The 72,089-nt window shown below is 43.9% G+C and overlaps 1 protein-coding gene across 4 annotated transcripts; it reads right to left on the bottom strand.

Annotated features, from left to right (window-relative positions):
* Positions 1-12,035: 12,035 nt before the first annotated feature.
* Positions 12,036-68,051, bottom strand: LOC147420455 (pleiotropic drug resistance protein TUR2-like). Of its 4 annotated transcripts, none has more exons than XR_015186912.1 (25): positions 66,928-67,440; positions 66,444-66,564; positions 66,262-66,350; positions 66,098-66,182; positions 65,834-65,993; positions 65,666-65,742; positions 61,055-61,108; positions 60,852-60,942; positions 60,432-60,733; positions 59,829-60,110; positions 59,423-59,739; positions 18,731-18,891; positions 18,548-18,651; positions 18,280-18,445; positions 18,023-18,163; positions 17,754-17,950; positions 17,327-17,659; positions 16,694-16,984; positions 16,310-16,393; positions 16,099-16,232; positions 15,302-15,529; positions 15,043-15,214; positions 14,097-14,351; positions 12,509-12,848; positions 12,036-12,372 (listed from the first exon to the last, which is right to left on the bottom strand). XR_015186912.1 is itself a non-coding variant. In XM_086503952.1 (25 exons), exons 1-25 carry the CDS (start codon positions 67,508-67,510, stop codon positions 12,576-12,578), a joined length of 4,581 nt encoding a protein of 1,526 aa, XP_086360078.1. In that variant the 5' UTR covers positions 67,511-68,051; the 3' UTR covers positions 12,036-12,575. The 4 variants fall into 4 exon arrangements, 3 of the variants coding, with proteins under 3 accessions (XP_086360078.1, XP_086360076.1, XP_086360077.1); XM_086503952.1 differs by adding an exon at positions 67,444-68,051 and having other exon boundaries at positions 12,036-12,848; positions 17,754-17,947; positions 66,928-67,327; XM_086503950.1 differs by having other exon boundaries at positions 12,036-12,848.
* Between the last annotated feature and the right edge of the window lie 4,038 nt (positions 68,052-72,089).

The following is a 72,089-nucleotide window of genomic DNA, read 5'->3' as shown; positions in this document are numbered from 1 at the left end:
GCATGCATGCCGTTGCTTGTGGGAATGTATGCCGATGCACATCTCTTATTAGCGTGAAATGTAACTTTGAAAAAAGAACGATTTCTAATTAGTTTTTATTGAACACTCAAGGATACCAAGCAACATACTTTCCATAGTTTCAAAGTACCCAGCAAATCAACTCAAGAAAGTTCAAAACTAAACTAGATTCCAAGTAGCAATATGATATGCATATCGTACCACATAAAAGACCTCCAATCACATAAACAAGTCACACAACCACCATAATGCCATTTCCAAGTCAGGTGGCCACCATATACATAAAACACACAAATAAAAACATCAAAATAAAATGTCTAGAGAGAGCACATGTACATATTCATGCTCTAAGGAGACTACCATTGTCCATAATATTGATGACACTCACCTTAAACTTAATGTGTTTTGGAAGATCATTTTGGAAGACTAAGAGACCCTGTAGAGGAATTAAAGAAACTTGGGCAATGTGGTCCTCTTCAAAATAAGTGAGTTACAACGTGTAGGACCACGCTCCCTCCTTCGCCTTGTAACTATCAATGCCCCTACCTTTAGTTTCTCTTGAGACTGCATGTATGTCTACACCATAGTAGTTTCTTATATGCAATCCTTTCTAGTGCTAACCTTCCACCATGGTGAACTCTAACCATAAGGAAGTGAATCCAAGAGGCAACATTCTGAACTGAAAGGTCCTCAAGCACAAGTGATTGCATTCCGAGAGACAACCTTCCAATAAATTTATACATATGTTGAAGAAAATATTGGAACCATATCTTATCGTCTCTCTAGCTTTCTCTATGTTTCAAAGGCTTCACTTACATAGTGAACTATGTAGTTGCTCAGAACCTGATCATGTATTTAATAAAGTTTAGAAACATTTTGAATCATCATTTCTTTGTGAGAAATTTTATGCAAAGGGTAAGTACTTACTATTGCCTAAAGTGGTTATGAGGGCTAGGAGAGTTTTACATATAGAGAAGCTCCTAACCCTTCCCTACTTGGAAATTCCCTATATTAGATGGTGATGATCTCTTGAGTAGAAAGCCTGCCAAAACCTTGTTATGTGTTCACAATCCACTCTACACTTAGTGGATATATTGACCAAAGAATTTTCAAGGACAATGTTTTATTTGGTAGCCCCCGGCTTATGATTTGCGATATAATGTTTTCCCCATATTAGTTCCTTACATAATGCCAAATTCCTTGTTGCAGATGCAAGCGTAGGTGACTGCGTAGGTGACTGCGCTTGAAAATAGTCAAGGATCTTTGTTGACTATCTCTTTGAACATATCATCGTCATTACCGCCAACATATCCATTGTACCTATCCATGCAATCATCTTACTTTGTGTGACTCTCGTAATCATATCCCTATAGTTACGATCCCTTCTATCTCCATCTTGTCTATCATGGTCTCTTTGTCTTTCATACCTCCTCTCATGTTGATCATGTTTACCATGATATCCATCATCATGACGATCATGTCTACTATGATCTCCATCATCACCTCTTTTATGAATTTTACTGTCACGTTCACTTTTTCTATCATGTCCACCATGATCGTTGCCTCATCTAAAGCTTCTTTTGGAAATATCTAATGCACCCTCTGCCATCAACAATAGAAAGCCCAAATCAGACCTATCCACCGCATGAACAGCTTTTGATGCACTCAACATCCATCCAAGTACAAATGGAGAGGGTCGTCGTCTTCACGTGGCTCCTACCCCAATAATATTTATAAACCAAGTAAAAATTGACAAGATATTTTTCCCCCATTGTTTGTGCGCATGCATATGATGAGGGTGCTCATGTCCTCATTTTCTTGTGAACATGGTTCTGCTATGAGTTTGTGTCCACACCACCTGCAAAACTCAAGAACTTCTCAAGATTTTGTCATGGTACCACATTGGAAATATGCTTAAAAATACATATCTCTTTAAAGTAACCCACTATTGTGGAGTTTCATGTGTATTCTAGTGACTTGGGGAAAATCCTTCTTTTTAGAACAAGCTTTTGGTATGGTCAAAATAGAAACCCTTATCTACTTTTCTTACTTGTATAGTGAGCATGACCATGTAGAGCCTAGTGCCACCCCTCTTGTGCACACAGTATAGGTCATAGTGAATTCAGATCTATATAGGAGCTCTTACATTATACCTCAATTGAGAACAAAATCCTCTCAATCAACTTTTTTTAATTTTAAAACGGCATGATTGTTAGCTAAGACATATTTTTCCCGAAGACTGCTTCCATGAGATACTCTCTCTCTCTCTCTCTCTCTCTCTCTCTCTCTCTCTCTCTCTCTCTCTCTCTCTCTCTCTCTCTCTCTCTCTCTCTCTCTCTCTCTCTCTCTCTCTCTCTCTCTCTCTCTCTATCAGGGAAAAAAGAGGAGGGCCAAGAGCCCCCCAATCATCCGCGCGTGCACTACTGGAGGGATAGAGAGCGGCACTACTGGAACGTCACCAACCATTGGAATAAGGCCAGCAAGTAGGCAGCACATGGCCGAGCAAGGCAAGTAGTCGTCATAGGAGAACAAAGGCCCGAACGAGGCTTCGTGTCCAAGTATGCCCCCATGTCTATGTATTCATCTGCTCTTGTCCATCACCTGTAGATAGGGATGCCTTGCTATTTTCTTTGCATTTGTGTGTAGCAAAGCTGGCCACAGTGGGAGCAACCTTGGTAGAATCAATAGAGTGTGTTGCCCACTAAGGCTGGGCAGCACATGCATTCACGTGAGGCACTTGCAATCTACATACTATACGTAATATATGACATATTATATATACTATGTATGCATACTACAATACTATATATTACTTACTATATATGTTATGTATATAAAATTATACTATCTACTATATACTTAATATACATGATATATCTTATATAGCATATAGCATAATATAACATAGTATATATTGTATATACTACATATTATAATAGTATATAACGTATACTATTATATTATAAACACTACAATAGAGTGTATATTATATATAATATATGTAACGTATGTCTAGTATATGCAGGACATAGTATGATATGCAATATAGTGTATATATGTATATATATTATACTACTATAACTGTATACTAGATACTATACATCATAATATACATATATAATATAATATAAACTATATAGTTGTATTGAAATTTATATATAATATATGTAGTATATAGGATTATATATAGCATATAGTATATATTATATTGTATATTGCATGTAATCATATAATACTGATATAAACTATTCCAACGATATATTATATATAATATAATATAAACTATATAGTTGTATTGAAAATTATATATAATATATATTCTATAATATATGTAGTATATAGGATTATATATAGCATATTGTATATTGCATGTAATCATATAATACTGATATAAACTATTCCAACGATATATAGAATTCTTGTATAGTATACAATATGTGGTATAACTTTAATATATTAGTATAACACGTCTATATAGCACTATAATATATTTGATTTTAACGTAATATTATGCATATTCTTAATTAAAGTAAAATATAAAAATACAATAATGAATGTATTAAATGCATATCTTTTGAGAGAGTGTGAAAGATTTGAAGTGTTATTGATTCCTTTATATCTTAATGATTATGATTGTGTGTATTTTAAAGAATGAATATTTGAAACTCATTCACTATAGTTTTCAATGAATGCATCAAGTCAAAACCGTATTCTTTTGCATATTCTATGTGACTTATTCACAATTCTTGTCATCTCTTTTGTCACTCCCTTTTCCCCTTCCATCTCTGTTTCAAACATGACAACTACAGCTATGCTTTCATGGACGATAAATGGTTCTCCCGTGGAATATTTTGTTTCATTAAGAAATGGAGAGCTTCCCCTTAGTGAATATTTCCTTCAAAGCTTGCTACCTCCTTCTATCAAGTTTGAAGGTTTACAAGCAAAAGTACGACGGTCACCTTTGGACTCGACCAACATGGCCATAGACTGCACAGTGCATTTGAGCTATTGTCTTGGAAGTCTTCAATGTTGTAGGGTAACATGCCCCTTTCACCTTAGTGAAAGAAGATGCAATGATGCTTTCTCTCATGATCATTTGGATAGAAAAATAATCATGGGCTATCCTAGTAGCAAAGGTAAATCTAAAATAACTTGTCACTATTGTGATAAAACAATCACTTGTACAAATGTTTGCAAGTATATGATCTATTATCTGATGCCAAAGGAAGCCACAATAAAACATTTGGTGATCCATCTTGCGGTGCATGGCCATAATGTTCAGCTAGGTATTCGGAAGGCAGCCATTGAAAATGTGTGTAGTCTTGTTAGTACATTTCTAAAGATTGAGAAGGGTGGTCCTAGAAAGGTATAAATGTTAGTTTCTTGACAAATTTTATTCCAATCTTTGACTAAATAAGATGATTTGGAATCCACTGATGTCGAGCTTAACCATTTCCTTAAGGAAATGATGCCACTTGTTCATAATAGGGGATTCAAAAGAATTGTAACAAATGAGAAAGTAAAACAAGGTCAGGTCGTGGGGTGATGGATATGAAAATATACTATTGCTACAAAAACGGTGTGTTTTTTCTTTCTTTCATGGAATTCGTTTTCCTGGTAAGGTGGGCCCAACAATAAATGTTATGTGTTCAAATTGTCCATGAAAAGACCTGCTTCAGAAGTTGAACGTGTCAATGAAATGAGGCAAGGAGGGACACGAGATTTGAGAAGTGCATGGGTGCACTTTAATCACACTCACCAGATTGAAGGATGGGCAACTATGTTATTCTCATTTTATGATCCCGGATAAGTGAGCTCATAAAAACATGTTAGATAGCATATTTTGATTCTTGTCACCTGTTTGTACTTACTTTGATTTTAAATACAGTATGAGATCATTACAAGTAATTGCAGTATGTGAATCTAAAGAGGAAGATGAGGAGATATGTGATCTTGACCCAGAGACTCTGGTGGATTTATGTTTGACATAGATGGAGCTAATTTGTTGGCGATACGGGATGTATAAAATGGAGGAGGAGAGAGCATTTCAGTGAAGCAAGGAGAGGATTCAGCAAGGTGTATTGAAGAGGTCAAAATTGCACGTGAAGAGTGGGCTATGTGCAAGATGCCAACCAATAGCATGAGGAGGTAACAAATTACAAAGCCGTCAGGTGGGATTGGTTGCGCCATATTTTTGGTCTGAGAGAACTTTTAAAGAAAAGACAATTGCATAGTGGATATGGTTCTGCAATCATGACATGCCATCAGTATAGAGACAAGTCAAATTATCGCCTGTCGTTTCAATGTTTCTGCAAGTGGATATTGGAACCAAATTTTCAAAGTAAGAGAGTGACAGCCTAGTGCAAAGTGGTTTTCAAATTATAGATTTTGCAACACCACTACAAAACTTCATCAATATGTTTCCTAGTCTTATAGAGGGGGGATCCAGTAACAAGAAGAACGAGTGGAGACATGGTATTTCCAGAGATTTACAAAAGAGATTGGAGTCAGTTGCATGTATGTTTGCAATGTTCTTGGAAGAGAAATTGGAAAGTGAACAACACATAGTTTTTCAAGTCTTGACAAAGAGTAGTTATGATGTCCACATAAAGGCCAAACCTAGGTGCACTTGCCCCGGTTTTCTGAAGAGAGAATCCACACATAAGGCCTTTTTAGCATGTAAGCATGATGTCCACATAAAGGCCAAACCTAGGTGCACTTGCCCCGGTTTTCTGAAGAGAGAATCCACACATAAGGCCTTTTTAGCATGTAAACACGTGTACTATGTGCACATACTTGGGCTTCAATCAAAAGAGCACGTGGTCATTCATCAGCCAGAACTAACTCCCAAAAACGTTGCATTTGTATCAAGAGAAACCCGTAAGATAAACCATGTGTGTAGTGAACCTAAATCTTAAAGAAAGTCATGTAGAGATATGCATAAAGGGAGTCATCTCTTATGTATAAGCTGGAAAATTATTACTCTTTTGAATCTCTTTTAGTTATAGATGTATGGTTTGTGGCTCACATCTCCCAACTGTATGAGCTCAAAATTAGGAATTTTGGAAACTTAAACACATTCTTGGGTGTGTATCGTATGAGTAATGTCTCTTTTTTTGTTAAGATTTTTTATGTCATTAAAGAAGGCTCAAATTTTGAAGTCAAGTTGTTGCAAGCTTATACATGATCTTTGGTGTGCACCCTATAGTAATGTCTCTTGTTTTTTGCATTTTTTGTGTCGTTAGAAAAGGCTCTAAATTTGAAGTCATTTTTTGGAAAACTTATACATGTTTTTTGGTGTGTAGCATATAGTACTGTCTCTTTTCCGGGTTAACATTTTTTTGTGTCATTAGAAAGTCTCTAAAAATAAAGTAAAAAAGCTCGCAAAAATGGTTTCGATTACAAAAGCTTGAAATCAGAAGCTCGCAAAAAAAACATACTCGAGTATTTGATAGGAGTAGATATAATAGTGGAGACCGATTTTCTATCTCTTCTTGGAATGATCACAAGTTGCTCAACTCCTGACATTGTTATGTTGAGATGGATTGCCTACATAAAGTCCTTAAATCCATAATTTAATAATATTAAGTCCTTAAATCCATAATTTAAGAATATTACAGGGAAAGATAATCCATTTGCAAATATGCTTTCAAGAGCAAGGTATGAAAATGAAGAAGACATGGTTGTCGAGGAAGCGATGATGTAGGCACAAGGCTCTATGGTATCTCTCATGCCAAGGGTGATCATGTTTTCCTATCAAATACACTTGAGTAATTTACAAAGGACTTATATACAGGTGACTGGTTGCTCATTGGACGCTATCTGAGCACTTTGACAAGGCAAGAAGGGTGGACTGATCAAGAGTTCAAAGGATACAGAGAAAGGACTATGGATACTTTTTGAAGGATGGGTACTTATGAAAGCGGCCAAACCAAAGAAATGGAATGCCATTGAGAGTCGTGAATGATAAGAACGCTCAAAATGAGCTTATAAAAAAGTTTTATGAGAGTATTTGTGCTATACATGGCTCGGTGTATGGTCCACCTTTACTAAAATCAAAGAGAGGTATTAGTGGAAAGGCATGTATAAAGATGTATCTCACTTTGTGGAGTCTTGTGATACCTGTCAAATTTATTCAAATGTACGTCATCGTAATGGGTTGCACCCTACTTACCCATTGGCCATACATTATTAGTGGGTAGTAGATTTGGTTACAATGCCATTGGTTTTATAAAAAATGAGATATATAGTTCTTTCACGAGAAGTCTTAACTAATTAGGTTGAAGGTTGTGCTCTAAGAACAAAGAGCACAGAAGGGGTATGTAAGTTACTCTTCAATGATGTAAGCCGTTATGGATGTACTGGGAAAATAACATCAGATATAGGGGTGAGTTGGATGCTGACAAAGCAAGGGACTTTTTCTCTATATTGGACATTAAACTCGCTCTCGCTATTGCATACAATCCTGAGGGGAATGGTAAATCAGAACGTGGGCATCCTCCTATCATTAAAGCTTTGGCTAAGTCCCACAAATGTAAAATGGGAAACTGGCCTAGGTTATTGCCTTATCCTTTATGGGCTAATCGTACAACTCATAGTTGAGTTACTGGTTATATGCCTTTTTAGTTGATTTATGGTAGAAACCTATAATTCCAATGGAGGATACAATTCCCACATGGAATGCACCATGAACAGAATTGTCAATCCATGGGACAAATTTAACTTGACTAGTGCATAGAGGCTACAAGAGGGTGTCAATATCTTGGGAAACATCAAACAACTCGCATCTAGCTCAAGCTACACTCAAATGACCAAAGTCACCAAAAGCTAGTCACTAATCGGCAAACAAATCATGACGGTTACAGCATCAAATGACATCCAAACATTACAAAACTTCTATAACATGTTAAGAAGACCTAAGCACATATGCTTATGGTCTCAATTTCACTTTAGGTCAAGTGAAAAATCACGATTATTAACAACAGTGAGTTTTTGGCCTAATCGTTTTCTACCCCGAATGCATCTAAATGCTTAGCAATGATGCCCCAACACCCGCCTATGCTTATTTTGTGATTTCTTAGCTTAGATTCCTACGTTGTTGTGCTGTGACACGTACATAGTGGGAACGCATGCTACAAGAGTTATCTTGTAACTTTTTAGATACATAGTTATATTTTTTATAATGTACATATGCATATTTAAGTATAATAATACGCCTTCTATCTCATCCTATTATTTTTCTCAAGGGTAACCTATTCTTACTTTACCATCAGAAAATACTATGGGAAAAGTGTCAATAGCTCCGCCTCTTTAACTTGGGGCAAAAAGCATTGATTCTTTATTTCTACTATCTCATTATCATCTCACATCCTACTAGATCCTATATCTAGGGTAAACTCCAATATATATATATTCTATGTAGTTTTTATATTTTTCTTATATTTCTTTTTAAATAGCTACTAGGAGGGAATCAAATCCTAGTGGCACACTAGGTGGCATGATTTCAAAGATACACTTATTTTAATACATTATTGCAAGCATGATTATAAAAATTTGTCAAGGAGCAATGTCATGCTTTCATATGGCATGAGGTGTCCTTTGGAATCAAATGAAAGTTTAGGCTAAGGGGACCACATGAAGACTTTTGCTGCCAGAAATGGACCCTATTTTGATGAATTTTTTACACAAGGTTCCAATCTGAATTGAAAAATGCATATAAAAAGGAAGTCGTAGGTAATGAGCTGACGTTTCTGCCCATATTTTAATTTTTTATTTAGAGCCACGGTTGAGGAGATATGGTCAAAATACTGGACCCCAGTCTGCCCACATCATGCAGGGACAGCTCATTTCCAATTTTTCCAGTTTCTGTTCACATTGGCTCTTCTCTTCTTGTGTAAACCCTTGGGGGTTCTCTTCACCTATAAAAGGGGACCTCTTCTTCCTTGAAAACAACTCAAGCATTTAAGCCATTGATGAGAGGAATTCATGAAGGAGTGAGTAGTAATGCTTAATTCATGAAGGAGTGAGTAGTAATGCTTAATTGTACTTAGCCATTAACATAAGCCTAAGCCTACACTTTCTCCTACAGGAAGACTAGCCATCCTTGTAAGCTATCCTTGGAAGATCAAATTTAATCAAAGAAGGTCTTGGATTTGGTGTATCAATCAAAGTTGAATTCTTCCCTCTTCTTCTCTCTCCATCAAAACTGGTGCCGAAGGGTTTGACAAGTAAGATGTGTTCTACATTCATATTTTGTTGATTTCTTGTTGTTTTCTTTTCATCTCTAATCCAACATATGTATATTTAATCTCATCTCCTTAACCAAACCTATCTCTCTCACTCTTAAAAATTCCTTCTCTCTACAAATTCTAAGTTCTCCTTGCTACAGGTACATCTCTCCCCGTAGTATCCTTATTGCCTACGGGCAAGAATAGAGCTTGGGAGGGAAACTTCTCATCTCTTCACTTCTCTCATATCTATATTTCTCACATACTATCCTAGATGAATAATCCACATGATGAGAATTTCTATCCCTTTCACTTTGTACGATCTATTAGAATTAACGTATAGATTAGCCGTAAAATACATTTTCAACAACGTATAGTGTTTCCCTTTGGCCCAGAAAGGCTCAATGAAATACTTCTTTCACCGGATCCCATCATACTACGTTTTATAGACTATAACTTTTCTTTTGATGTAAGCATAGTTATCTTGCTATGAACCAAGAGGATTTGTATACACAATTAATCCCCATCATTAGACAAAACATATATATTATGATAAACACAAAACTACAATTCCAAAGAACAATTCGTAGCCTGTTTGGTCGGAAAAGATTGAACGCCATTAACTCATCTATTAACCCTTTCATAGTACCCATGATACGATATGACCATAGCCTTGATGTTTTCATCTTTGTGTTGTTTTGATATTTTCTTTTGTGTTCTTTCTTTGTGTGTGTGAGTACAAGAGAGAAAGAATGAAGCTTCTTTGATTGCACTTCCTTTCAAACCCTATACTTCATGGCATCTATGGTTTAACTCCTTCATATAGTTTTTGGAGTTCTCTCACAAACTCTCGCAGCCAAAAGCCCGGTGCTTTCCTGGCAAGACCACAAATTTCTCGACAACGTATGATGAAATCAGGTCACAGGCCAGCAGTGTCAAAAGCTACAGTTTACCATGATATCTTTACATCAATGCGTAGAGCTCTTACCTGCGATTGCAACGCAAAAGATGACACTACAATGTGACAACCGACACATGAGTAGGAAGCATGAAAAGGAGAGAAGTGATTTCCGTTAGCTCATGTGGTGTATTTCTTTTCCAATACTTAATAATGTTGTAGCGGGAAGACTAGGTGTAGAGAGAGCTAGTCGAGGGCAAAAAACTGCCTCCAAAGGCATCAAGAAGCCAAAACAAGATAAAACTTGCAAAATTATGAACTTTGATTGAACTTTTTTTAGTTTGTACATGAGTTTAAGTTATACACAAGTCCCCCTTGAAAACACTCACTCACGGGTACTTACAACAGCCCGATAGCTATCACTAGACTAGCGACTTGCAGTGCATGTACATATGCTTGCTAAAGCAAGCTAAAAAAACCACAAAAAAAAAGCCCACACACACTTTTGACATCAAGCATGATGTCTGTATATAAAAATTTGCAAAAAACGGGGTGTCAAAAATGCAGCCAACATAGTTTGCCACACTCTGGCCTGCTAGATCATTCATGATAAGCAACACAAAAGAGATCCTATAAACCACATGAGGGAGTCTTCACTTCATCTTCTTCCTTAGCCACATGATCAGCAAATTCTTCAAAAGAAGGCTCATCCTTAATTACAATCATCAAACTTGTAGTCTACTTCTTCAACCTGTAGCCATTCACGTGTGCTTTATGTGGGTACGATCCAATTCAGCAAGCTGATATGTGCTATTTGAAAACCTGTTTAAGACCAAGAAAGGACCTTGCCACTTGATTTGAAATTTCTTTTGAAAATTCCTATCGAGCTTACTATTGTGATGAAGCACCATGTCACCCTTCTTGATGTCCTTGTCCTTCACCTTCTCATTTTCCTTTGCTTAATTGTTCTTCCAGACCTGCTCATAATGCTCAAAATCGAACAACCTATCCAACTTTACACATTGCAAATATAGAAGCCTTTCCTTGAATGTATCATTTGGATCTTCTTCAAGATTTATCATCATCTTCAAAGCTAGTATCTCCACCTCAATAGGAAGTAAAGCCTCTTTGTCAAAAACTAGATGGAAGGGAGAGAAACCAGTAGCTGATTTGATGGCAGTCCTATAAGCCTGCCCCCAGGTCTCTGTGGAGGAAATAGCAGGGGGGGGCTGATCATGAAAGAGCCGCTACGCCTCACGCGAGTCCTGACTCAAGAATAGCTGATATAGATCCTGTGAGAGAGAGAGAGAGAGAGAGAGAGAGAGAGAGAGAGAGAGAGAGAGAGAAATGAAATGAAATGAAATGTTATATTTTAAAGGATTTTTTTCTTTTATGAATATGATTTTTCGCCTGATAAAAATCCAGATTCCATTTGATTATTCATCCGTAAGCTTATGTATGGATTGTCAATTGCAAACTCTCTAAAATTTTCATCTCTTTGAGATAAGTTTCTTCAAAATTTGTACAAAAAGGTCTGAAATCTGTCCATATGAAATACAGATGGGAATAATGTCAACTGGCAATCGGATTACTTACAAGAGGATAGGAAAGGCAGGGTAGCACAAATTCTGTGCAAGAAAATTTGATCCAACCAATGTGTCATGAATGCTCTATGTACTAGAATGAAATAATGATGACAAATTGAATGAAGTAATGATGGTAATTGAAATGCACAGAGAAGCACCATCTGATAAGGAACTCTTTCTGTGCAAAATTTCCATTTGAGCTCCTAGAAGGTAGTTGACAATCATCGGAGCTCCGCTGCGACAAGGTCAAGGCATTCATGCTGAAGGAGACTTGTTGAATGGCCATTAAAATAATGGAAAAGTTCCTCTCCTCTCTCTCTCTCTCTCTCTCTCTCTCTCTCTCTCTCTGTGTCTCAACCTGATCTTCAATTTTCCAGCTTCAGCTTAAATTCTTCATTTCTCAATAAGCACTTTAAGGCCACGATGATGTTGAAGTTCCGCAAGCCTCAATCAACTCTCGCAACCTCTGAGCTAGCTTCTGTGCAAGCCATCCATGTTCAAATCTCTGCACTTATGGCTGCTTTTGAGCAGATTTATTAGAGTGAATGTCCCGGACTCTCTCCTTGCTGCAACAGCGTTGATACCTATAGAAAGTCTGCTCCTGATTGGCTAGGCCTCTGAAGCTGACTCTGATAACTATTTTCTGCAAAGAGGGATTATATAAGACTACTTGGGCTCAATAAGAGTTCCAGCTTGTATTGGATTCACAAATGAGGAGCCTAGGCAAGTAGATGATAAGAAAATGAGTTATAGCAGTGGATAGACAGTCAGTCAACTACCATTTCACTCCATTTGGGGACCCATTCTATCTTGGCTTGTTGACCAGTTTTGCAGCAGTTTCTTCTGTCATCGCCTTTGAAAGTTGAAATATTTGATGCAGATTCCAAATACGGATGCGAAGAGGACCACAAACACCACATGCATGACAGCCACAACTCCCAAAAAACTTCGATTGAAACCGAAGTAATCTCTGATGAATTCACTCACAACCTGTGGCCCTTGACCAGGAACTTCTACCACCTGATCATCCAAGTCACCCAACTGACTAGTAATGAGCCCATACAATGTCCACGCTACTGGCGTTCCCCAGTAGTACCATCTCCACCAGATTGGAATGGCCTGGTAAAAATAACATCGGAAACCGTAATTCATCTGACAATAACTGTTAATGAACATGACAAATGCTGTGATTCATCTGATAAAATTACTATTATAAACCTCCGTCGAAATTGATGTGTGAGCAAGTTAAAAAGTACTTGCACTACAAGAGGACTTGCCATAAAAGCACAGCAATGCTACTGTATAGCATCTGAAATGCATTCTGAAAGGCCATTGCAAAAGAATGATGATGCACTGCATTGCTCATTTTCACCATGCACTAACAGAGGTGCATCATACACGTCCATGCACAGCCAATCCCTAAACCCTAAACCCGAAACCATAAACTCTAAATCCTAAACCCTAAACCCAAAAGCAAGTCAGTGTGCATTTGAGACCATCCACGTCTTCATCAAATGTCAAGCAAATGTCAAAAGAAATGCCCAACAGTGCTCCAGAAAAGAATGCACAATTACACATCTAAAGAGAAAGATATCAGATGTCTTAGCATATAAAATGTCTGCAAGCAACACTAATGGGCAAAGCAGCACGGACAAGGACAGAGAGTCCCTTGCTAGTAGCTACAATAAATAACCTCAAAACAACAAAAAGAGGAGAAGAGAATTTTTTAACGTCGTAGGAACAATCCCAAGAGACCTCAAAGATCTATCCGCCGATGGGTGTTGAACTCAAGACCTGTTCTTCAAGAGGGAATTGTTTAGCCAATCTACCACACTCGGGTGATAAAAAGGTTATTCCAATTTCCTCTTCTTATTTAGAGAGACACACACCCCCATGAGAAAGAAGTTTTAATGTCGTAGGAACAATCCCAGGAGACGACAAAGATATATCCAAAGAATTTCAAGCTCAAGACCTGTTATTCAAGAGGGAATTGGGATAACCAATCTACCACACTTGGATGATAGAAAGATTATTCCAATTTCCTCTTCTTATTCAGAGAGACACACACACCCATGAGAAAAGAAGTTTTTATCGCTGTAAGAACAATCCAAGAGACCTCAAGGATCTATCCTATAAGTGTTGATTAAAGACCGTGTCTAATAGGTCTTCTCCCCTCCAGCCCTCCTTGCTGCACTGTCCACATTGAAACCTCTTCTTTTCTGAGTCATATTTTCTCATTGGAACCAGAAAAATCATACGCTTACCTCTCTCTTGCCCTCCTATGGGACTATCAGTCTATTAATAACACAAAGACTATAGTTTTAATGAATATTTTTCTATTTACCCATATGGGGTTCTGGAACTTACCGGTCGAGGTATCAGAAAGCCCGCAAAAAGGTTCCAAAGACCATAGCAGCCCGAAGCGATGATGGCAGCAAAGTGATGGCTGGGAGTCACAGCAACACACATCATGCCATAATAGGCAAAGTATAGGAAGCTAAGGAACATGAGGAAGATGAACCAAAGAAACTTTGCCGCTGTCCACTGAAAGCCCAACATTGAGTACACAATAGTCGTATAGAGTATCGTCTGAACTAGAACATAAGGAATCTCAATAGCAGCCTGTTCAGACAATGTTAGAAGAAAGGTAAGCAACTCCACCATAGATTTCATAATAATATGAAAAATAATGGAAAAATGGAAAAAAGCATTCATTCATTTGGCTAAGGTACCGAAGTTACTGGAATCTTGAGACATATTTGGAGTCTGGACTACTGTAAAAATTTGGGAAAATTACCAAAATGCCCCTGAATTTGTGGAAATTCCCAAACTTCCCCTTAGTTTCAAAAATTCCCCAAATACCCCTCATATTTAGCAATTCCTGCCCAAATTTCCCTTAAATTGTTACAAAATTCCCAAAATACCCCTTGTGAATCTCACAAACATCTCTAGAAATATTATTCCTTACGACTTTTTACAGGAAGATCGGTTCTCCCTCCATAGAAGATGATAGAACTAGGACTTCCGATGGTATTGTGGGCTCTTCGGATGAAACAGTTCAATATTTGTACACACAAATGCCACACTGTGTGAGCTCATTGGTTGATTTTTTTGTCTAGGACACTGAAAGATAGATCTGTATCATCAAATTGAATAAACAACGTGATAAATTTCCTGCAAGGATATTAAACAATTCTTTGGTAATTTGAGAGGTTTTTTGGTAATTTTCCCAAAAAAAATCTAGCTAAACATGTGAATATTAACATAAGAGTGAGCAGAATTCTACACATGAGCAACAAAAGCCTAAGCTTACCTGAGCAAAAGCATAAGGTAGAGCAGAGTACATTCCAGCTGCTCTCTCTCGATAATAAACTGTTCGCTCTATCCCAACGACAGGGAGAATAGATGAAGAGTTACTTATCCCAATGAATAGAGTTGCTGCATACATGCCGCCCATTATGTTGAAAAGATCTTGGAAAGTTCCTCTGTCCAACAACAAACTCTGGTTATCCTTTAACAAATGTAGACACATATTCTGAAAATGGGCATGCAAAGTATTCCAAAGAGCTTACGTCTTGGATCCGAGTTTCCAGTACAGAGATCCAAACATGATTGAGCTGACTGTTGTGAAGAAAAATCGCACAACATTATAGTAAGGATTGCGCCAATATGATTTATGTTGCTTCCAGAGACATGCTAAGCATTGCATGTAAAAGCTTTGAGAATAAACTGTTGGAAAGTGAAGCTCTTCTGTGCCTGGTTTGGGAATGCTTAACTCCTTAATAAGTGCTTTGTTTTTTCTGGCATAAGCACATTAAATCAGAAAGATACTTCACAAAATCCTGAAATAGAGATGGTGGCAGGTGTCCATGTCATTCCTACTCCAGATAATATTTTAGCAAAGGATCATATTTTATCATATGTTGTTCATTAAGAATAATATAAAACAAGATGATCTAGCTATAAGAAATGAAAACATTACGTGCGTTCAAGGCCTAATTTAAAAACCGCATATCTGTAGATTATTCACGAATATAGCACAACCTTTTCTAGATCAATATGTGCACGTCATCTTTAGTTGCTACCCTTCTTTATGGGGTCTGTATGTTAAAAATGTATAAAAAATGGGGCTAGATAACCCTTTTTGTTGAGCTCACGTGCTATGTTTATATATTTGTGAGAGACTCCCCCCCCCCCAACGGGCTGAAAACTCAAGTTAATACCCTACATATGAGAATTACGTTCCCAAACAAGAGAATTGGTTGAAAATTGGCAAATCAAGGTCTTTCAACAATGCATTGAACCTGTCATTCTTAGCTTTAACTAAGCATCTTTAGGAGTAACAATCAGACCAATGCATAGAACTTACTCATATAAAGAGGAATTTTGGAAGATTTCCGCAAAATCGACACCCAAATTTTTCTCTACTATCTGGGAGCTAATCTCCAACATCCATGTTGCAGGATTGGATCCTTCCTTGATCTTAGGCACACCTGGGATGCTCTGAAAAAGGAGGAGGGTGGGTATGCTGCAACGTTTTACCAAAAGGCTCTTATACAACACCAGCTTAGTACCCTTACCTCAAAATATTCTATCAGGTCACAAGAGTGATGCCCAAGAGAACCACTGTAGATAACTTGACCTCCCAGCTTCATCAGAAGCAGCTAACAAGGAAAACAACAGTCGACGATAAGTAGCAGACAATGGTCTCATTCAAGAGGTTAGAAAAGATGCACAACATAGATGTATAGTCTAGGGAAACATAGATGTACAACAATCAAGAGCTTAAACCTTTTAGTAACATGACCATTGTATCATCTTTCAAGAATCAGTAAGACAAAAGGGCATCTGCCTACCTCATCTAGGGAAACATAGATGTGCAGCATCAAGAACTTAAACCTTTTAGTAACATGACTATTGTATCATCTTTCAAGAATCAGTAAGACAAAAGGGCCTCTGCCTACCTCATCAAATGCTTCAAAGATGTCAATGCTGGGTTGATGAATGGTGCAGACTACTGTCCTTCCTGTGTCCACAGTATTACGGACTGTTCGCATCACAATAGCAGCAGCTCTTGCATCCAAACCAGAGGTGGGCTCATCCATAAATATGATCGAAGGATTTGCAACGAGTTCAACAGCAATAGTCAACCTTTTTCTCTGTTCCGTTGATAGTCCATTCACACCAGGAAGCCCAACAAGGGCATCCTTAATAGCAAACAACTCCACTAGCTCCATCACCTCCTCCACAAACATCTGGCAACAATTAGAAAGCATTCACATGTGTATATGTAGTATACTTCCCATGCATACTCGCTCTCCTCTTGAATTTGCTAGATTCTTAGTCTAAAAAACAACTTGAGGAAAGTCGAAAGGAATGAAACAATGAATATTAGACCATAGAATGACTTGAAAAGAAACTGGAAGTGCCCTTTGACCTTCCAATTCTCTCTCTTTCATCTTCCATCTTCAAAGGTACTTTCACCCTTCAATTCATGCTCATTCATTTATTGTTGGGTTCTTCGATTGTAAACAAATGGGGGGTCCTCTTAGATAGAATGTCAGATTAAAGATGTACATTATGCAATTAGACCTTACCATTCTTGTTTGGGTGTCAACATCCTGAGATAAGCGAAGCCAGGCTGAGTAGATGAGAGACTCATGTACTGTAACATTGGGTGAATGGATGTCATTTTGTTCACAATACCCTGAAATTCGTGCAAAACTCTCCTGCTTTTTGGGGTAACCAGAGATGCTTATGGAACCTTCAATATAGCCTCCAGTTTTTCTCCCAGCTAAAACATCCATAAGTGTTGTCTTTCCTGCCCCACTAACACCCACAAGAGCTGTGAGCACTCCCGGTCTAAAGGCCCCGCATACATCTTGCAACAACTGCAATCTATCCTCTTGAACTCCATGTCGCGTCATCTCCTGTAGCCAGAAAACATCAACCAGTTACCACAGTGACACACAAAATACACCTTCGCTGATCCATTAAGGATATCTGATATAATCCTTAACTTACAGCAGGCATGTCCACATAGTAGTTTATGTTGTCAAAAGCAATTGACAATGGCGTAAATGGTAGTATCATTCCAGTCTTGGGAGCGACACCAGCAGCTTCCGCATCAACTTGTTCTACATGAGCACCATTTGAGCTTGCGCTTTGTACTCTCTCAAGGAGATCCACACCAGACCGTCTTGTTGGAAGCTCGTTACCTACTGAGACAGCAGAAAGGTGAGGTAGAAATGATCATTGAAGTATCTTAATAACGGCACAGTCTTGATGCTCACCTCCAGCATTGCGTTCTATTGACAATGTATGATCCAATGATACCCGCCTCTTCGATGTGTTGGACTTACTTTCACCTGTTCTATTAGCATGTTTCTCTTCAAGTGCTTCCCGAGACAATAATGCTTGGGGCTTGCTAAGTGCTGCAGAAGATACACCCATGTCATTCGCCTTAACTGACTACTTATTAGCTAAGATTGTGAGCAAATAAGGCTTTATACAATCATGAAAGAATGATATGAAACTGGATTTATCTTACGATTGAGATAGATCAAAGCCAGGGTAAATAGCACATAGAAAAGCGCAATAAATCCGCAAACTGAAGCACTGCCAATCCAAAACCAATCTGAGCTCGTAAACAATCCTCTGGACTTCAAAATTGCTGTGCCAATTGTGCTTGCATCAATGTTGGTATCAGTATTTGGCTGCAAAAAGAGCCATTTCACCATTGAAGAGCAGATATGGATTACTCACAGAAATGGGTAACATTGAAACAGATTACAAATTAAGTTTTGAATCTAACTTACTTTTGCCCAACGAGATGCCGTGAACTCATTGACAGCTATGGCATTTTGTCCATACATCAATGGTGAAACCCAATATCCCCACTCCCACCATTTTGGGATGCTATCTGCACAGTTTTGAACTAAATTAACCTCTTCTTCCCTGAAAGAGACGGATGGACGAGGAGTAAAGTACAATAACATTACCTTTTGAAACAACGAAACCTCCACATGAAAAGACCACAACCAATATGAAAGTACCAAAAGTGTTTGACACCACCATGTTCCGACCCACTGCAGCAATGGTCCGAAACAGTCCTAATGACATCTGATGGATGAGAAAAAGTACAAAGAATTGCCTGAAAAACCTGCAATTAGACAAAAGCCATAAGTCATCAAACCCACCATTGACAATGGCATAAAACCATATACCCACATGGTGTTGATGAAAATTAATTTTGGAGAGTAAGTAAGCGAGAATGGAGAAAAATCAAATGTTAAATTAACATCTTCAACAGCCCAAAATGACCTATGAGACCAAAAGTTACAACTGTATCAGATGTGATACAATTATATGAGATGAAGCATAAAAGGTAACATTCTAGATCCTAAAACAATCCGAGTAGGAAGGTAATGAAGCTGGTAGGCAAGTAGGATATAATCTCGAGGTTACACATTGTAGAATGGGCATATGGCAATGAGGACACTCTAATGAGGGGGGGGGGGGGGGGGGGGGGGATGATGAGAGAGAGAGAGAGAGAGAGAGAGAGAGAGAGAAATGAAATGTTATATTAACGTCTTCAAAAGGCCAAAGTGATCTATGAGACCAGAAAGTTACAATGTGGTGGATCTGATACAAAGTTAGAGTAACAAAAGTAACAAAATGACAAAATGAAAATACTATGCTATGGAAGCCTAAACTGCTAGGTGTGAACTAAGCAGCTAGCTGGGATAGCTAAATCACAAGAGAGATCACAAGAGATCCAGCATTGGTCGTTGGCGGATCTCATCAATCTCCTCCATGATCAGTAGTCTGACCGGGCGTCGTGCATGTCTGACCAAAATGATCCGGATCCTCTGACGCAGCCTCCGTCGATGTTGTGTAGTCCTCTGCAATCGTGGGCGTCTGGATCTCCCCATCTCGGTCGCTCGATCGATCAGTGTGCCTCTGCTGTAAGGCGACAAACTCTGCTGTGGTGGTAGCTCCTCCGGATGTCTGCGCAGCTCGAGCAAAAACAAGCATCTCTGATCCTCGTACCGCATGACTCTGGAGAGTGGTCCGAAGCCCTCTCTGAACAGGCAATGGAAGCGGCCATGTATCTCATAGTAGACGGGCAGTGGCATGTGTAGTGCAACTCTGTCTCACGCTCCATGTCACACAAGAGGCATGTCCTGGCCTCTGCCGGTACTCCACTGTATCTCCCAGTCTCAATCCGCAGCTGCTGTGAAGATGTGCGTATCTGGCCAATAGCACATCGTATCCCATGAGACATGTGGGTGTCCATGTATCTGGGCCTCGTCACAAAACCGTCCTCCGTAAGCTGGAGAAGATGCTCTCTGTAGAAAGCCATCTTCATGCCCAGATCCTGTACTGGCTGTATCCATGTCCTCCCGGTGTCTAGCTGAGTCAAGTCATGGCGGATGAGCCTCGTGATCTTGGACTGTGTAAGAGTCAGAGAGGGTGCATCCAGTGAGTACTGGAAGGGGGGCAATATGTCTATGTTGAACCCATGCGCCTGAAACCATGATGTCATCTCCCCATACCAGCATGTTGTATCTCCCTGCATAGGTTCCTGAAACTGAACCTGTGAACACATCCTCTCCAGTCTACCTAATGCTGCATGGGCTTTGGTCAATCTAGTCTCTGCTGCTCTCCTCAATGAAAATGCTGGTCCACTAAAAACAACTCCAAGGTAAGTGTAAGCATCTCTATACTCCACCATCTCCTGGCCGTACGTGAATGCCGCTGATGACCTCCTGATTCACTGTGGGAAGATATTAAATACCATGACCTTGGTTTTACCAAGGTTGACAAACAAACCACTTTCATGGGCAAACCTATGCAAAGCATCCAAGTGACGTTGCATCCCCTCTGGAGAGTCAAGATCAACACAATATCATCAGCATATAACAATCGCGGAATCCATGTCCCTGCCAACTGTGCACCTCTATCACCATCTCTCTCAATGTAGTCAGAAAGCTCATCCACATACATATCAAATAGAGCAGGAGAGAGCAGGCAGCCCTACTTCACCCCAATAGTGGAGTAAACCGGTGTAGATAGACCCTTCGAGGTGCGTACATGCCCCACTATTGACCTGTATAATGCCATGACCCCCCAAATGAGCTCTGTGGGTACTCCCATCTACTGTAATCTGCGCATCAATCTAGCTTTGGGTACTGTGTCAAATGCTTTGCGGAAGTCCACAAAGCTACAATAGATCCGTCTCCCATGTGATCTGCCCTCCTCAATGATGGCTCTGAGTGTCAAGATATGGTCAAGAATAGAGAAACCTCTCTTGAATCCTGCCTATCCGGATGCACGTATCCCTTCCCTCTCTGCCCATCTACTCAGTTGCTGCTCAAGAATGGATGCATACAACCGTGCCAATGTGTGTCCAACCATGATAGTACGATAATTCCCAGGCTCCATAGGGTCTCCTGACTTGAAGATAGGTACAATAGTAGATAGGCTCCAAGTATCAAGCAAGCCCTCACACATGGCACGGTTAAACATAGCTACTAGAAGCTCTGCTAGTAGATCTCTGGCATGCATGAAATGCTCAGCCACTAAGTCATCATGATCATATGCTCTCCCAGTCCTCATCCTGTCAATGGCCTTCTCCACCATCTCGGCGGTGAAAAAAGCACATGTATGTGGGCATGGATCGGGGGGGTCGGGAAGGGGCGGCTGTCCAAGAACTGTGTACAGAGATGATGCGTACTAGCCCCACGCCTCTGTAGAGGTAATGGCGGGGGGGGGGGGGGGGGGGGGGGAGTGCTCATGAAAGAGCCGCCATGCCTCACGTGAATTTTGACTCAGAAATAGCTGGTATAGATCTTGTTCTAGGTGAGCCAAAAATGCCCTCTTCTTCCGCCGCACTAGGCGTCAGAAGTCAATCTGTGACTGTCTGTGAGTGATGTCCCCCAAAAGCACCTATCTCTGAAGTCTGGCTCTAGTCTCACGCATTCCTCATCATACCAGTTGTTCTGGGGCATGCTCCCAGACCGGAGTCTCTGCTCAGGCTGGGTATGTGGGTATGCCTTTGCTGCTGCATCATGTAATGTCGGTGTCAGTATAGTAGTAAGCTCCTGCAAAGGTCGCCCTGGCTCCTCTGTGCACAGGAGTCTGTCGATCCCATCTATGTATACAGAGTCCGTCTCCCGCGTGAAAGTGTAGCGAGTAGGGGCTGCCACCCGTAGCCTGTGTGTAAGGTGCAGCAGAATGAATGTTTGCGCTTTTCTCAAGATGAGTGCTCCGAACTGAGCTCAAGGTTCCTTTTGTTCTTATGGAAGGTAGAGCCTTCCGTTCTTAATGAGAGAATGCTATGATCACAAACAAAGTGAATGGACACTATGCGTGCAAGTGTATGAGACTGAGAGATAGAGAGAGAAGAGAATACGACACCAGAGACGTTGTAAAACCCTCCTCCGAAGGCCCCACTCTCGTCGGCGAGAGTGGTCTACTTATGATTGCACAAACTGGTACAGATTGAATGCATGTGACGGATGCAAGTATAGGCTATGTCGATGATGACGACGGGGATGGCGAAGCCGATCTAAGGGCTGAAATCTGCAATCTTTTATCTGCTATCCAAAAACGCTATGGACTGAAATCTGTTACAATCCAAAAAAGCTGGTTTGGGGGCTGCTTTCTGATGATCGTCGCTGAAAATCTGCAGGTTTAGGGCTGAAAATCGCTGCTATAGATGGCTGAAAACGCTGGTTCGACGAGGCTTTACTGCTGAAAAACACCAGCCAAAAAGGGAGGGCGATCTGATTTGCAAAACGGTAGGGCTACCATCTCGAAACGCTAGGTGTTGGGCTTTCTTGCGGTGAGGATCTGTTGATGCAAAAACGCCAAGGACTGGGACTTGCTGGCGATGATGCAAATGCTGAAAACTCCGGATGCTGAGTCTTGCTTGGAGGGGAGAACCGCCAAGGTCTTGCTTGAGAAGTTGCCTGCTGAGCTTGGCTCCCGTTGCCTCTTCTTCCATTTAGTGCTAGTCTAGGTTTGCTTATATACAAACTTACTCAATTTGCCCTACCTACTTTCCAACAAAAGTCACTTAAAAATAATGAGTGAAAAATGTCAAAAATAGGTAAAATAGACTAAATGCACTGGAAAATTCCCCTGAACGATTCTGATGGATTTTGATGGGAATGCTTATGATCATGCTCTGTGCAACAAGAGGATATGCATCTACACTAAGTGACTGGGCATGCACCGTCTACGAATAGACTCACAAAAGTGCCAGATCACTTCCTATTCTAGTCTGACTTGACTGAACTGAACCCTGATCATGATGTAGCTTGTCCACGGACACATAGGGTTGGATGTGTCACGTGACACTGTGTGCTACACTAAACTGGAAAGAGATGGTCAACGACACAAGATCATGATCCACTGCCACACCAACAGGTCTGGGTACAACCGTGAGATCCTGGATACTAGAGATGAGGCTCGGCTGTGTCATGACATAATCCATTGTGCTGGCTCCATGTCTGTGTGGAAAGCATGTAAAACCCCCTGTAGCGGGAAATCTCTGTAGGCCATTCAAGATGGGCAATCCATGTGCAGTCCCCATGTCTACCAAGTGTCGTCCATACTCAGTATATTCCCCATCCTGTGATAGTCTGGATAGGCCCGTCTCTGCAACATCTAGCTCTCTCAGCATCTCCTCTAAAGTATCATAAAATACTGTCTCATGATGGGCAATCCTAGCATTGAAATTCCCTAGAATGATGATGTCACCATCTCTAGAGAACTCCCATATGTCATCATCCAAAATAGAAAAGGGGGACTGTCCTCTGGGTGGTGCATATACTGACGTACTCGAGGGGAAGTAGCAAATAGCGATGTAAAGATATCTGCTTGTCTCTGCTCTCAATCTCACCCACATGTACCTAGCTTGCTCATCCCTACGGGCTATATGTATCAATGGCTGCAACTCCTCCCTGAATAACACTGTCACTCCTCCTGAGCCCCGCCCTCTGTGCTCTGAACGTGTCTCCTTTCTACAAGTTGTCTCCCATCTGTATCCACTAACGTGAGGCCCAGGGGCCTGATGTGTCTCACAGTAGAAGACGATGTCTCTTCCTGTAAAACTATCCTCAAAAGCACCCACATCAAGGCGCATAGATCCATTACAATTCCAGGTGGCAACTTTGAGTGTGGTCCCATAGGTCTCACACCGTCATGTGGAGCGCCGCTCTACAATCACCACCCGACCATCTCTGTATAGCAGGCCGTCTTTCCCTTCTCCCTTGCCGCTTGAATCTCTAGCATTACCTCTCTCATATGCGCAAGCTGTGTGAGAGTGAGGTCATCTCCAAGGAATATGTCTGTTTTCTTTAGTGTAGGACGCCTCTTCCTTCTTTGCCTCCATGGATGAAAAACGCATGATTAAAGCTCTCCTTTGAAGTCTCCCCATTTCCTTGTGTCTTCTTCCCTACCCTCCATGCTTTTGTATGAGTAGCCTCACTACCCATCATGTGGAGAAGTTCTTTGACTTCCGCTTCCACATCATCTCGGTCTTTTAGACCGGTTACTCGTATGTGCAAAGCTCTAGTTTTTCTTCGCTGCTCTTCTTCTAGAGTCATGTTGATGATTGTAGGAGTGGGGACAGATGTGATTTCTTTCCGTTTCCCTTTCTTAGCGACTTCTATCCATTTCTCGGCCTCATCCGCCTTCTTCTGTGTCTTCGTGATCACATCCATCCACAAAGACGTCTTTACCACATTCTGTTTCTCCTCCTCTTTGATCATCCGTACATGCTCCTTGATGACCTTGATTTCCTCTCTCACAGAGGGCTGGAATTCCCCTTCCTCTAGTCCACCGCTTGCTCTATCAATCAGCTCTCGCTTGAGGGCTGAGACCTCTTCTTTGAGTGCTTGTGAATCCGCCTTAAGTGCTTGTAGCTCTGCCTGCAGGCCTTCTGCACCATCCTTCCGTATCTACTTTCCATTCTTTCATCTCCCTTTCCATTTGTGTTATCCGCTTGTTTGTACGCATGAAGGTTGCCTTTGTATGGGGCTTGCAAGCTGGTAAAGCACTTATGACCTCCATTTGTATTCGAGTTATGTATATAGAGTTGTTCTCTCTGATTACGCATACGTAGCTGTCCTCAGTTTTGCATACATGGAGAGAGCGAGAGAGAGAGAGAGAGAGAGAGAGAGAGAGAGATGAAAAATGAAACGTTATATTCAACGTCTTCAAAAGGCCAAAATGACCTATGAGACCAAACTAATACAATCCTTGTGGATCTAATCCAATGTTTGGGTACAAAAACTAAAAAGCTAAAATCATCAGACTGAAAATCATCACCATCATCATCATGCCCGAGGATGCCCGGCATCGGGCGTTATTCGAGAAAGTATTGCATCAGTCAAGCTGAAGGCCTTCGTCAATGTCCGCCTCTGTAAATAGTCGTATTGGGCGTCTCCCATGTCGTGCTAGAGTAGTCTTAATTCTCTGGTGGAGCCTCCGTCAATGTCGTGGTCGCCCCCATAGACGTGGGCGTCTAGCTCTCCCGAGCTCAATGGCTCTGTCCACTAATATACCTTTGGTAGAAGTGGGCTCTAAACTCTGCTGTGAAGCATGCTCATCCGGCTGCTGAGTCCCTGCTCTAAAGAAGTCAGTGATCTCCCTCTGTGAATGTCTCCGACTACCTGGTTTCCTCAAGAGACTCTCCCTCTATCTGCGTAGCTCTAGCAAAAACAACCCGAGGCACCTCTGATCCTTATATCTCATGACTCTAGCCAACGGTCCAAAGCCCTCTCTGTTAGACAGTGAAAGCGGCCTCGTATCTCATAGTATACCGGACAATGACAAATGTGATGTGTCTCTGGGTCTATATGACACAACTGGCATATCCTGGCTTCTGTTGGTACCCTCCTAAATCTGCCAGTCTCAATCTCAATCTCTAGTTGATGCGATGATGTGCGCATCTGACCAACAGCACATCATATCCCATAGGATAAATGAGTGTCCATATGGGATCACATATCCATACTCTGTTAGTTGGAGGAGATGCTCTCTATAGAAAGCCATCTTCGTGCCCAACTCTTGTACCGGCTGTATCCATGTGCTTTTGGTATCTAGTTGAATCAAATCCTTACGTGTAAGTCTAATGGTCTCTCTCCGTGTGAGAGAAAGGGAGGGTGCATCCAAGGAGTACTGAAATGGAGGCAGTCTATCCATGTTGAAGCCATGTGACTGAAACCATGATAGATTCTACCCATACCAACATGTTGTGTCCCCTTGTAGCGCTAGCTGTCGGGATGACTCAAGGGCTTAGCCAAGCATGTCTGTCTCTGGGAAGGTCCCATAAATTATGCATGAAGGAAACTAATCTAGTAAGGGCCTCAACTACAAGAGGGGGGGCAGCTAGCTCAGCTCGAATAATCTCATGTGGCACTGAGGCCTTAGCCTGAATTATCCCAGAGATCATACAGACTAGAGGCCTCTCCATACATCTCCATCCATCAGTGCTACCAGATATGCCGTGCTGGTCCACTTAGGGCCCCCAAATCTAAACCCCATAGAGCATAGCTGAAGCCACTAGAGTGTCAAAAAGCCACAGCTTCGTTTGAGGTTCCTAAAATTGAACCTGCGACCACATCTTCTCCAAACCTTCCAAGGCTGCATAAGCTCTCATCAGTCTTTGCTGCTCTCCTCAATGAAAACGCCGGTCCACTGAAGGCTACCCCAAGATAGTTGTATGCATTTGTATACTCCACCGTCTCCTGGCCATATGTAAAAGCAGGTGCTGACCTTCTGAGCCACTGTGGTGTGGTGTTAAGCACCATAACCTTGGTTTTCCCCAGGTTAACAGACAATCCACTATCGTGGGCAAATGTGTACAAAGCATCTAAATGAGACTGCATCCCCTCCAGGGAGTTTGAGATCAACACAATATCATCAGCATATAACAATAGTGGGATCCATCTCCCTGCCAACTGTGCTCCTCTATCACCATCCCTCTGAATGTAGTTAGCAACCTCATTCACATACATGCCAAATAGTGTAGGAGATAGCGGGCAGCCCTATTTCACCCCAATAGTAGAGTGAACCAAATCAAAAATCCCCTCTAGAGTGCGTACATGCCCCACTATTGACTTCTATAGAGCCATGATCCCCCAAATCAACTCTTTGGGTACCCCCATCTCTTGCAGTATGCGCATCAATCGAGCTCTGGGCACTATATCAAAGGCTTTGCGGAAGTCCACAAAGCAACAATAGAGCCAGCTCCCACGTGATCTCCAATCCTCAATAATGGCTCTGAGTATCAGAATATGGTCAAGAGTATAGAAACCTCTCTTGAAACCCACCTGTCCTGCTGTCCATACACTCTCTCCCTTTGCCCATCTACTCAACTGCTGCTCAAGGATGGACGCGTACAACCGTGCCAATGTGTGTCCAATCATGATAGTGTGGTAATTCCCAGGCTCCATAGGGTCCCCTGACTTGAAGATAGGTACGATCGTGGACAAAATCCAAGTATCAGGTAGGCCCTCGCACATGGCACGATTGAACATCACTGCTAGAAGCTCTACAAGCAAATCTCTGGCATGTATAAAATGCTCTGCTACCAAGCTGTCGTGATCATATGCTCTCCTGGTCTTCATCATGTCAATGGCTTTCTTTACCATCGCGGCCGTAAAGAAAGCGCGTGTGTAGGCATGGCTCTAGCGGATCTAGAAGAGGTGGCTACCCCGAGACTGTGTTAGAGAGATGATGCATATTGACCCCATACCTCCGTAGAAAAGATGACCAGTGGGGGTGAGTGCTCATGGAAGAGTCACCATGCCTCACTTGAAGCTTGGCTCAAAAACAACTGATATAAATCTTGCTCTAGCCGTGCTAGAAACGCCCTCTTCTTCCGTCGTACCAAACGCAGAGAAGCAATCCATGACTATTGTGACTAATGACTCCTAGAAGTACCTCCCTCTAAAGCGCGCTCTGGTCTCTCTGCACTCCTCATCATACCGGCTATTTTGGAGTGTGCTCCAAAACGTCGTCGCTGCCCAGGCTCAGTGTGTGGGTAAGCATCTACTGTTGCATCTTGTAGCGTCTATCAATATATAAGTGAGCTCCCCTAAAGGTCTCCTTGGATCCTCTGTGCATAAGCGTCTGTAGATACCATCTATGTAGACAAAATCAATCTCTCAAGTAAAAGTGTATCGGGTATGCGTAGGCGTCTGTGCCAATCGAGCTGTATTGAACTAGAATGAGACGGTAAACGTGAGGGGTGCATGATCTATTGGTACCCCAAAAGGCATGGGCCCAACTATAGAGTCCTGAATAGAGGGTATGAAACTGGGCTGAGCCAAAACATAATCCACTGTGCTGGCCCCATGTCTATGAGGAAAACAAGTGAGCCCACTCGTCGTTGGAAATCTCTGGAGGCCATTCAAGATGGCCAGTCCATGTGCAATCCCCAAATCTGTCATATATCCCCCATATCCAGTGTGCTCTTCATCCTGCGAACACCTGGCCAATCCCATATCATTGACATCCAATTTTCTCAATGTGAGAGAGAAATGAAATGAAATGTTATATTAACGTCTTCAAAAGGCCATCATGACCTATGAGACCCGAAAGTTACAAAGTGGTGGATCTGATACATAGTCAGAGTAACAAAATAACCTAACATCAGTAACAAAGATATATACTATGGGGTCCTAAGCTGATCGATGTGAACCAAGCAAAAGACTAAGCAAAAAATGGGCGGCTTGTTGGGATAGCTGAATCACAAGAGATCTAGCATCGCTCGTTGGCGAATATCATCAATTTCCTCCATGGTTAGTAGTCTGATCGGGCGTCGTGCATGCCTGGCCAGCGTGCTCCGAATTTTATGTCGTAGCCTCCATCGATGCTATGTAGTTCTTCGCAGTCGCGGGCACCTGGATTTCCCTAGTTCAATCGCTCGGTCAATCAGTGTGCCTCTGGTGTGAGACGAGGGGGAGCTCTGCTGTGGGAGTGGCTCTTGCGACTGTCCCGTGTCTGCTCTAAAGAAGTCTGTGATCCGTCTTTGAGACTGGCTAGCCTCGCCATTCATCAGGCTATCTCTGTGTCTACGCAGCTCGAGCAAGAACAAACCCAGACATCTCTGATCTTCGTATCCCATGACTCTTGAGAGTGGTCCAAAACCTTCTCTGAACAAGCAATGGAAGCGGCCTCGTATCTCGTAGTAGACGGGGCAACGACATGTATAGTGTAGCTCTGTCTCAGGTTCCATGTTACACAGGGGGCATGTCCTGTCCTCTGCTGGTACTCCGCTGTATCTCCCAGTCTCAATCCGCAACTGGTGAGAAGATGTGCGTAACTGGCCAATAGCACATCGTATCCCATGAGACAAGTGGGTATCCATGTATCTGGGTCTCGCCACAAAACCATCTTCCGTAAGCTGGAGAAGGTGGTCTTTGTAAAAAGCCATCTTCGTGCCCAATTCCTGTGCTGGTTGTATCCATGTCCTTCTGGTGTCTAGCTGGGTCAGGTCTTGGCGTATGAGCTTGGTGATCTCTGACTGTGTAAGGGTGAGAGATGGTGCATCCAATGAGTAATGGAATGGTAGCAGCCGGTCTATGCTAAACCCATGTGCCTGAAACCATGATGTCATCTCCTCATACCAGCATGTTGTATCTCCTTGTATGGCTAACTGTCGAGAGGATTCAAGTGCTATGCGAGCATATCTGTCTCTAGGAAGTGCCCATGTGCGGTTTATGAAGGAGACTGATATGGTGAGCGCCTCCACCACAAGTGGGGGGGCCGCTAGCTCTGCTCGGAAAATGGCCCGTGGTACTGATGCCTTGGCTCTAATGAGCCGCGAGATCATAGAGACGAGAGGTTTCTCCATGTTCCCACATCCATCTGAGCGACCCCTCCTCCCGTGGTGATCAAGTGAAGGTCCCCATATCTCGGTTCCATAGAGCAATGTTGAAGCCACCAAGGTGTCAAAGAGCCATAGCTTTGTCCGGGGCTCCTGAAACTGAACCTGCGAACACATCCTCTCCAATCTACCCAATGCTGCGTGGGCTCTAGTAAGTCTGGTTTCTACTGCTCTTCTGACTCAGAATGTAGGTCCGCTAAAAACCACTCCAAGGTAAGTGTAAGCGTCTGTGTACTCCACAGTCTCCTGGCCATATGTGAGTGTAGGTACTGATCTCCTGATCCACTGTGGGGTGGTATTAAACACCATAACCTTGGTTTTACCTAGGTTGACAGACAAACCACTTTCGTGGGCAAACGTATGCAGAGCATCCAATTGACGTTGCATTCCCTCTCGGGATTCGGAGATCAACACTATGTCATCAGCATATAACAAAAGTGGAATCCATGTCCCTGCCAACTGAGCACCTTTATCCCCATCACTGTCAATGTAGTCAGAAATCTCATCCACATACATACCGAAAAGAGTGGGAGAGAGCGGGCAGCCCTGCTCCACCCCTATAGGAGTGAACCGGTGTAGAAAGTCCCTCCGAGGTGCGTACATGCCCTACTACTGATCTGTACAATGCCATGATCCCCCAAATGAGTTCTATGGGTACTCCCATTTCCTGTAATCTGCGCATCAGTCCAGCTCTGGGTACCGTGTCGAAAGCTTTGCGGAAGTCCACAAAGCTACAATAGATCCGTCTCCCATGAGATCTGCCTTCCTCCATGATGGCCCTGAGTGTTAGGATATGCTCAAAGAGTAGAGAAGCCTCTCCTGAATCCTGTCTGCCCAGTTGCACGTATCCCTTCCCTCTCTGCCCATCTACTCAGCTGTTGCTCAAGAATGGATGCATACAACCGTGCCAGTATGTGCCCAATCATAATAGTGCGATAATTCCCAAGCTCCATGGGGTCTCCTGATTTGAGGATACGTACGATTGTAGATAGGGTCCAAGTGTCCGGTAGGCCCTCACACATGGCACGGTTAAACATAACTGCTATAGGCTCTGCTAGTAGGTCTTTGGCATGCATGAACTGCTCAACTACTAGGCCCTCATGATCATATGCTCTCCCAGTCTTCATCCTGTCAATGGCTTTCTTCACCATCTCAACAGTGAAAAAGACACATGTATGTGGGCATGGGTCGGGAGGGTTGGGGAGGGGCGGCTGTCCAGGTACTGTGTACAGGTACTGTGTACAGGTACTGTGTACAAAGATGATGCGTACTGACCCCAGGTCTCTGTGGAGGAAATAGCAGGGGGAGGGGACTGCTCATGAAAGAGCCGCCACGCCTCACGCGAGTCTTGACTCAAGAATAGCTGATATAGATCCTGCTCGAGTCGAGACAAAAAAGCCCTCTTCTTCGGCCGCACCAGGCGTCGAAAGTCCATCTGTGACTGTCTGTGAGTGACGTCCCCCAAAAGCACCTCCCTCTGAAGTCTGGCTCTAGTCTGGCGGCACTCCTCATCGTACCAGCTGTTCTGAGGCATGCTCCCAAATCGGCGGCTCTGCTCAGGCTGGGCGTGTGGGTATGCTTCAACTGCTGCCTCATGTAATGTCTGTGTCAATATAGTAGTTAGCTCCTCCAGAGGTCGCCCCGGGTCCTCGACGCATAGGCGTCTGTAGATTCCGTCCATGTATACAGAGTCCGTCTCCCTTGTGAATGTGTAGCGAGTAGGGGCTGCTACTCGTGGTCTATGTGCTGCACTGAAATGGAAGGAGATGGTCATTGACACCAGAGCATGATCCATGGCCACCCCGACCGGTCTGGGCCCAACTGTGAGATCCTCGATACTAGAGATGAGATTCGGTTGTGCCATGACATAGTCCACCGTGCTGGCTCCATGTCTGTGTGGGAAGCATGTAAAGCCTCCCGCAGCAGCAAATCTCTGTGGGCCGTTCAAGATGGCAAATCCATGTGCAGTGCCCATGTCTATCAGGTGTCGCCCATACTCAGTATATTCCATATCTCAGTATTATATGATTACATGCAATATACAATATGCTATATATAATCCTATATACTACATATATTATAGAATATATATTATATATAATTTTCAATACAACTATATAGTTTATATTATATTATATATAATATATCGTTGGAATAGTTTATATCAGTATTATATGATTACATGCAATATACAATATAATATATACTATATGCTATATATAATCCTATATACTACATATATTATAGAATATATATTATATATAAATTTCAATACAACTATATAGTTTATATTATATTATATATGTATATTATGATGTATAGTATCTAGTATACAGTTATAGTAGTATAATATATATACATATATACACTATATTGCATATCATACTATGTCCTGCATATACTAGACATACGTTACATATATTATATATAATATACACTCTATTGTAGTGTTTATAATATAATAGTATACGTTATATACTATTATAATATGTAGTATATACAATATATACTATGTTATATTATGCTATATGCTATATAAGATATATCATGTATATTAAGTATATAGTAGATAGTATAATTTTATATACATAACATATATAGTAAGTAATATATAGTAGTGTAGTATGCATACATAGTATATATAATATGTCATATATTACGTATAGTATGTAGATTGCAAGTGCCTCACGTGAATGCATGTGCTGCCCAGCCTTAGTGGGCAACACACTCTATTGATTCTACCAAGGTTGCTCCCACTGTGGCCAGCTTTGCTACACACAAATGCAAAGAAAATAGCAAGGCATCCCTATCTACAGGTGATGGACAAGAGCAGATGAATACATAGACATGGGGGCATACTTGGACACGAAGCCTCGTTCGGGCCTTTGTTCTCCTATGACGACTACTTGCCTTGCTCGGCCATGTGCTGCCTACTTGCTGGCCTTATTCCAATGGTTGGTGCCGTTCCAGTAGTGCCGCTCTCTATTCCTCTGGGTGGTGCATAAACTGATGTACTCGGGGAAAAGTAACAAATAGCTAGATAGAGGTATCTGTCTGTCTCTGCTTTCAGTCTCACCCACATGTACCTAACATGCTCGTCCCTGCGGGCTATATGTATCAGTGGCTGAAGATCCTCTCTAAATAACACTGCCACTCCTCCCGAGCTCCGCCCTCTATGCTCTGAGAGTGTCTCCTGTCTGTAGGCTCTCTCCCACCTATATCCACTGATGTGAGGCATGGATTGCCCAGGGGCCTGGTGTGTCTCAGAGTAGAAGATGATGTCTCTTCCAGTAAAGCTATCCTCAAAAGCACCCACATCAAGATGCATAGATCCATTGCAGTTCCAGGCAGCTACTTTGAGTGTGGTCCCATAAGTCTCGCACCGTCATGTGGAGCGTCGCTCAAGTATTACCACTTTTCCGTCTCGGTAAAAAGCAATCGTGCCTTTTCCCCTTGCCGCTCTAATCTCCGGCATTACTTCCTGCATATGAGCGATCTGCGAGAGGGTGAGATCGTCCCCAAGAAAGATGCCAGTCTCTTTAAGAGTTGGTCTTTTCTTCAAGAATGACTTCTTTGCTTCCATGGAGGGAAAACGGAGGATGAGTGCTCTTTCTTTTGAGGTTTCTCCACTGCCTCCATTTTTCTTTATGTTGCCCACTCTCCATGCCCTTGTGTGTGTCGGCTCATGAATCCCCATCAAGGCTGTGAGTTCTTTTACTTCTTCGTCCACATTGCCTTTGTCTTTAAGACCGCAAATTCTCACATGTAAAGCGCGCACCCTTCTCCTCTGCTCCTCCTCTAGTGTCTGGTTAATGATGTTGTTGGGTGTGGACGTGGGCGTTATCTCCTTGTCTTTTCCTTTCTTGGCCACCTCGATCCATTTCTCGGCTTTGTCCGCCTTTTGTTGGGTTTTGGTAAGAACATCCACCCAAGAAGTCGTCATTTCTTTGTGCTGTTCTTCTCCCTCTTTGATGGCCCGTACTTGTTCCTTGATCGTGTTGATTTCTTCAATTACTGAGGGTTGCAGTTCGCCCTCTTCCAGTGTATTTCTTGATCGGGCTTCGGCGAGTTCTTTCTTGAGTGACGTGATCTCTTCCTCTTGGGTCGTCACTCGGTCTTCCAGCGTGCTTATCTTGCTCTCTTGGATCAACATACGTCCTTCGAGAATGTTTATTGTGCCCCAGAGATTGCGGTTCATCTTGGTGATGGTCTCCGTCATTTCCTTTTTGCATTTTCGAATAGCATCCTCTAGGGGGTCGGCTTTTTCGTTCGTCTTCCTCATGTTTGATCGCCGTCCGCAAGGGGGTTAGATGCATGATCATGCGCGTGTGCACCCACCCTAGCAGTTGGCGCGGCACCGGATGTACCTGTGCACCCACACTTGCGACGATCGCGACGAGTGGCGGAGCGCGAGGCGGTGTGGCTAGGTGCCCTCAATATGTTCAGTTGTGTGTGTGTGCGTGCGCGCGCCTCGAAAACAATAGTGAAGGAGGGGGAGGGGGATAAAGGTTGGTAGAAATGAAATAAAATGTTATACTAAAGTCCTCAAAAGGCCATAATGACCTATGGGGCCCGAAAGTTACAAAGTGGTGGGGGCGGGGGCGGGGTTATAAAAAAAATAATAATAATAATAAAATAAAAATAAAAATCCCTACGCGTAGAGGATGGACATCCTACGCGTGAAAGGGAAAGAGGGGGGGTGGGGGGGGGGGGGGGGGGGCAGGGGGAGCACAGAGAGAGAGAGAGAGAGAGAGAGAGAGAGAGAGAGAGAGAGAGAGAGAGAGAGAGAGAGAGAGAGAAATGAAATGTTATATTAACGTCTTCAAAAAGCCAAAATGACCTATGAGACCAATCTGATACAAAATAGTGAATTTGATACCATGTCTGAGTACAAAAATACTACTAGTAGAATCCATCCTCATCTGCACTCTAGATGTCGAGAGAGTATGGCTTGAATCCTCTGTTGTAATCTCCGTCGATGCTGTGTAGCACCTCTCCTCAATCATGGCTGTCTGGATCTCCGTAGCTCCAATGCTCAGTCCATGAGAGTGACAGTAGTGTTCGAATGAGTGGGGGCCGAGCTGTGCAGTGATGACTGCTCCTCTGGCTGTCCCATATCTAGTGAAAAGAAATCTATAATCAGTCTCTGGGACTGTCTCTCTCTAGCTCTCCCCAGTAAAGTGTCTCTATATCTGTGTAACTCAAGTAGATATAGCCCAAGACATCTCTGATCCTCATAACTCGTGACCCTAGAGAAAGGACCAAAACCCTCTCTGAATAAGCAGTGGAAACGGCCCCGAATCTCATAGTACACTCTGCAATGACATATGTAATGTAGCTCTGTCTCTAGCTCTAGCTGGCATAAGTGGCATATCATGTTGTCTGCTGGTATCCCTCTAAATCTACCAGTCTCAATCTCCAGCTGATGTGAAGATGTGCATATCTGACCAATGGCACACAGCAAACCATGAGACATGTGTATCCATGTAGCTGGGTCAAATCACAAACCCATCTCCCATGAGGTGGAGAAGATGCTCTCTAAAGAAAGCCATCTTCGTGCCCAACTCCTGTGGCGGCTCTATCCATGTCCTCCTAGTTTCCAGCTGGATCACGTCCTAACGAATGAGTATAGTAATCTCCACCCGTGTAAGAGACATCGAGGGTGTCTGAAGAGAGTACTGGAAAGGGGGCAGCCTGTCCATGGTGAAGCCATGCATCTGAAACCATGATGTCATCTATGCATACCAGCATGAAGTGTCCCCCTGAAGAGCTAGCTGTCTGGAAGACTCAAGGGCCAATCTATCATATTTGTCTCTAGTAGTATCCCACAAGTTGTGCACAAAGGAGACTGATCTGGTAAGCGCCTCAACCTCCATAGGAGGGGCAGCTAGCTCTGCTCAAATGATAGCATAGGGTACGGAGGCCTTGGCTCTGATCAGTCGAGAGATCATAGATACCAAGGGCCTCTCCATACGTTTCCAACCATCCTGGCCTACAGAAGGTCCCCATATTTGCACCCCATACAACATAGCTAAGGCTACTAGAGTATCAAAGCGCCATAACTTTGTCTGAGGTTCTTGGAACTGAACCTACGAACACATCCTCTCCAAGCCTCCCAAGGCCGCATAGGCTCTAGTCAGTCTAGTCTCTGCTGCTCTCCCCAAAGAAACCCTCGCCCAGTGAAAACAACCCAAGGTAAGTGTATGCATCTGTATACTCTACAATCTCCTGACCATATGTGAAAGTCGGTGTTGATCTCCTGATCCACTATGGTGTGATGTTAAACACCATAACTTGGTTTTACCAAGGTTTATAGACAATCCACTATCCCCTGCAAAACTGTGTAATCCATCCAACTGTCGCTGTGTCACAAACTGCTGACGCGTCAAAAGCCCTGAAGAATGGAGTCAACTTGCAAATGCCGACTGAGGGGCATAAACCCTTAGAAGAACAAGTAAAAGAAGAAGAAGTCCTACCAACTTATGGGGACCCCGTCCGATGGGGCCCCAAGTGACATAAAGGATTAAAATAAAGCAAGACCCACACACGCACTGAAAGTCTTGCGTGACAGCTATACAAAAATTTCAAAAATTGCACTGACATGATGACGTGGTAGACTGTACGGATTTTCGCGTTTTGCGTTGACTGCTGCACGAAATTCCATGATTTCCGATGGCAGATTTTTGGCATTTCTTTTGGACCAAAAGCTTTTGAGTTTGAAGGCTTTTCATGGAAACTGCTTTTCATAGGCCAGGGGCCTTTAAACGTGTGATAAGAGCTCATTCTCTGGCATGCTTCTTGGAAAAGGTGCAGAGTCTGGCGTACCAGCTTGTACTGTGTTAATGCAATATAAAGAAATACCAAAAGGGGCATCAAGGTTTGGGGCCAATACTCTCTGGGGTGGAATTCCGCCACTTCGTGTCGCGTGTCGTCTCTCTCTCTCAGTTCAATTGTTATCGAAGTGCTAAAAGTCTATTCAGTCTGTTCTTTTCTATTGGCACGCTGTGTCTGTCTTGTGACAGTGGTATTAGAGCATCAGGCGTGTGCTTTTCTAAAAGCATACCAGTCCCACAAAGAGCAAACAGAGCTATTGGGATTTATTTTCAGTCTTCGACCCCGGACTTATTAGCTAGTGGTATAGGGCGCATCGGGCGCGCTCTCGTCCTCATCGCTCTCTTACAGGGCATGAGCCATAAAGAACCCAAGACATGGATTCAGCAGAATATTTATAGTTTCTGCTCAACGAACTCCACGACATTCTTTCACGGCATCCTCAGCAGAATCTTTCGATGCTGTAAAGTTTTCAACAATTTTTGAACTGCATGTTACCCCCTCTGATGCCCCAGGTGGTACCTCCTCCTCTGGCATCAAAAAATACGAGAGCTTCCAACTGGCAACCTTCTCAGCCGTCTTTTCCGATCGGGGGAGTTTTCATGAATATGGTGCAACCATCTGACCCTAATCCAGTGCAACCGCCATTGCCCCCACCTCCACCACCACCGCCGCCACAAGGCTACAATGGTGGAGCCCATATGGATACCCTTATTATCCATACCCGCGATATGCACCTAACCAACCCAAAGATTTCAAAGATGGCGGCACGACAGTCAAATTTTTACTTTTTCCGGGGTGAAAGATCGGAAGAAAGCATTGGAGTTCCTATAACAATTCGACAACATCTATGCTTTGGGGAACTATACAGAAGAATCCAAGATTTCTTGAGCAGCGGGATTTCTTAAAGATAATGCTATGCAATGGTGGAGTTCAATCCCAACAACACCACATGCTCCAAGGACCTTGCAAGCTTTCAAGACAATTTTTGCATGTAGTTACGTGACTTCTATGTTTGAAGTACGAATTTTGGCAGAGTGGGGCAACTTGAAAATGCTCGAAACCATGGACGAATATAACCAAAGGTTTCTCGACGTGTACCTTCCGGTGTCCTTCTTTAGATCTGTTCCCTTGGAGGCGGAATGTCAGTAATACACCATTGGACTACCATCACCATTGCAGGAATATTGTCTATCCAAGCAAGTCCCTACCATGCAAGAACTTATGAACCATGCCGCAGTCGGCTACAAACTGATGAAGGGAAAGCTAGAGTTTACCACATAAGAATCTCCGGCCACTAACCACAATTCTCGGCAACAACGAACAAATTCTCGAGTCCTGAAAATCAACCGCACATGCCTCGTTTGACGCCTCAACAACGAGACACCTTACTACAAGAAGGCCGATGCTTTGGATGCTTTCAAACACGGCATAATCATTCTAGTTGTCCCAAACACACTGATAGACCAAAGGAGCCCACGCCCGCACCAACAGTCGACAGAACCCCAACGCCACCTCTTGCTAAGAGAGCTAGCCCGCTGTTGGACTAGTTCCTGATATTTATGGCATACGTCTTGAGAGTACAAATGAATTGTGTCGTTCATATGGCAAAGTCAATGGCTTCAAAGCCCTTATTTTCTTTGACCCTGGAGCTACAAAGAACTTCATCCATCCAAAATTCTTAAAGCAGATACACTTTGATTATGATGCAGAGGGTGGAGAAATGAAGCTAAGCTAGCCACGGGGAAAACTCAGAAAGTGGTACCGCTCATTGGTGCTCTTCAAGTGACTATTCAAGATTATCATGGAAAAGCTGATTTCCACATCATAAAGTTGGGCAATTGCGACGTTCTCTTGGGCATGCCTTGGCACGACAAGAATGATGCGACTCTCCAGGTTCGGAACCGAACCATCACTGTGATGCAGAAGGACAAGCCAATCGTTCTCAAAGTTTCGGTTGTCCGAACAAAACCTCGAATGAACTCTCTACTTGTTTTTCTTTATAGCTAGAAAATATTGTTTGAAAATTTGTTTGAAATGGATGGTATCTATTTTGAACTTGTCTTGGTGCCGATTTGAATTGTTTAGCTCTAGTTTTAATATTGGTTTCAATGATTTGTGATTTTACTCCTAGGTGGAGAAGTAGAAATATTGTTTTAGTATTGTTTGAACCTCGGAACAATGCACGCCGATGCCTGGAGAGCGTTCCATTGTATGCTAGAAAACCTCCGAACGACGCATGCCGATGCCTAGGGAGCGTTTGGTTGTATGCTTGTAAAATAATTGTCGTTGGGACTCCCGGCCCGGACCTTGATGGTTATGTGGAAGGAGTATTAAGAAGTCTGAGCAGTGGTTACTCTCAGCACCTCCAAATGACATAGGCTGCGATCTGGGGGGTACTTGGTTGTAAAAGGCCTCTATATCTCCTCGCCCGGACCTTTTTAGGTTATGCGGGAGGAGTGATCAGGGAGTCGTTAAATATCTCCCGGCCCGAACCTTGTTAGGTTATGCGGGAGGAGTGTTCATCGGCGACTTTATGTTTCTATGTCTTGTAACATGCATATGTGAGCATTTGTGTTGCATTGTGATGTGCCAACCACTGAATATTCCTAATTTGATGAGATTGCCTGGGTATGTAATTTTAGTGCATCAAGACACCCGTGGAAGGTCAGTGCGGTCTGGGTGTGATGGCTAATTTTACTACGCCGGAATATCAAGAGTTCCGATCTGGACGAAAGGAGAAGTCAACTCCTTGATCAAAAGAGCCGAAAGGAGAAGCTAACTTCTTAACAAAAAGAGCAAACTGATTGTCCCTTGGAATGACCCTCGAAAATTTTTGAGCTAACTTGAGTTGTTTTGCAAATATGTTGTAATCGCCGACAATTACTCTCTTTCAAGAAGGGGAGAAGTCACAAACTACTGAAATGTCAAAGCCTTGAAGAATGGAGCCAACTTGCAGATGCCGGTGGAGGGGCCTAAACCCTAAGAAGAACAAGTAACAGAAGAAGAAGTCCTACCAACTTATGGGGACGCCGTCCGATGGGGCCCTAAGTGACATAAAGGATTAAAAATAAAGCAGGACCCACACACAATGAAAAAGAATCGCGTAGCAGTTGATGATGTGGCAATTGTACGAAAATTGCGTTGACATGATGACGTGGTAGACTGTACGGATTTCCGTGTTTTGTGCTTACTGTTGTACGGAACTCCGTGATTTACGCTAGCAACTTTTTAGCATTGCTTTTGGACCAGAAGCTTTTGAGTTTGAAGGCTTTTCATGTAAACTGCTTTCATAGGCAAGGGGCCTTTAAATATGTGCTAAGGGCTCATTCTTTGGCATGCTTCTTGGAGAAGGTGCAGAGTCTGGAGTATCGGCTTGTACTATGTCAATGCAATATAAAGAAATACCAAAAGGGGCGCCAAGGTTTGGGGCCAATACTCTCTGGGGTGGAATTCCGCTACTTCGTGTCGCGTGTCGTCTCTCTCTCAGTTCAATTGTTATTAAAGTGCTAAAAGTCTGTTCAGTCTGTTCTTTTCTATTGGCATGTGGTGCTCGTCTTGTGACACGCTGCATACCCTCTAATGAGTCAGAGATCGAGTCAGAGATCAACACAATATCATCAGCATATAACAACAATGGGATCCACGTCCCTGCCAGTTGGGCATCTCCGAGAGAAATGAAATGAAATGATATATTAACGTCTACAAAAGGCCAAAATGACCTATGAGACCAAATTAATTACAATGGTGAGTCTAGTACCTAGTCTGGGTACAAACAAAGAAAACTACAAACTAGACACCGAGATAGGAGTGCTACCAATTCCTATGGGTGGCTAGTAAGCTGAGCAATGGTATAATGCGACAAAGGTACAAAGTGGGGATAAGTGTCACCATGATACAATATAGCAATAGCATGAAGCCTATCTTGATCGACACTCTGGGTGTTGTGCTAGAATCCTGTGGATCCTCTGCTGCAATCTCCGTCGGTGCTGCGTGGCTCCCCTCCTCAGTCGTGGTCGTCTCGATCTCCCCAACTCTATAGCTCGTTCAATGAGAGTACCACTGGTGTGTGTATGGGTGGGAACCGAGCTCTATGGTGGTGGTGGCCCCTCTGTCTCTGTGGTACTCGGGCTGAAAAAATCTGAGATGCATCTCGGGGACTGTCTCTGTCTATGCCCTCTCAATAGAGAGTCTCTATGTCTCTGTATCTCAAGTAGAAATAATCCGAGACATCTCTGATCCTGATATCTCATGACTCTACCTAACGAGTCAAAACCATCTCTGAATAAACAATGAAAGCGTCCCCGTATCTCATAGTAGACTGTGCAGGCACTGCAGTGACATATGTAGTGAGAGAGAGAAATGAAATGTTATATTAACGTCTTCAAAAGGCCAAAGTGACCTGTGAGACCAGAAAGTTACAATGTGGTGGATCTGATACAAAGTCAGAGTAACAAAAAATGACAAAATAAACGATGGATCGCATCAATCTCCTCCATGGTCAATAGCCTACCGGGTGTCGTGCATGTTGGGCCAAAGTGATTCGAATCCTCTGATGCAGCCTCCGTCGATGCTGTACAGTCCTCCGCAGTCGTGGACGTCTAGATCTCCCTAGCTCGATCACTCGGTCGATCAGTGTACCTCTGGTGTGAGGCGACGAGCTCTCCTGTGGTAGTAGCTCCTCCGGGTGCCCAGTGTCTACTCTAAAGAAGCTTGTGATCCGTCTCTGAGACTAGCTAGCCTCTCCCCTCATCAAGCTCTCTCTATGTCTGCGCAGCTCGAGCAAAAACAGACCCAGCATCTCTGATCCTCGTACCGCATGACTCTGGAGAGTGGTTCGAAGCCCTCTCTAAACAAGCAATGGAAGCGGCCATGTATCTCATTGTAGACGGGACAATGGCATGTGTAGTGCAACTCTGTCTCACGCTCCATGGCACACAGGAGACATGTCCTGGCCTCTGCCGGTACTCCACTGTATCTCCCAGTCTTGATCCGCAGCTGGTGTGAAGATGTGCGTATCTGGCCAATAGCACATCGTATCCCATGAGACATGTGGGTGTCCATGTATCTGGGCCTCGTCACAAAACCGTTCTCCGTAAGCTCGAGAAGATGCTCTCTGTAGAAATCCATCTTCGTGCCCAGCTCCTGTATTGGCTGAATCCTCCTGGTGTCTAGTTGAGTCAAGTCCTAGCGGATGAGCCTCGTGATCTCGGACTGTGTAAAAGTCAGCGAGGGTGCATCCAGTGAGTACTGGAAGGGGGGCAATCTCTCTATGCTGAACCCATGCGCACGAAACCATGATGTCATCTCTCCATACCAGCATGTTGTATCTCCTTGCATGGCTAACTGTCGAGAGGACTCAAGTGCAAGGCGGGCATATCTGTCTCTGGGAAGTTCCCGCATGCGGTGTATGAAGTGGGGGGGCAGCTAGCTCTGCTCGAGTAATGGCACGTGGTACTGAAGCCTTGGCTATAATGAGCCGCGAGATCATAGAGACCAAAGGCTTCTCCATGTCTTCCCGTCCATCAGTGCGACCCGTCCTCCCGTGATGATCCAATGAAGGTCCCCATATCTATTGGATCCCAAGTACATATAAAGCATCAATTGCAAAAGAACTATCACTGGTAACAATAAGCATAACCTTACCAACTCTCTTAACTGTGGCACTTCTTTAACTACCCTTCTCACCACCTCTTCCTTAACAAGAAGGGGATTCTCCTTGTAAGTCAATAAATCAGCTAGGGTAGCCCTTGTACTGTCTTCCACTAAAAAAGAGAACTCAAACTCTTGCAGCTCAATTACCCATTTTTTACCACATTTGACATGTTAGTGCCATTAATTAATTGTGGCAAAAAGGCGTAACTAGTCAAGAAAACAAAAGGTCGTGGTAGCAAGTAATGACAAAATCGTCGACAAGCAAATATTACACTGGCCATCACTAGCTCTACTTCCGAGAATTTTCTCTCTGCTACCAGCTTCACTCGGCTTGCACAATACACTGGCCTCATATAATGGCTGCCCTTCCCCTTTTGCAATAGCATGGCTCCAATGGCATCATCCCCTACTGATGGATTTACATAAAACACTTGCTCCCAATCAGGAGCCTGCATGGCTAACAACCCCCCTAACACCTCTTTCAACTCTTGAAACACTTCTTCACACTTGTCATCCCATTGCAATGGATCATGCTTTGCCACTTCTTGTAATGGATAAAGGAGTTGCGAAGACAATGGAATAAACCACGCAATGTACTTCACTTTGTGTATAAAGGTTGCCAATTGCTTTGTACTCGTAGGTGATGGAAGAAGAATAATAGACTTAACCTTGTCTAGATCATATATACCTAGATGAATCAAGGATAAGCCCAGATTCACCCTTAAAGGAAAGTGCAAGGTATAGACCCATGGTAGTCACCCACGAGACAATATAACCATCAGCTCCATCATACATAGTATTGACTAAATACCACGACATCCCCACTAACGTCGTCAGTGCCCAATAGTGGGTGTAGAACTAGGTACTAACATATGCTCCCAAACACAACACACACCACACGCACACACACATGAGCATACATCAATACAAAGTTCAACGTACTGAGTTTCTGTCATGACTCCGGAGATCAAGGGCAGACTCAGCCAAAATGAAGCCTAGCACTAAAAGAAGCATTAAATCGAAAAAATTAGCACAAAAATGAGGTAGTTGATAGGGCATACGCACCACAAAAGATAGAAAGATCAGCCTCAATGCCATTTTCTGACACCATATGGCTCAATAACTTCACCCTTGGCTGTCCTAGATGACATTTCTTTGGATTTAGTTGTCCTTCACATTCATCATATCGAGCCAATACCTTCTGTAGCTTCTCATGGTGTTCAGCCCTACTATTGTAGACACAGAAGTCGTCCATAAAAGCTTTAACACAACTACCAATGAATGGTTCCAATACCCAATTTGCTCTCTCTTGATAGAAAGATGGTCCATTTGACAACCCAAATGGCAATACCGTGTAACAATAGCAGCCCCATGGCGTAATGGAAGTTGTCTTTGTTCGATCTTTAAGAGCAATCTTGAATCTTCAATTGAAAATAGCCTGAAAAACCATCACACACATTGTACCTCTTATAACCTGCCACTGAATCCAAGATCTGATCGATGAATGGGAGAGGATATGGATTCTTCTTAGTGGCTGCATTTAAGGGTTTAAAATCTACACAAATCCTCCACTTTTCATCCTTCTTTGGATTGACTACTACTAGACTCACCCATTATGTGGTCTCCACAGGGACTATGAACCCTGCCTTCAATAACTTGTCCACCTCTTCCCGCAAGGCTTCCATTTGCTCTTGACCCATCCTTCTTAGCATTTGCCGCACTTCTTAGCATTTGCCGCACTGGCTTAGCACCTTCTTTCAGCTCTATATGCATCTCTTCGTCCTTGAACCCTCTGATCTCTTCATATGAAGTAATAAACAAATCAGGAAAACTAGCGAGCATGTGCAAATATATCTCCTTCTCCACAGCTGAGAGATCTCCACTGATCATTTGTATCATCAATTCCTGCTTCTTTGACAATTCAACCTTGGTTTGCATCAGCCCTTCAATCACTTCATAAGGCCCTTCACTTTCATCTTCAATCTCATTTGCAAATACAACTAAACCAGATTCCTCGATGTCTTTGTCCATCAAAAGAAATGCAACATCAACATCCTCATCACTGCTGGTAGTATTATCACTGTCCTCATCAGTCATTGTGGAATAGTCTTCATCACTAGACTCATCCTCATCTTTATAAAGCTCTTCCAATTGTTTCCTTGTGTCCATATTATATAGCTTCTTGGCACCTGTCTTTCCATAGAGGCTAATCGTACCACGTCTCCAATCTTGAACAGCTCCCACTTCACGTAACCATGGTCTGCCCAGTATAACAGGATATGCTCACAACCCCGCTGGCATCACATGAAAATCAACCACCGCCTTTGCATCATACACCTCCACTTCTAAGCTCTTTACAACACCCAAACATTTTACTTTTTGATGGTTTGCCAATCTAATTCGAAAGCCTCACAACCCAGTCACTGTAAGACCCATCTTTTCAACGCATGAGTGTGTTATGACACATATTTGGGCTCCGCCATCAACATAACCTTGTCCCAGAATTTTTCTTTTGTGCCACACATCTACTATTGGGCAAATGTCTGGTAGCTCATCCATCGCCAACACCTTCATTGAACCTCTCTCTGGCTCTTTCTCCATTGGGTTAACCATCCTCTTCCACTATTGCTTTAGCTTAGGCACCATCTCTATAAGCTGTCCAAAAATAACATCTGCCTTTCTGCTTGTCAGATCCTCCTTCAAGTCATAGCTTAATTGCCCATCCCCTAGTGGAAAATCTGAAACATGAAACTTGCAACGAGCCCTCCTTTTCCTCTTGGCCTTATAAGGCATCTGTGTCCACACCTGCTCTCTGCATGCATCCTGACGCTCTAACTGAGGCTTTGCAGACAGTAGATCACGATAGAAGTCAGTAGCAACTGCACGCATGTCCTCTGGCTCTAAAGCAACTGACCTGTCGGGCCTCCTCAATTGGCTGACCTTGGCATGTGAATGTCGGGGTCCCACTGCCTCACAGAAAGCGCTTGTCACTCTGTCACCCACCTGGGTCCACTGAGATGCCTGTCGACGGAAAGCAAACTCATGGCGCCTCTCCTCTGTGCTGACGAGCTCCTGGCGAGCCTACTGTAACTGCTCCTCCAACCAAGGACTGTCTGGATGCTGCTCTTGCATCCTCTGCAAGGAAGTAACGCCCCGTCGAGGACGCTACTCCTCCTCTCTCGCTGCAACCAGGCGAGCCGAAGACTCCTGAAGAAAGAATCGACTAAGCTGAGCAAGTCCTGAGGCCACTCTATCAACAGGAGAATCCTGCATGTCTAAGCTCTCTGTCAAAGAGCCTCCACTCGCTCTCTGAGCACAGAGTCCAGCAAGACCCTCTCAGGGATGCGTAGCATCGTGCTCCCCCTCCTCTGTCTATCAGTCACTGTAAGGATCATTGGTGCATGGTCCGAAAAGGAAGTCCGTGCCAGAATGCCAACTGTCCCATCCAAGTCACAGAAGTGGTCACTAGTGTAGAAGCGATCTATCCGAGATATATTCACGTCTCCCACTCCGCGGTCCGAACGAGAGAAGACCAAGCTGTCCGGGGACCTCACAAAGCTAGAATGCTGCCACATCTGAAACCTGCAGTCATACAAAACCTCTCCCAAGCTGCCAGCTCAACTCCATGCACAGTAGTATGGCTACCACCAATCCTGTCAGAGGGGTCCTCCAACATGTTGAAGTCACCCTCTATGCACCATTGCTCTGTCTGCAGCAGAGACTCAACAATCTGAAACCAAAACTCTGCACGTGCACTGGCCACATTGGATGCATAGATGTTAAGGAAGCCCACGAGACAACCCTGAACTTGCATAGTGATCCATTGAGCCCTGCCTGGCACAATAATCCCTCTGTCCACAATGGCCTGCTGCAAAGAATCCGCAATAGTCATACATACCCTACCCTGGATGCCTCCAAGTCCAAATGCAGTTGACCAAAAAGTCTCATATCGTCCACGCAAAAGCTAACCACAACGTCTAATGCGGCTCTCACAGATGCTCCTGTAGCATAAGAAGGTAAATCTCTCCTCCCACAAGGAACCGTTGAAGCTCCTGACACAGTCGGTCTCTCTGACGCTGAAACTGGCGCCCACCTAATCCCTGTACGTCCCATGAGACAATTCTCATGGGGAGCGAGAGAGAACTGATGTTGCCGCAGCAGCTAACCGTGTTATCTTCGAGGCAGGCTTGGATGGGGAGTAATTTGCATCCGAGCGTCCTCGAGATAGGCGTGACTGCAAAGAGTGTCTAGCCCAAGCCCAAGTAGACCGAGCCGTGCGTAAAGCAACCTGCTCTGTCTAGGAGTCCTCATGTATGTATATATAGCATGGTGGGCTCTGCGTGTCAGCAAAAAAGTGAACCACAATGTGTCTACATCTTGCTGGCGTCTGGAGGTGTCACAACAAACTTGGCCAATGGCCAAAGAGTCTGAAGCAAGTCTATAACCCCTAGGTCTCCATGTGAGAGAACTCAAGGGCCTGTGTCTGCAACCACTCCAACACTGAGTCTATAGTCCACTCAACCTGTCCCTGCTGCATAGGGGAAAAGAGAAGCCAACCGTTGAGTCCAAGGTCCCTATCCCCCTAGCTGCAAGGAACAGTACATGAACTCTGAAGCAGGCTGCCTCAAGGTCTGGTGAGGGGTCGCCGAGAAACCATGTAAAGTCGTAGGCAAAGAAATCCCAACGACGAAAAATGTCGAAGCTCGTTAGACCACAAGGAACTGTAGCAAAGGGAGACGTCTGCACCAGAGGAGGGGGTCGTAAGAAAGGTTGTCTCTCTCTCGCCAAGCGACCCGTTGCAAAGGCGCTGCCAAGAGATCTCCGAGCAGCCGAAGAAGCCTTGCCCCCTGGGACGGCTGTGAGACTGGAGAGGAAGGAGGTGAGGGAGCAGGGGGAGAAGGGGGGGAGAAGGGGGCGAGGGGAATCGGCAAAGGTAGGAGGGCGAGATGGAGAGGCAGAGGGAGAAGGAGGAGGTGGGGGAGCGTAAGAGGGGGGGAACTCGGGGGAAGGAGGGGCTATCGAGGGCGAGGCTGAGGTGAAGGCTGGAGAAGGGACCTCGTCTTGCTGAAGAGGGTCGAAACGGTTGCCCATGGGAACCCACTACTGTTGGGCAGGAGCCTAAGGACCACTCTGAGTGCAAGGCTGGTGCAGTGGCCCCTGCCGACATTGACCACGAACCTGCTGCCAGCCCTCCTCTGCTTGAGCCCCAAGCTTGAAGGGTGGCTCTGGCTGCGTACTCTGTGACTCTGCCTGCTGCTCCTGGCCAGCCCTTGAGTGCTAGGGCTGGTGGGTGTAGTTATGTCAGACTTTGTAAATAATTAATCTATTTACGAGAAAAGAATTATCTAATTAATTGTGTGCACATCAAAATAGATCTAGCAATTCTGGGGCCTCAGGTGCGCCCAAGCTTGGGACAGAGCACCTCAGGGAGACCCTAGCAAAAAATACCCTGAAGCCCTAGTTATTGGGAAAACGGCTTTTTTGTAAGTTTTCGCCTTTGCATACATCTCTTTTTCAATGTCACCCCTCAAGAAGCTCAGCTCCGCCTGAATCATCACCTGTACCTTCTCATACATTAAGTCATCTTTGACTCTAGACAATTTCTCTGCTCTCACAAAACCTGGCGATAGTGTACTCTCTCGAAACCTCCGCCTAAATGTCGCTTTTGATTTAGGCGGGGTTTCATAAATGTTGTCATCCCCGTTATCGACTTGTTGGTCCATCCTCAAGCTCCCGAACAATTCCTTGCGAGAGAGAGAAATGAAATGAAATGATATATTAACGTCTACAAAAGGCCAAAATGACCTATGAGACCAAACTGATTACAATGGTGAGTTTAGTACCAAGTCTGGGCAAACAAAGAACACTACAAACTAAAAACTGAGATAGGAGTGCTACCGACTCCTATGGGTGGCTGGTAAGCTGAGCAATGGTATAATGCCATAAAGGTACAAAGTGGGGATAAGTGTCACCATGATACAATATAGCAGTAGCATGAAGCCTATCCTCTCGATCTCCCCAACTCTATGGCTCGATCGATGAGAGTACCACTGGTGTGTGTATGGGTGGGAACCGAGCTCTGTGGTGGTGGTGGCCCCTCTGCCCCTGTGGTACTCGGACTGAAGAGATCTGAGATGCATCTCTGGGGCTGTCTCTGTCTATGCCCTCTCAATAGAGAGTCTCTATGTCTCTATATCTCAAGTAGAAATAATCCGAGACATCTCTGATCCTGATATCTCATGACTCTATCTAACGAGTCAAAACCATCTCTGAATAAACAGTGAAAGCGTCCCCGAGAGAGAGAGAGAGAGAGAGAGAGAGAGAGAGAGAGAGAGAGAGAGAGAGAGAGAGAGAGAGAGAGAAATGAAATGAAATGTTATATTAACGTCTTCAAAAGGCCAAAGTGACCTATGAGACCAGAAAGTTACAATGCGGTGTAGCTGATACAAAGTCAGATTAACAAAATAAATTAAACTAGGATAACAAAATATCAATACTGCGGGATCCTAAACTAAGCAGTACAATGTGAAGACAATATGGGAGGGGAGTAGAGAGATCCATCTTCATCTACACTCTGGACGACGAAAGAGTATGGCTCGAATCCTTTGCTGAGAGAGAAATGAAATGAAATGAAATGTTATAGTAACGTCTTCAAAAGGCCATAGTGACCTATGAGACCAGAAAGTTACAAGGTGGTGGATCTGATACAAAGTCAGAGTAACAAAATAACCTAATCAACAGCACAAAACAAAGATATATATTATGGGATTCTAGATAGGTCGATGTGAGCTAAGCCGAAAAACTAAGCAAAAATGGGCGGCCAGTTGGGATAGCTGAATCACAGAAGATCTAGCATCGGTCGTTGGCGAATCTCATCAATTTCCTCCATGGTTAGTAGTCTGACCGGGCGTCGCGCATGCTTGGCCAGCATGCTCTAAATCTTTTGACGTAGCCTCCGTCGATGTTGTGTAGTCCTGCGCAGTCGTGGGCGCCTGGATTTCCCCAGTTCAATCGCTCGGTCAATCAGTGTGCCTCTGGTGTGAGACGGGGGGGAGCTCTGCTATGGGAGTGGCTCTTGCGGCTGTCCCGTGTCTGCTCTGAAGAAGTCTGTAATCCGTCTTTGAGACTGGTTAGCCTCGCCATTCATCAGGCTCTCTCTGTGTCTGCGCAGCTCGAGCAAGAAAAATCCTAGGCATCTTTCATCTTCGTATCCCATTACTCTTGAGAGTCGTCCAAAACCCTCTCTGAACAAGCAGTGGAAGCGGCCTCGTATCTCGTAGTAGACGGGGCAGCGGCATGTATAATGCAGCTCTATCTCAGGTTCCATGTCGCACAAGGGGCATGTCCTGGCCTCTGCTGGTACTCCGCTATATCTCCCGGTTTCAATCCGTAGCTGGTGAGACGATGTGCGTAACTGGCCAATAGCACACCGAATCCCATGAGACAAGTGGGTATCCATGTATCTGGGTCTCATCACAAAACCATCTTCTGTAAGCTGGACAAGGTGGTCTCTGTAGAAAGCCATCTTCGTGCCCAGTTCTTGTGCTGGTTGTATCCATGTCCTCCTGGTGTCTAGCTGGGTCAGGTCTTGGCGGATGAGCTTGGTGATCTCCGACTGTGTAAGAATGAGAGATGGTGCATCCAATGAGTACTGGAATGGTGGCAGCCTATCTATGCTGAACCCATGCGCATGAAACCATGATGTTATCTCCCCATACCAGCATGTTGTATCTCCTTGTATGGCTAATTGTCGTGAGGACTCAAGTGCTATGCGAGCATATCTGTCTCTGGGAAGTTCCCATGTGCGGTTTATGAAGGAGACTGATCTGGTGAGCGCCTCTACCACTAGTGGGGGGGCCGCCAGCTCTGCTCGGATAATGGCCCGTGGTACTGATGCCTTGGCTCTAATGAACCGCGAGATCATAGAGACGAGAGACTTCTCCATGTTCCCCCATCCGTCTGTGCGACCTGGCCTCCCGTGGTGATCCAATGAAGGTCCCCATATCTCAGCCCCATAGAGAAATGCTGAGGCCACCAAGGTGTCAAAGAGCTAGAGCTTCCTCCGGGGTTCCTGAAACTGAACCTGCAAACACATCCTCTCCAATCTACCCAATGCTGCGTGGGCTCTAGTCAATCTCGTCTCTGTTGCTCTTCTGAGTGAGAATGTGGGTCCAGTAAAAACCACTCCAAGGTAAGTGTAAGCGTCTGTGTACTCCACAGTCTCCTGGCCGTATGTGAATGTAGGTGTTGATCTCCTGATCCACTGTGGGGTGGTATTAAACACCATAACCTTGGTTTTACCAAGGTTGACAGACAAACCACTTTCGTGGGCAAACATATGCAAAGCATCCAATTGGCGTTGCACTCCCTCTGGGGATTCGGAGATCAACACAATATCGTCCGCATATAACAAAAGTGGAATCCATGTCCCTGCCAACTGTGCACCTTTATCCCCGTCCCTGTCAATGTAGTCAGAAACCTCATCCACATACATACCGAAAAGAGTAGGAGAGAGCGGGCAACCCTGCTTCACCCCAATAGTGGAGTGAACTGGTATTGAGAGTCCCTCCGGGGTGCGTACATGCCCTACTACTGAACTGTATAATGCCATGATCCCCCAAATGAGCTCTGTGGGTACTCCCATTTCCTGTAATCTGCGCATCAGTCTAGCTCTGGGTACCGTGTCAAAAGCTTTGCAGAAGTCCACAAAGCTACAATAGATCTGTCTCCCATGAGATCTGCCTTCCTCGATGATGGCCCTGAGTGTTAGGATATGGTCAAAGAGTAGAGAAGCCTCTCCTGAATCCTACCTACCCAGTTGCACGCATTCCTTCTCTCTCTGCCCATCTACTCAGCTGTTGCTCAAGAATGGATGCATACAACCGTGCCAGTGTGTGCCCGATCATAATAGTGCAATAGTTCCCAGGCTCCATGGGGTCTCCTGATTTGGAGATAGGTACGATCGTAGATAGGCTCCAAGTGTCCGGTAGGCCCTCACACATGGCACGGTTAAACATAACTGCTAGAAGCTCTGCTAGTAGGTCTTTGGCATGCATGAAATGCTCAGCTACTAGGCCCTCATGATCATATGCTCTCCCAGTCTTCATCCTGTCAATAGCTTTCTTCACCATCTCAACGGTGAAAAAGACACATGTATGCGGGCATGAGTCGGGGGGGTTGGGGAGGGGCAGCTGTTCAGGTATTGTGTACAAAGATGATGCGTACTGACCCCAGGCCTCTGTGGAGGAAATAGCGGGTGGGGGGGGGGGACTGCTCATGAAAGAGCCGCCACGCCTCACACGAGTCTTGACTCATGAATAGCTGATATAGATCCTGCTCGAGTCGAGACAAAAAAGCCCTCTTCTTCCACCGCACCAGGCGTCGAAAGTCCATCTGTAACTGTCTGTGAGTGACGTCCCCCAACAGCACCTCCCTCTGAAGTCTGGCCCTAGTCTGGCGGCACTCCTCATCGTACCAGCTGTTCTGAGGCATGCTCCCAGATCGGCGGCTCTGCTCAGGCTGGGTGTGTGGGTACGCTTCAGCTGCTGCCTCATGTAATGTCTGTGTCAATATAGTAGTTAGCTCCTCCAGAGGTCGCCCCGAGTCCTCAGTGCATATGCGTCTGTAGATTCCATCCATGTATACAGAGTCCGTCTCCCTTGTGAATGTGTAGCGAGTAGGGGCTGCTACTCGTGGCCCGTGTGCTACACTGAATTGGAAAGAGATGGTCATTGACACCAAAGCATGATCCACTGCCACCCCGATCAATCTGGGCCCAACTGTGAGATCCTCGATACTAGAGATGAGATTCGGTTGTGCCATGACATAGTCCACCGTGCTGGCTCCATGTCTGTGTGGGAAGCATGTAAAACCTCCCGCAGCAAGGAATCTCTGTAGGCCGTTCAAGATGGCCAATCCATGTGCAGTGCCCATGTCTATCAGGTGTCGCCCATACTCAGTATATTCCATATTGTGTGATAGTCTGGAAAGGCCCGTATCTGCCACATCTATCTCTCTTAGCGTCTCCTTTGAAGTATCATAAAACACTGCCTAGTGATGGGCAATCCTAGGATTGAAGTCCCCGAGGATGATAATGTCACCGTCCCTAGAGAACTCACATATGTCATCATCCAAAATAGAGAAAGGGGATTGTCCCCTAGGTGGTGCATAAACTGATGTACTCGGGGGAAAGTAACAAATAGCTAGATAGAGGTATCTGCATGTCTCTGCTTTCAATCTCACCCACATGTACCTGGCCTGCTCGTCCCTGCGGGCTATATGTATCAATGGCTGCAGATCCTCTCTAAATAACACTGCCACTCCTCCCGAGCCCCGTCCTCTGTGCTCTAAGCGTGTCTCCTGTCTGTAGGCTGTCTCCCACCTATATCCACTGATGTGAGGCATGGATTGCCCCGGGGCCTGGTGTGTCTCAGAGTAGAAGATGATGTCTCTTCCAGTAAAGCTATCCTCAAAAGCACCCACATCAAGACGCATAGATCCATTGGAATTCCAGGCAGCTACTTTGAGTGTGGTCCCATAAGTCTCGCACCGTCATGTGGAGCGTCGCTTCAGTATTACTACTTTTCCGTCTCGGTAAAAAGCGATCTTGCCTTTTCCCCTTGCCGCTCTAATCTCCGGCATTACTTCCTGCATATGAGTGATCTGCGAGAGGGTGAGATCGTCTCCGAGAAAGATGCCAGTCTCCTTAAGAGTTGGTCTTTTCTTCAAGAATGACTTATTTGCTTCCATGGAGGGAAAACGGAGGATGAGTGCTCTTTCTTTTGAGGTTTCTCCACTACCTCAATTTTTCTTTATGTTGCCCACTCTCCATGCCCTTGTGTGTGTCGGCTCATGAATCCCCATAAGAGCTGTGAGTTCTTTTACTTCTTCGTCCACATTGCCTTTGTCTTTAAGACCGCAAATTCTCACATGTAAAGCGCGCACCCTTCTCCTCTGCTCCTCCTCTAGTGTCTGGTTAATGATGTTGTTGGGTGTGGACGTGGGCGTTATCTCCTTGTCTTTTCCTTTCTTGGCCACCTTGATCCATTTCTCGGCTTCGTCCGCCTTCTGTTGGGTTTTGGTAAGAACATCCACCCAAGAAGTCGTCATTTCTTTGTGCTGTTCTTCTCCCTCTTTGATGGCCCGTACTTGTTCCTTGATCGTGTTGATTTCTTCAATTACTGAGGGTTGCAGTTCGCCCTCTTCCAGTGTGTTTCTTGATCGGGCTTCGGCGAGTTCTTTCTTGAGTGACGCAATCTCTTCCTCTTGGGTCGTCACTCGGTCTTCCAACGTGCTTATCTTGCTCTCTTGGATCAGCACACGTCCTTCGAGGATGTTTATTGTGCCCCAGAGATTGTGGTTCAACTTGGTGATGGTCTCCGTCATTTCCTCTTTGCATTTTCGAATGGCATCCTCTAGGGGGTCGGCTTTATCGTTTGTCTTCCTCATGCTTGAGTGGTAGAGCGGAGGCGGTACGGCCCGGGGGTGAAGACGTTAGTTACGAGAGAGAGAGAAGGAAGGGGGGGGGGATAAGTATGGTAGATATACGGCCCGGGGGTGAAACCGGTAGTTACGAGAGAGAGAGAGAGAGAGAGAGAGAGAGAGAGAGAGAGAGAGGGACGGGGGGGGGAATAAGTATGGTAGATAGAGTGGGTGGAAGGGACGAGAGAGAGAGAGAGAGGGGGGGGGGGGAATAAGTATGGTAGATAGAATGGGGGGAAGGGGCCACGAGAGAGAGTGGGAGGCGGGAATAAGTATGGTAGATAGAGTGGGGGGAACGGCGGCGCGGGGCGACGAGTGCGTGGATGCAGTGCAAGGCGGGCGCGAGGGGCAGAGGCGGGGGGGCAGGGCGCAAGCCAGGCAGCAACGAGCAGCGCGCACGAGCAGCACAGAGAGAGAAGGGAAGGGGGGGGGGGGGGGGGGGGGGGGAATGCAGAGCGCGGGAGCAGGGGCGGCAACAGAGCGGGAGGGAGAGAGGCGGCAGCAGAGCGCGTGAGCAGGGGGCAGCGGAAGCTGGAGCAGGCGGCAGAGAGAGAGAGAGAGAGAGAGAGAGAGAGAGAGAGAGAGAGAGAGAGAGAGAGAGAGAGAGAGAGAGAGAGAGAAATGAAATGAAATGAAATGTTATATTAACGTCTTCAAAAGGCCAGAATGACCTATGAGACCAAACTGATACAAAAGTGGTGAATCTGTTACAATGTCTGGGTACCTTAGTACTAAAGTACTAAGTATGAAAAGTGTGAAAGTGTGAAAATAAATGTGAAAAACTAAATACAAAGTAATAAATAAACTTCTTAGGAGCATTCTAGGTGTCTGGCTAGAATGCTTCTAATCCTTTGTTGTAGTCTCCTCCGGTGAAGTGTGCTTCTGCATCTTGGTCGTGGTCGTCTCGATTTCCTAAGCTCAGTCGCTCTATCAATTAGCGTGCCTTTGGTATGACTGTGGGTACTCCTTTGTGCTGGCTGTTGGCCTCTTGCTTCTCCTTCCACTCCTGCTTCTCTCGATCCGAAGAAATCTGTGATCGGCCTCTGAGGCTGTAGTGCTCTTTGTCTTCTCATTAGATTATCCCTGTGCCGATGTAGTTCCAGTAGGCACAAGCCTAAGCATCTTTGATCTTGGTATTGCATGATTCTATCTAGAGGTCCAAAGCCTTCTTTAAAGAGGCAATGAAAACGCCCCCGTATCTCATAGTATACTGTGCAGTGGCATATATAGTGTAATTCTGTCTCCGGCTCCATTCCGCATAACTTGCAAATTCTTCTCTCACATGGGATTCCCCTAAATCTACCAAATTCAATTTTTAACTGGTGTGAGGATGTACGAATCTGACCAATAGCACATCTCAAACCATGAGACAGGTGGGTATCCATGTAACTCGGGCGAATCACAAATCCATCTTCAGATAGTTGTAGAAAGTTTTCTTTGTAGTTGGCCATCTTCGTGCCCAATTCTTGTGTAGGGTCTACCCATGTCCTCTTAGTATCCAACTGTATAAGATCCTGTCGGATGATTTTATTAATCTCCATTCGTGTAATTGCCAGTGATGGGGCCTCAAGAGAGTATTGGAAGGGGGGTAATCTTTCCATACTGAACCCGTGTCTCCGAAACCACGAGGACAGTTGCGCATACCAGCATGATGTATCCCCTTTCATTGCTAATTGTTGAGAGGATTCGAGGGCCAGTCTAGTATATCGGCAATTATTTGTATCCCACAAACCATGTATAAAGGACACTGATCGAGTAAGAGCTTCAATTTCTATCGGAGGGGCCGCTAGTTCCGCTCGGGTAATCGCGTGTGGTACGGAGGCCTTGGCTCTAATCATTCGGGAAATCATAGATACCAAAGGTCTCTCCATTGACTTCCAATTATCCTGATCCACAGATGGTCCCCAAATCTGGACCCCATAAAGCATAGCCGAAGCCACCACAGTATCAAAGAGCCAAAGTTTTGTTCGTGGTTCTTGAAACTGCACTTGTGAACACATCCTCTCCAACCCTCCCAAGGCCGCAAAGGCTCTGGATAATCTAGCATCCGCTGCTTTCTTAAGAGTAAACTTCGGTCCTGCAAATACCACCCCAAGGTATGTGTATGCATCTGTGTACTCTACTGTATCGTGGCCATATGCAAATGTAGGTGCCGATCTCCTGACCCACTGCGGTGTGGTGTTAAACACCATAACTTTGGTTTTACCCAAGTTTACCGACAGGCCACTGTCCTCTGCGAATTTATGTAATGCATCTAGCTGCCTCTGCATTCCATCTGGTGATTCTGCTATCAATACTATATCATCTGCATACAACAACAAAGGGATCCATGACCCTGCAAGTTGAGCCCCTCTGTCACCCTCTCTATCAATGTAATCTGATACCTCATCTATGTACATACCAAATAAAGTAGGGGACAGTGGGCATCCCTGCTTTACTCCAACGGTGGAATGAACAATGTCGGAATCCCCTTCTGGAGTACGTACATAACCAGTTACTGACCCGTATAAAGCCATGATCCCCCAAATAATCTCTTTGGGGACCCCTAACTCTTGCATCCTGTGCATCAATCTGGCCCTTGGTACTGTATCAAAAGCTTTCCGAAAATCCACAAAGCAACAATACATCCTTCTCCCGTTTGCTCTTCCTTCCTCAATAATGGCTCTGAGCGTAAGAATATGATCTAAAGTGGAATAACCCCTTCTGAATCCAGCTTGTCCTGTTGCTCTTATGCCCTCATTCTCTGCCCATCTACTCAATTTTTGTTCAAGAATGGATGCGTACAGTCGGGTCAAAGTGTGACCTACCATAATGGTGCGGTAGTTCCCGGGTATCATAGGATCCCCTGACTTGAAAATAGGTACGATAGTAGATAATTTCCAAGATTCAGGTAATCCTTCACACATGACCCGATTAAACAGCCGAGCAAGGACTTCTGAAAGTAGATCCCTGGCATGGATCAGATGTTCTGCTACTAAACCTTCATGATCATATGCTCTTCTTGTCTTCATCTTATCAATGGCTTTTTCCACCATTTCCGTAGTAAAGAAAGTACTAGCAGCAGGGCATGGCTCTAGCAGATCTGGTAATGGAGGCTGTCCAGATACCATATATAATGATGTTACATATTGACCCCAGATCTCAGGAGAAGTAATCGTCGGAGGCGGTGAGTGCTCTTGAAATAAGCGCCATGCCTCATGTGAGTCCTGACTCAAGAAGAGCTGATATAAATCCTTCTCTAGTTTGGCTAAAAATGTCCTTTTCTTGCGACGTACTATACGCCGAAGAGCAATCCGAGACTGCTTATATGTGATGATCCCAAGTGTAAGCTCTTTCTGGACCTGGATTCTCGTCTCTCTGCATTCCTCATCATACCAACTGTTTTGAGGCATGTTCCCAGCTCCTCTCTTCTGATCAGGTTGAGTATGTGGGTATGCCTCTTGTGCTGCTCCATGTAGTATCTCTGTTAACTGAGAAGTAATCTCCTCTACAGTATATACTGGCTCGGCTGCCCGCATCCTATTATAGACCTTTTCCACATAGACTGAATCAGTTTCTGGCGTGAAAGTATATCTTGTGTGTGTCTTCTTCCTTTGTACTTGAGAGGCATTGTATTGGAAGGAGATTGATAAGGTCAAGAGAGCATGATCCACTACAATCCCAACCGGTCTGGGTCCCACCTTAAAGTCCTTGATACTAGAAATAAAGCTTGGTGAAGTCATGACATAATCCACTGTACTGGCCCCATGCCTGTGTGGGAAGCATGTGAATCCCCCAAATAACGGGAAATTCTCTAGACCATTAAGTATGGCCAAACCATGTATGGTTGCCATCTCCATGAGATGTCTCCCATATTCAGTATGTTCTTTATCCTGTGAGTTTCTAGTAAGCCCCCTTTGTGATAAATCCACTTCTCTGAGCATTTCCTCAGAAGTATCATAGAATACTGCTTGAGAGTTGGCCGTTCTGGCATTAAAGTCTCCTAAGAGAACTATGTCTCCATCTCTACAGAACTCCCATATGCCATTATTCAATATGGAGAAAGGGGACTGTCCTTTAGGTGAGGAGTAGACTAAGGTACTTGGAGGGAAGTAGCATATAGCGATATATAGAAATCTACCTGTCTCGGCTCTCATTCTCACCCACATATACCTTGCTTGCTCATCTTTCCTGATAATCTGTAGTAGTGGTTTCAGCTCCTCTTTAAATAAGACTGCTACTCCTCTTGACCCCCGGCTACCTTGTAGAGATCTCTTGTCTGGTCGACCAACTGTTTCCCATAAATAACCCTTCACATGTGGCATACGCTGTCCCGGTATCTGGTGTGTCTCTGAGTAGAAAACTATGTCTCTGTCCCTAAAGCTGTCTTCAAAGGCACCTACATCTAGCCTATATGACCCATTACAATTCCACGCCGCTATCTGGAGCGTCGCCCCATAGGTCTCGCACCGTCATGCTGAGCGCTTTTCCAAAACCACTACTTTCCCTCCTCTATAAAAGGCGATTTTCCCCTTTTCTCTTGCTGCCCTGATCTCTGGCATCAACTCTTGCATGTGTGCCACTTGTGCCAATGTAAGGTCATCTCCCAGGAAAATACCGGTTTTCTTAAGAGTTGGCCTCTTCTTTAGAAATTCTTTCCTTATTTCTATATTCGGGAAGTGGAGAATAAGTGCCCGGTCCTTTACGTTTCCCTTCTCATCGATTCCTTTCTTGCCCACTCTCCATGCACTTGTGTGAGTAGGCTCTGTGATGCCCATGCATTGTAGCAATTCCTTCACTTCTTCATCTACATTCTCTCTGTCTTTGACTCCTATGACCCGCACATGCAGAGCCCGATTCTTCCTTTTCTGCTCTTCCTCAATGGTCATATTAATAATGGTAGAAGTAGGTGTGGTCTCGAGCATCTGGGCCTTCCCTTTCTTCGCATCCTCAATCCATTTCTATGCTTCATCAACCTCTTCTTGTGTCTTAAAAAGACGTTCCGCCCATGAAGATGCCGTTTTCGATTTTTGTTCATCTCCTTCCCGTAGAGTTTTCATTTGATCTTTCATGTCCTCGAGCTCCTTAAGCACCGAAGGTTGGTCGTCTCCCTTCTCCTTAGTTGCAGATTTGCAAGCCACAAGTTCTCCTTTTAGCTCCTCAATTATTGCATCTTTTTCCCCCATGTGCTTTTCAAATGAAATGTTATATTAACGTCTTCAAAAGGCCATAATGACCTATGAGACCCGAAAGTTACAAAGTGGTGGATCTGATACAAAGTCAGAGTAACAAAATAACCTAACAAGAGTACAAAACAAAGATATATACTATGGGGTGCTAAGTTGATCGATGTGAACCAAGCAAAAAACTAAGCAAAACAAATGGGCGGCTTGTTGGGAGGGGGAGAGAGAGAGAGAGAGAGAGAGAGGAGGAGGAGGAGGTCGAGCCCTGTTCTGTCAACTGCCCTATGGCCCCTGCATGCCTGCCCTCAGATCGCAGCCTATGAGCTGCATTTCAGGAGCCTGCTGGCTCACTGCCCCTTCACTGTGTGCTGCCTGGTTTGCTGCCTTTGCCTGTGCGCAACTGCCCCTCTGTTTCAGTTGCCCTGTGCGTTGCCCCTGCTGACCTTTTAGTGAAGCCACCACGGTTTTGAGAGAGAGAGAAATGAAATGAAATGTTATATTAACGTCTTCAAAAGGCCAAAATGACCTATGAGACCAATCAGTTACAAAATAGTGAATCTAATACCATGTCTGGGTACAAAAGAACTAGAAAAGAACTAGAGAGAGAGAGAGAGAGAGAGAGAGAGAGAGAGAGAGAGAGAGAGAGAGAGAGAGACCTCTCAGCTTCCGGTGCAAATCCAATAACATAGTAAGTCAAAATCACCCAGATGCCTGACTCCAAAATGGATAACGGAATTCTCATAACCAAGGCTGGTAGTGAAAATGCCCAAGCTGGGTACATCAGCATATCCCTTTGCTTGTAGAAGACGGGAAGCCGAAAAATTGTCATAGATATCTCAGCAAAACCATTGAACATGACATTCACTAGAGCAAAGAACAATGCACCAAGGTAATTATTCCCATCTCCAATTGTCTCATCATTAAGTGTAGTTCTCAGAAAGACCGTCATTGTAATCACTGCAACCAGAGAGATCTGTAATTCATAGCACTCCAAAATATGAGATTTCAATGCAATAGATACAGCCATTCACAAAAATACAGACAAAAGACCAAGGAAAGGACCTGCACTGTCTTGAAGACGTAAATAGCCACATTGCGTTTCATGAGCAACCATTCTCTTGCAAAGCAAGCCCTTAAAAGTCCGCATTTATCCAATCCATACTTCCTTGTTGTAAGAGAAGCAGGATGGCTCTTTGATTTGTCATACGGTCTAGAAAGATTTTCTGAAATCCGTTGTCCCACATGAAAGTTATTGAAGGCTTGTGAAAACTCAACCACTGGCACATAAGAATAGGGTCTGCTTGTGTCTGCCCAGTACTGTTGTTGATCTTTCCTTGAAGTAACCTATGATAAACAAGGTGAAGAATCACATTGACATTCTAAAACAGAAAAATGAAAAGGGAGTCATCTAAGTCTTTAAATGAAAGAACCCTTTATAAACTTAAAAACAAAGAAGATCTGAATGCTTCACATGCAACAGTCAAATGTATGCCTATGTCCCTTCTTCGCTAAGGCCTGTTTTAGAAAACCAATAATGTAGATGTGAGCATAAATAAAATGCCAGAGAAGGTGCAATGGGTATCATTTAACTGCAAATAATGATGTTATCTTATGATGCAAACAGCATTGCCATGCCTTGATGGTTTAGTTAAGTATTTTCCTTACCTCTTGCAAAAAATCAGCCACACTCTTTCTCTCAGGACATTTGAAACCCATGTGCTCAAAGAATTCCTCCACCAGCTCACGAGGCCCCTGATACACGATTTGCCCTTCTGAAAGCAAGATGATATCATCAAAAAGCTCAAATGTTTCTGGAGCTGGCTGAAGCAACGAGACGAGCATTGTCCCATCCATGACGTGTACACTCTGGCGCAGACATTTCACTATCTGGAAAGTTGTTGAGCTATCAAGACCAGTGGAAATTTCATCCATGAAAAGGGCTTTCGCAGGGCCCACTAGCATCTCACCTGCAAGGTAAGCACCACACTAACAAACCATTAATGTGAAAAGGTTAGCATTAAATATGCTCCTGCTCCCTTCTTGGCCACTTAAAAGTGTAAATGCATCTAAGAAACAAGTATTTACCAGTAGTTAGTCGCTTCTTTTGACCACCAGAAATGCCCCTTCGCATCTCATCTCCAACCAAAGTGTCGGCACAAATATCTAGTGCTAAAATCTTTCAATAATGTCCAAGAGAGTTAGCATAACGTGAGCCACTGAGTACTGATGCAAAGAAAAAAAAACACCCAACTCGAATACAGTTACTCAAAGCACTAGTCCAACCATACCTTTAATATATAATCGGTTACAAGACTTGTCTCTGCACCTTCTACAGCTGTTGCCTGGCAAATAAGAAACATAAAAGTACATTAGCATGTATAAAAGGCCAATGTATTGGCCTACTAAACCAAACAATAAATGAAATGTAATGTATTTCTCAGCTAAGACAAACGAAAAAACGAGCCTAAAGCTAAAGGCAGATAAATTGTCGATCTTAATAAGAGTACAACCATATTTCAAGTATACAAGATTTCGCTGAAATAATATTTCAATGGAGTATCTCTCTTATGGGAAAACATGGCTCTTTGTGGCTGAGATTGCTTGGTATCCATCTCCTATAGTTCTCAATGATAGACACGGTCCATCTATGAAGTTTCACCCAATTGTCATGCCTGACTGCTATATCCTGAGTAACACGTCTCGAAGATGAAAGCCCTCCCTGATGTATCCCTGCTCATATTAGAGAACCTAGCGTGTCGTCAGCAACAATACTCATCCTCGGCTATGCGACGAGGAAGAAGTTGGAAACGGTACTCTGCCATGCCCTGCGCAGTCGCTACCCATTTGCTGCTGGAAATCTCTGGAATCTGTAGGCCATTCAGGATGGCCAGTCGACATGGGGACTGCAGATGGACCGGCCATCCTGAATGGCCTACAGAGATTTTTAGTAGAGAATGTGTTCGTTTGTTTTCCTCACACAAACATGGGGCTAGCATGGTGGACTAGCTCAGCCCAGTTTTATACCATCTATTCAGGCCCCAAACCTGTTGGGATAGCAGTAGATCATGCCCTCCTAACATGTACAGTTTCATTCCAATTTAGTACAGCTCTATTAGCCCAGGCATCTATGCATACTCGATACACTTTTACATCGGAGACTGATTCTGTCTACATGGATAGTATTTACAGACGCCTCGCCACAGAGGAGCTGGGACGCCCATTAGAGGGGCTTACTCAGATATTGACAGAGACTTCACATGATGCAGCAGTAGAGACATACCCACACACCCAATGCGGGCACAGACAAGGTTCACGGAGTATGCCCATGAGCAGTTGGTATGATGAGTAGTGTAGAGAGACGAGAGCCACACATCAGAGACAGGTGCTCCTGGGAGCCAATACTCATAGACAGTCACAGATAGCCTTCCGACGCCTAGTGCACTGGAAGAAGAGGACTTATCTTGCTCGGTTAGAGGAAGAGTTGTACAAGCTATTCCTTAGCCAAGACTCAGGCAAGGCATGGACATTTTTTCATGAGCATTCCCAATTTCCCCCCCCCCCCACCAGCTATCGCATCAACCAAGATTTGGGGCACATATGCAGCATCTCTGTACACACTTCCAGTGCAACAGTCTCTACCCAACCCTCCAGAGCCATGCCCACAGACATGCACTTTCTTTACCGCTGAGATGGTAAAGAAAGCCATTGACAGGATGAGGACCATGAGAGCATATGATCACGATGGATTGATGGTGGAGCACTTTATAGATGCTAGAGATATGCTTGAAGAGCTTCTTGCAATAATGTTCAACCAAGCCATGTGTGAGGGTTTTCCAGATACTTGGAGCATGTCTACTACTGTGCCTCTCTTCAAGGCAGGAGACCCCATGATACCGTGGACTTACCGTATGATTGGGCGCACGCTAGCTAGGTTGTATGCATCCATTCTTCAGTAGCAGCTGAGTACATGGGCGTGAGAGCAGGCATTCGGCATGCTTACAGGGAATGGCCATTTTCAGGTCTCCGTTCCCCGTTCCCATTCTAGGTTCCCGTTCCGTGTTTCAGACGTGAGTATGCGTAATAGGGAATGGCATTTCATGCCAGTTGCCGTTCCATGTTCCCCCATTTGATCTTCCGTTCCTGGTAACTATGGCATTCAGGCATCAGGAAAGTTTCAAGAGAGGTTTTTCTACTCTTGATCATATAATGACACTTAGAGTCGTTATTGAGGAAAGCAGATCACAGAGTAGGAGGATTTATTATACCTTTGTGAATTTTCCCAAAGCATTTGATAGGGTTCTCAGAGCTCGACTGATGCAAAGACTACAGGAGATGGTAGTACCCACAAAGCTGATCTGGGGAGTCATGGCTTTATACAGGATAGTCCTGGGGCAGGTTCGTGCACCCAAGGGGTTATCTGAGCATAGCCACTCCCACTGTTGGAGTGAAACTCTCCCCTACATTGTTTGGTTTATATGGTTTGTATGTAGATGAGGTTTCATATTACATTAAGAGGGGAGGTGACAAAGGAGCTCAGCTAGTAGGGACCTGGATCTCATTACTATTGTATGTAGATGATCTTGTGTTGATCTCAGATTTGCCAAAGGGGATGCAGCGACACTTGCACATTGTTGCTAGTGATAGCGGCTTGTCGGTGAACCTTGGCAAGGCCAAAGTTATGGTATTCAACACCACAGCACAGTGGGTCAGGCGATCTGCACCGACCTTCATAGATGGTCAACGAGTATAGAGACGCATACACTTACTTGGGAGTGGTCTTCAATGGTCCAAAGTTCTCCTTGAGGAGAGGAGTAGAGAGCAAACAGACAAGAGCATATGCAGCTTTGGGGAGCATGGAGAGGATGTGCTCGCACATTTAGTTTCAGGAACCTCAAACAAAGCTCTACACATTGGTTACTTCAGCTATGCTTTATGGGGTGCAAATATGGGGACCATCAGTAGGCCATCATAGCCGAGCTGGTAGTAATGATGGATGGAGATGTATGGGGAGGCCTATGGTCTCTATGATTTCCCGGATGATTAGGGCCAAGGCCTCTGTACCGCACGTGATTATTCGTGCAAAGCTTGCTGCTCCCCCGCGGATCATAAGGGCATTTACCAGATCCGTCTCTTTTATACACAGTATCTGGGATCTCCCCAGAGGTAAATATGCTAGTCTTCTTGACAGCTTGCCTCACAGGGAGACACGTCTTGTTGGTATGCACAGTTGACATCATGGTTTCAGCTACATGAATTTAATTGGGCAGAGTACCCCCTTTTCCAGTACTCGTTGGATGCACCCTCCTTGTCCCTCCCAGAGACCAAGATTACCCACCTCATCAAACAAGATTTAATTCAGCTAGACACCAAGAGGACATGGACAGAGTTGACATGAGAGCTTGGCGCGTAGATGGCTTTCTATAGAGAGCATCTTCTCCAGCTCACTGAGGATGGATATGTGATCAGACCTGCCTATATGGACATTCATTTATCCCATTAAATACTATGTGCTATCGGTCGGATGCGCACATCATCATATCACAGATTGAGACTGGCAAATTTAGGAGAGTTCCAGCAGAGGCCAGGATTTGCCAGTTGTTCATATAGAGCCAAAGACAAAGTTACATCACATATGTCATTGTCCTGTATACTATGAGATACGAGGTCGCTTTAATTGTCTATTCAGAGAGCTTTCGACCATTGGCTAGAGTCGTGAGATATCAGGATCACAGATGCCTCGGGTTGTTTTTGCTAGAACTGCATAGACACAAGGAGAGTCTCTTGAGATTAGACAATGGGAGACATTTAGAAATGGCGATCACTAAATTCTTTAGAGCAGAGACTCGGCACTCAGATGAGCAAGCTTCACAGCAGATTTCAGAGTCCATCTATACCATAGGCATATTGACTGACAGAGCCATTGAGCTTGGGAGAGCTAGATGCCCACATCTACGAGGGCCACCCTACATCGACGTAGGCTCCATCAGAGGATCGGGACTATTCTTGCACAACATGGGAGATGTCCAGTAAAACTATTTTCAGAGGCGGACATTGACAATACTCTTCAGCCACCGATGCAGTACATCTTCGGACAGCGCCCGATGCCAGCCATCCTCGGACACTAATGTTCATTTAAGCTTTTATTTTACTTCATTTTATTTTGTACCCAAGACAATGTATTAGATCCACCAAGATTGTATCAGTTTGCTCTCATAGGTCATTTTGGCCTTTTGAAGACGTTTAATATAACATTTCATTTCCCACAAAAATAGGTGCTCAAAGTCACTAGAGGTCCAAAAGAAAGAAGCTCATTCAATCATATCTGGTCCTCAAATATGCAAGACCCATTAGGGGTCCAGAACTTTCCCGAAACATATTCGTGTTTCTTTTAAATATCATAGTACATCGGTCATCTACAAGTGTAATGCTCCTCTATCTGCAGCCCCCTCTTCCAGAGCTTGCAGTTCCGATCCTCTACGTATACACTCCCATATCCCTGTGTCTATACTCGACTGATGTGATGAGGTACAAGACTATCCAATCATTGAGAGTGATGCATGTGATAGTTGAGCATTCATCAACAGCAAGATGAATAAGAAATCTTTAATAAGCTGAATGAAATGACTCCGCTAGTCTGCCCATCCTCATCCCCTAAGCCAAGTCCTCTTTGCAGGCAAGCTAGACTGCTCTATCAACTGAAATATTTAAGCTTGGAGCACAACTAGCTTCAATGAGTTCCATTCTAAGGCTATATTATCAAGTGAAAGTCAAAGTTGTTTTAATTTCTCTCGGGTTAAAACTCCTCTGGTTATATGTATGCAAAAAGAATGCAGTCACTTTGACCACCTTTTTCAATTGATTACCAGAATTACATCAATTATAGTAGACACTTAGCTTACTTTCATAAACATGTCAATATCCGGATCTGGTTTGATTCCAACCTCCCTCTCTCGTCGCAAGAGCTCCATCAGCATGTCTAAATTAATTAATGCATGTTTAAGTTACTCAGGCTTGGATAATCTGTGAGAGGCATTGAACATGGAAAAGGAGGAACAAATCCAGCCTACCATATCTTGACCCGACTCCTTGACATCTACCACAGAAATCCAGTGTCTCTCGAACAGTCATTTCCCCAATCTGCAAATCATGCTGACTGATATATGCTGCTGTTCTTTGAGGTACAAAGTCCGTTAGATCGTGTCCATTGTAGCTAACACGACCTGACACCTGCATAAAGATAGTATAAACATCAACAAACATGGACATCAGACCCTAGCCACAAAACAGCTCTTCGTTTGTATCATAGATGATGAGTATGATGCTACTCTCACCCTGAGATTGGAATCCAGCTTTCCAGCAAGAGCCAAAAGCAGAGTTGTTTTTCCAGATCCAGGAGGTCCCAAGAGCAGAGTCATTCTGAGCACAAACTCACCGTGAACAAACTAACAGCACTTCAAAGATATTTATTATGACATGCAATAAATTTAATACCTACCTTGAAGACCTGATGATTCCACTAACATCGTGGAGGATAGTGAGGTTGTGTTTTCGAGATGGAACCAAATGCAAACAGCTCAAAAATCCCTGTTCTTTGCAAACAAGGCAAAACAGTCTTTCTCAATGCTTTGTGCATATTAGGGCAGAGGCAAGTCCAACAAATGTGAATTCCAATTTGACCTGAATGTAGTTGACAGTGAAATTGAGAAGTGTAGGGAGTGCTCTGCTGCCAACATAGACATCGGCGCTCATGTTGAGGTGTTCAAATCTCACTTCAATCTTTGGAAGATCGATTCCAACCCTGATCGTCAAGGTCAAAAACTACACAATCAGCTCTTCCAATCAGCTCTTCTAGGCCTCGATGGAATGAGTTCTGAAACATAGTCATAAATAAATTGTGCCTTGAAACCCATGGACCTACTAATGGTTGCAGTTTCCTCAGGTCTCAAGTAACTCAGTCCTAGCACTAAGTTCAATAAAGACCCTGTATGACATTAAATTAGGCAGTAACCAAGAACATCGCGGTCCATACCCTATGAAATTAACACCCTGCAATTGGGAAGGCTGTAATGTGATCCCAATTACCAGGTGAACAAACAGAAGCTGGATCATAGACAGCTCACTTTGCTTAGATGTACTATAAGAGACAGAACCAGTAACTTACTTGTCAATGCGATTCCGCAGCTTAAGAAGGAGACGCTCGTTGTCTTCCTCTGCAACACGAAGAATCTTCTGAATGAGCTGCTGCTTGTCAGCCAGGCCTAATTTTGTAACATCAACTTCCTCATATTGCACAGATCCTTCAGTCATGACCCGGGAAAGAACTGCCCGACGTAATCGATCATATGTGGGTAGTTTTTGAAGTGCAGCCCATCTCAGGGCCTCCTCCTCTTCTACCTCACGCTGCATGGATGCAGACCGTGAGAACACATTATCTGCGCTAAAAAATCTTCCACTCCAGCGCCCACTACTCTCACTACTGCGGTGGCGCGCCCGTGCATTTTCTGCTGCAGAAGAAGAGGTTGCCATGCCAGAGATTTGAAGAAGATTGACTGAACTTTGTCCTTTCCGTGTGCAAGGCCAATCCTTTACAGTCACTACTAGAAGCTTATGTGCAACAGAAAGCCGCGAAAAAATCTATATCTAAAGCAATGGCAAAGCCAATAGAGCTGATGAATACCTGCAATCGATGTGAGGGTGAAACACTTCCAGTACAAGCATGTACTAATGCATTCATAGGTTTCCATAACCTTCTAGAGTGGACTCTTTTGGAGTTGTCAAATCATCTTTGCTATATACAAAACCTAGCAAGAACAAGACTTTTGAATGTCTTGAGAAAGCTCCAAACCATCGTGCTCATGCATGGAGAGCCGCAATGATTATATTTAACATCAAAAGCTATTCTGCCTCGTCTTCATGTGTCATTTACAGGGAAAGCGATCCTGTCAGCAATGGCATTAAACGATGGCATTTCAGAGTCAACAAAAGTTTCAACAATATGCATTTACTGCTGTCTCCCTGTGAGAAACTCTGCAAGCTATTCACGATCATCATAGCCGTAACTTAGTAGGTTTCCTTGAAGGCGGAAATTCCTCTGTGTGGTCAATGCAAGCCCCATTGGCCGTCTAAGCGAGCTCGATATGACAGAAGTGTCGTTGTGAGTGTATTCCTCAGGAGGTGGGTAGTATAGTGGGCTGTCGGGGAAGGGAGCTCCATAGCGATGGCAAGCTTTTTAAAAATGATGAGGAACTGCAACAAGCGCGCGAGCAGGTAATGGCAGACGTGACATATTTACATTTAAAATTGTATATGTGCTTTTCACGGTTGGATAAGGGTATGGTCACGCGAGGCTTAGTTATTTGTAAGCCTCGATAATTGTGACTACGACAGGTATGGCAGTTCAGAACGTCACGGGGAGCAGCAGGTAGTGAGAGGGAGAGGTAGGCACGGACAGGAGAGAGAAAGAGGGGTGACCGGCAAGAGACCAGCATAGTTTGAAAACTATGCCTTTTTAGGCATAGTAACAATACTAAGCTGGTCGCAAGCTATATGCTATAAAAGATGGTATGTTGTTGTAACGGGCAACTAAGCCTCGCATGATTGTAGCCTAACTTGGATTAATATGCCCATTCCAATTCTCACCAATCATTATAATTTGTTGTTGGCATGTGGAAGTTGGGGTCATCTGTTCACCTGGATCTTTTATGCGCAATATGCTTATGCATACATTTTCATTTCAACTGCAATTTCCCTGAAGACAATACGCATTGCCACCTCTCTTTGGGAATACTAATTCACTTTTATGTATACCTTTCCTTTTTCCTCCACTTGAATGTATTTATACTGTATATAAAGCGGGGAGGAATTGTGGCCCCTCCCCCTAGCCACATGTCACAAGCAAATGAATCTGGCAAGTGTTCCCTGGTGCTTGATGACCCGAGCGGACAGTGCATGATATGTGGGGGAGAGAGAGAGAGAGAGGCTCCTGAAGGCGGTAGGTTGTCCTAGTTGTAATTAATTTTCTTAACATTAAAGTTGTTTGTGTCACAAAAAAGACAAGCAACCAATTCGAAGCCAAATAACATAAACGAGATAATGAATGGTTCTTTGGCAAGGTAAGTCTTTTCAAGACACCTCAACTACAAGGAAACACTAAGATGCTTATGTTACTTCGAAAACATAAGTCTAACAAGCAAGAATTAAAAGAACTTCAAAAGATTCTTACATGACAAAGATGTAGACAAGTCATCTTTCTTCTGTATGAGCCTTCAAGGATGTATCTGATTGTTAGATATATTTTGCCTATAATGTATCCCTCTTATTTGTTACCCCCTTGTGGTTTGTACCATCAAAGCAAGAATGACCCCTATCCTTCCTTAGGGGTGTTTGTATTTATTTCTCCTTTATTTAATTCAACTCAGTTAGTTCCCCAAAAAAACAAGTGAAAAAGTCACGGTGGCTTTCTAAAACAATAAGAAAGTGATAAAATCATTAGGTTAAGTTCAATTGGAATCAGTGTTCAGGAAAGGATTGCCTCAGCTTAGCCTTGAGCCGGTTGAAAGTCGAGACTAGCCGGTTGCAAACCATAGTGAAGGGAAGAAAAACCGATTAAATATGTGAGAAAATAGTTCAAAAATATTACAAATTTCAAAATTTATGCTAGTGTTTCTGTTTGCTTCTTTGCGAGGAGGAAACTCGACCGACGGCCACTTAATAAAAGAGACTTCCTCAAACACTAACTAGAATTAAGCTATATGATGCAAGAAAAATCAAGCCATGTGAGACTGTGAAATGAAAGATGAAATAAAAAGAACTCACTAATATATATATATATATATATATATATATATATATATACACACACACACACACACATATATACATACATATTTATTTATATTTATTTATTTATTTATATGTATGTATAGAATTTACTAGAATTATGCATGGTGAAGCTTCACTTTAACATTCTAAAACAATAGCTGCCAATGGGCGTAAAGATACAAGAAAGAGGAATCGGGTCCGATTGTTGCTCGGGGTGCAAAATAGCTAGTGAAGACCTAACCCACCTTTTCATGGGATGCCAGGCAATCAGTGGCATGGCTGGGAAAATATGCAAGTGGATTCAAAGGACATGGCAAATTAAGCTCTTCAAGACTGATTTATTCTTTGGTAGTAACAGGTTGGGAAGTCATGCTCTGCTTGTCTACACTCAAATAATCAGGTACTACTTCTTTCACCATATTTGGCAAGCAAGGAACCGCTGGGTGTTTGAGGGGGATCTAGCTGTCGCAAGCTTTTGTGAAATCATACAAGAGAGCAGAGTGATGATCCACAGGATTGGAGACAAACAAGCCTCATAGGACTAGTCTAGAACAATACATATCATGATGACATCTTGTAATAAGTAAATCCTAGGAGTAGTTGTGGTTTCTCTGTCAAGCAGAAAAATTGTAATCCTTTGACCCTCAAGGCGAGGTCTAAGCTCGAGGTTGGTGTATATTTTTTATGTTCTTAATACTATCCACTCACAATTGTGAGTTTTGCACACAAAAAAAACATTCTAAAACAATAGAATGCAAGAAAAGTTGTGACATGTAAAGATGTAAAACAATAGAATGCAAGAAAAGTAAAGACATGTTCAGATGCTAAATGAAAAGGTGAAATCAAAAGATCCATTTAATATTTTAAAACCAAAATAATATTTAAGGTAAGTCTCAATCATCACCAAAAACATTGAAAGGATGCCTAACTCAACTCTCCTGCAAGCTTCTTTTAGAAAGCCAAAAAAGGAATTTCCTATTGCGAGGTTTGGGATGAGGACAAAATATAAGGATTTGTTATGGAACACAAGCTATAGGAATTAGAATTCTTATAAAAGGACAAAGACATTGAATCCACATCACCAAACTAGCAAGGATGTAAGGTCGTGGTCACGCGAGGTGCAATTATCTCTAGTTGATAATTGTGCATACTTTGCTTAAGTTAGTCAGTTGTGTTTAACTTGGCCATCCTCGCTACTAGTTGGAGGTCAAGCGCGTGACACTAGCCAGTCTTCTTTGAGAGAGAGAGAGAGAGAGAGAGGAGAGAGGGAGGGAGAGGGAGAGGGAGAGTTTGTGTATCGATAACGACCACAAGATTTGCACTCCTTGCTTGGTAGATTGCAAAGTTGTCAGCAATATTACTCTACCAGGGCCTCGTGTGAGCTGTGTTGATTGCCACGATAACTAGGCTTTAAGGTACCGACTGTAGCCTTTTGCAACTATGTCAATTTTGGCAAAGTTACAAAAGGATAGACTCAATAGCATTGATGAGGCTCAGTTAGCAGCGTGTGACCATAATACAAGCTCAATCATTAGACCAAATAACTGATAATTGAGCCCCATGTGACGATTGCATAATATGTAGGCTATTGGCATAGATAGTAGTCTATGTAAAGAAGAGCATTGCTCCATCAGTAAACTTGATCTCAAGAAACTCACCTTAGACATGTGTATTCTTTGTCATGCTTTAGATATTAACATCTAATTTTCTGTTTGGCTATGATAGATGATCATTCAAGGCTACAAATTTTTAATACACCTCAACAAACAACTTTCGTCCACGCCCTTCCTTTACGACCGCAAACTTGATGTTATCATCAATCCGAATTCAAAAAAATGTTCCATCTAAGAGTTTTAGGCATTTCAAAGAGTACCTTGTTGGGGTAAGCCAAACCTGTGAACCACAAGCAATGCCTAGTTGTAAGGCTTGCATAAATTGGCTAGACCAGAAATACCTTAGGGCTTTCTGACAAGCTTTGTGGACTTCAATTGAGAGATAACTAATTCTCGCTCTCTCTCTGTGGTTGCATGTTTTGCATTCTTCATATTCGGTATTCACCATGCACAACATCCGTTTGGAGTATTTTCGTGAACTAAATTGGTGAACTCCAGAAGATTGCAAGGTTCTTTTGAATAACATTGGCAAACAGTAAAGGGACATTTCATCATCTTACCCCCACGCTTATATCTTTTTGACGCAATAACTCAGCATCAAAGTTTTTCTCCTCGCTACTGAGCGTGGGAATTCGCTCTTGTAAAACATGGCACTCGGCACCAGCCGGTTCTAGACGTTCCACGCCAGCAGGTGGCAAATGCCAATTTGGCAGCCTGCGTCACTTTTAATGACATCATGCGCCTCGTCACTGTTTGCCTTAATTCAGAAAAATCGTAAATGGATTATTCTTGTCGCCGCCTTCTCATTGATCCACGATGAGAGTGGACAGTCAGCCGACGACCTTCTACCAGTCAAACCTCATTTCGCAATTAAAAGCTTGGGAAAATT

Source organism: Adiantum capillus-veneris, chromosome 28 (genome assembly GCF_014529385.1).
Source record: "Adiantum capillus-veneris isolate H3 chromosome 28, ASM1452938v2, whole genome shotgun sequence".
NCBI lineage: Eukaryota > Viridiplantae > Streptophyta > Polypodiopsida > Polypodiales > Pteridaceae > Adiantum > Adiantum capillus-veneris.
Note: the sequence above shows the minus strand (reverse complement) of the source record. Positions and strands in the feature narration are given on the sequence as shown.

Bases quoted from the DNA above. Each gene is read 5' to 3' on its own strand.
- LOC147420455 (XM_086503952.1), bottom strand. From the start codon at position 67,510: ATGGAAACCTATGAATGCATTAGTACATGCTTGTACTGGAAGTGTTTC. The intron at 66,351-66,443 runs GTCAAATTGGAA...TGCAAAGAACAG, and splicing joins TCACTGTCAACTACATTCAG to GGATTTTTGAGCTGTTTGCA. The intron at 61,109-65,665 runs GTAAGCTAAGTG...CTTATTTGCCAG, and splicing joins ATATTGACATGTTTATGAAA to GCAACAGCTGTAGAAGGTGC.